The sequence below is a fragment of the Bidens hawaiensis genome, unplaced genomic scaffold, assembly GCF_021521415.1.
Source record: "Bidens hawaiensis isolate Kalapana, Puna unplaced genomic scaffold, B.hawaiensis_p1.1 tig00000864_1, whole genome shotgun sequence".
NCBI classification, from domain to species: domain Eukaryota; kingdom Viridiplantae; phylum Streptophyta; class Magnoliopsida; order Asterales; family Asteraceae; genus Bidens; species Bidens hawaiensis.
This window is the reverse complement of record NW_027491050.1, coordinates 5,245,439-5,317,527: the sequence shown is the minus strand read 5'-3', so window position 1 is coordinate 5,317,527 and position 72,089 is coordinate 5,245,439. Positions and strand designations below refer to the sequence as shown.

Sequence of the window (72,089 nt, the reverse complement as noted above, 5' to 3'; positions counted from 1 at the left end):
ATTGCTAGTGTGATCAGCACTCTTAATAGCTACTTCATAATTTTAGAAATTGATTACATGTTACACTGACCACATACTCCTTGTAGATACGATACCTGACTTACCCTAGCTACTTAGGTTAATTTGGTTATTTTTGCATGACTCGAACGACGGTCATCAAAATGGAACCATTACCGGGGAGTTAGTGCGCTTAGTGTTTTTGTTATTAATTGATTTCTTTGTTTAGTTTAGTTTAATTTAGTTTTTGTTTTTAACTTTAGTTTAGTTTTATTTTCCCATTTTACGCGAGGTGTGTTATTTGTGCAGGTAACAGGTTTATGCACACCCGCCATTCAAGAAGAAATTCTCTGTTGATTTACGAGCCAGAAATCGAATGGTTACCTCGGCAGAACCGAGCTCAGATCAGACAATCAGACATGGAAGGTCAGAACCAGAACCAGAGTCAAAACCAAAACCCACCAACCGAGATCGATGTTTTCTAACCCGAGCCTAACCCACCTAATAACGACCTACCACCACCAATAAACACCAATCCACAACCACAAAATTCAGCCCGACAATCCAGAAACCGAAACCGAAACCTTGACAAACCCGGGCCATCAGCCCCGAACAACACCCCTCATCACCGACAGCTGATTATACGGGATTTCGATCATGTCAGTATTCACACCAAAGACGAAGAAAAGGGAGATGAGGACGAACAAGAACCGAGGAATAATGGTAGTAACGAGGATGAATGGCGAGTTAGAAGGAATGACGGGTTTGAGTAGAGAAACGCAGATGAGGGTATACGGGTTGAGGAGGTTGAGGAACCGGTTAGGGTAAGAGGTAACAGGTGGAGGAACAGAAATCTAGATCGAGGTGGTATAGGAAGATATCGGGAGGAACAAAGACAGCCAATTCAGGTTAACCGGGGAGGTTTTGAGGAACCGAGGGCCAGACGAAGGAATTATGGGCCTCCGGTTCAGGGTGTTAATAGTCGGTTCAGACCGGCTATTTCAGATGGTGCTTCACCAATTGTCCCACAGGTTCACGAGCCGGGACAACCGACATTTAAATCCCGTCTGTCTTACATCAGCATAGTTCCCCATTTTCACGGACTGGGATCTGAAGACCCGTATTCACATTTATCAGGTTTTTCAGCTATTTGCGGGTCTATCGGTGATGGTACATACGATCAGGATGAGGTTCGGTTGCGGTTGTTCCAGTTTTCACTGAAAGATAAAGCAAAACACTGGTTCAACTCGCTACCGATGCATAGTATTGAGAGTTGGGCCGAGATGCAGCAGGTTTTCCTTAACGAGTATTATTCGCAGTCGAAGACAAATGAAGCCCGAATGGAGATTCAACATTTTTCACAGTTACCGGGTGAGTTATTTCATAAGGCATTTATTCTTTATAAGGAAATTATTAGGAAGTGTCCGCATCATCAGATTGAGTTGTGGGAGTTGGTTAAGTGCTTTGTTGACGGGTTGACTTATGAAGACAGAAAGTATTTCAAGTCGTTGTGTAATGGTATATTATTGAACCAACCCGAAGAGGATGATTAGGATTTCCTTAAGTTTATGTGTGAGGACTCCAAGTCAGAAGCAGCTGCTAAACGAAGACAAAAAGTTGGGGTCACCAGATCGGTTAAATCAGCCTCGAGCGAGTCAGACAGAATTGCGGAATTGGAACGAGAACTCGCGGGTTATCAAAAAGAGAAGAAGAAAGTGGTTGGTAAGGTCGGGGTAAAATTCCCGGTTTGTGCAGATTGTGGCGAGTTGGACATAAGACAGAAAATTGCCCCAGGTTTGATGATGATGACGAGTACCCCGACGAGGAGGAAGTCAGTTACTCAAATACATATCACCCGGGCCTAAGGAATCACCCGAATTTCAGATACGGGAACGAGTCGAGTCAATCGAACCCGAACTTTCAGGGGTCCAGTCCGAACCGACAACAGAACAGCTACCTCCAGGGCGGTTATCAGCAGGGTTCGAACAGTCAGAATAATAGCCGGGGTTATAACAGAGATGGTTACCGGGGTAACAGTTCATCGGGTAATCAGAATCAGGACCAGCAGAAGGGTAGTTCTGGAAATTCAGACGAGTCAATACATTCAAAAGTTAGATGCGTTGTTGAAGGTCGTGACTGATAATCAGAAGGAAACGCAGAGACAGTTCGAGTTGAGAGACAAGTCAGCAGAAGCAATGTCAAAGCAGATTGGTCAGCTCGCAGCAGACATGGCAAAGTTGCAGAAAAACGCGGGTCATTACCGAGTGATACCACAGTGAACCCGCAACACTTCAGTTCGAGTTCGAGTTTGAAAAAGCACGTCAATCAGGTAAGTATTTTAAGAAATGGGAAAAAGTATGATAATAAGGTTGGGAAACCACCATCTGAGGTTGATGGGGGTGGTGAAGGATATTGAAGAGACAGTCGTCAGTGATGACGAACCGAAACCGATTTTAACTGAAAATAATAAAAGTGAAATTAAAATAAACGAACCGGTTCCGAAGGATGGTAACAACAATTCTAAGGAAAAGGGGAAGGCTAAAACCGTCCCTTATCCTGATGCCTTGTTGTCGCCATCAAAGGCGAAGATGGCATCTAAAAGGGGCCCACAGCAGGAAGAAATGTGGGAAATGTTTAGACAGGTTAAAATTAACATTCCTCTTTTAGATTCCATAAAATAAGTTCCCGCCTATGCGATGTACTTGAAAGATTTGGGCCCACAGAAACAGAACCGAAAGATCCCTAAACAGATTACAAGATGTGAGTGCAATTCTTTCGGGTGCTCTTCCACATAAGTTACAAGATCCGGGAACGCCCATTATATCCATTCAGGTGGGTGATTTTAAAATGACACGGGCACTCCTAGATCTTGGAGCTAGCATTAGCATCCTCCCGGGAAGTCTTTACGATCAGTATGACTTCGGCCCGCTTCGGGCAACCGCGACCACGGTTGTCCTCGCGGGCCAGACACTGAAACTTCCTCGGGGAATGTTACATGACGTGATCGTCAAGGTGGAATATTTTTACTTTCTAGTTGACTTTTTGGTTCTTGACTACGTTTTGGGTGAAAGAACCAAACAGCCCAAATGCCAAAATCCTCGGTAGGCCATTTTTGGCCACCGCAAATGCCAAAATCCATTGTCGAACCGGTACTGTAGACTTGGTATTTGGTAACCATAATCTTAGACTTAATGTTTTCACACATGTAAATAATGCTCCGGTTGATGATGAATGCTTTATGGCGGACAATATTGACGAGTGCATTCCGTTATACGACTCGGATGTGGACACGGATGGCACAACGGAGACGTGTTTTATGTTTGACAGATTACAGGTGGAAACTGATAAGCAGCTGGAAGAGGAGGAAAAGAAGCTGGAGGTTGCAACTTTACGGTGAGATCGACCCCCATGGTCGGTACAGGTGGAACCGCTTCCCGAGAAGATCGATGTCGGGTTGAAACCATCTTTACATGAAGCACCGAAAGTCAAACTAAAGGAGCTACCAAGGCATCTGAAATACGCGTTGTTAGGTAAGAATGATACATTGCCTGTTATTATAGCTTCTAACTTGTCTTTGGAACAGGAAACTGCTTTGCTGAAGGTGCTGGTTGCGAATAAGGAGGCAATCAGATGGACCATCGCGGATCTGAAATGGATTAGTCCCTGGATTGTTATGCACAAAATTTTGACATATCCAGATGTTAAACCTGCGCATGATGCACAGAGACGGTTGAACCCGAACATGCGGGAAGTTGTGAAGAAGGAGGTGCTGAAGTGGCTCGATGCTGGGATTATTTTCGCTATTTCAGACAGCACATGGGTAAGCCCGACTTAGACCGTCCCAAAGAAGGTGGGAATCCAAGTCTTCAAGGATGACTTAGGTAACGAGGTTGCCACCCGGCCGGTAACCGGGTGGCGTATTTGCATTGATTATCGAAAACTGAACGCGGAAACATCGAAAGATCACTTTCCGCTTCCGTTTATCGATCAGATTGTGGAAAAGCTATTAGGTCAAAAATTCTATTGTTTTTTAGACGGTTATTCGGGTTATAACCAAATAGCTATTCATCCTGAAGATCAGGAAAAGACTACGTTTACATGCCCGTATGGTACTTTCGCATTTAGGCGAATGCCATTCGGACTGTGTAACGCCCCCGCCACCTTTCAAAGGTGCATGATAAGTATTATTTCCGATATGGTAAGGGAGTCTTTGGAAATCTTCATGGATGATTTCTCAATTTTTGGCACATCTTTTGAATCTTGTTTACATCAGCTCGAAAGAGTTTTAGAAAGATGTGTTGAAATAAATTTGGTTCTTAGTTGGGAGAAGAGCCATTTCATGGTCCAAGAAGGGATTATATTGGGCCATGTTGTGTCGAGTCGTGGGATCGAGGTGGACCGAGCTAGGGTTCAAGTTATATCCACTCTACCTCATCCCACGAATGTTAAAGGCATTAGATCATTCCTGGGGCATGCTGGGTTTTATAGGAGGTTTATTAAGGGTTTTAGTGACATCACCAAACCCTTATGTAACCTATTGTTAAAGGATGCCCCATTTTATTTTAATGAGGAATGTGCTAAGGCCTTCGACATTCTGAAACAGAAGTTAGTGGAAGCCCCGATCTTGCAATCACCCGACCGGAAATTGCCTTTTGAAATTATGTGTGACGTGAGTGATTATGCAGTCGGGGCTGTTTTGGGTCAACGGGTTGAGAAGAAACCCGTTGCTATATACGAGCAAGACCCTCTCAAACGCTCAGTTGAATTATACCACAACTGAGAAGGAGTTGCTCGCGGTAGTGTATGCTTTGGACAAATTCCGATCTTACATATGGGGTAGCAAGGTAATTGTTTATTCTGATCATTCTGCAGTTAGGTACCTCATGGACAAGAAAGACGTAAAACCCCGGTTAATCAGATGGGTCTTGTTGTTGCAGGAATTTGATCTGGAAATCCGGGACAAAAAGGGAACAGAAAACGTTGTAGCATATCATTTGTCCCGGATTGTGTTAGAGGATGGAGACTGGGACGGGCCCATTAATGAGTCCTTCCCCAATGAACTGATATTAGCGGTGTCCCAAAACCCTTGGTTTGCTCATATTGTCAATTTTAAGGTTGCAGGTGATTTGCCCGAGCATTGGCCAAGGAGGAAGAAGAAGCATTTGATGTCATAGGCGAAGCATATATTTGGGATGATCCAGATCTGTTCAAGATTGGAGCTGATCAAATGATTAGGTGATGCATACCTGAAGAGGATGTTAGATCAATGTTGGAGCACACGCATTCGTCTGCGTGTGGTGCCCACTTCAGCGGACAGAAAACTGCGAGAAAAGTCTTAACTAGAGGCTTTTATTGGCCAACACTGTTTCGGGATGCTCACGAGTTCACGACACGTTGTTTGAAGTGTCAACAACTCGGGAGTATCTCCAAGAGGGATGAGATGCCCTTGAAACCGATCCTAGTAATTGATATCTCTGATGTGTGGGGGATCGATTTCGTGGGCCCATTCCCGAACTCGTACGGTAATTTATACATCCTAATGGCCGTTGACTATGTTTCTAAATGGGTCGAGGCGATAGCCACTAGGACAAATGATCACTCTGTAGTTTGTAATTTCGTGCAAAGCAATATTTTTTCAAGGTTTGGAATCCCCCGAACTGTTATTAGTGATAGGGGGTCTCATTTTAAAAATTTTAAATTTGGAAAGTTTCTTAAAAGATATGGGGTGGATCATAGAATTGCAACGCCTTCCCATCTACAAACGAGTGGACAAGTTGAGGTTTCAAATCGGCAGATTATACAAATTTTACAGAAAACCGTTCGGACGGACCAAAAGGATTGGTCAACTTTTAACGACAGGTTGAAGCCATACCTTGAATGGAAGATATTCATAACATGGGAAAGGAGTCGGTGAGTTTCAATGTAACCTCACCGGTTTATGAAGACACTTGATGGTCAATTGCACGTGTTTCCAGGTTCGTGTATATTTTGTTGTATTTGGAACTTTGTGGGTGTAGTTCACTATAAACCCTCACGAGACCCCACTCGTCCTCTCGGGCTACCAGGGGGTTTAAAGGGCTTGTTGCATACGCTAAATGCAACCGTGATTCCTACAAAAGTGAGTTAGGTCTTTTAACATTTTAACTCGTTTAACAAAATTTATTATGAAACTACATAATTCTGCTCGGTAATTAGCTTTTGTAAAAAAAATCTCGTTTTTTTTAAACTCTCAAAAGACCTATGTCTTACACTTGTGAGAAGCTTGCTTCTACACGTCTCAAGATTTTGCAGATTTGGTTAGTCAGTTTTGGTATTTGGCGGAGACGAGTGCGCACGAGTGTTGTTGAGAGTTTACGGGCCACGTTAGCATTGCATTATCATTCATATCAGGTGCTTTCGGTTTCATAATTTATTTTGTTATTGTTAGCTTAAATATTAGAACTGTAATTGTATAAGTTTAGTTTTAGACCCATCACATTAGTGCCCCAAGTTTTAAATTGTTAAGCAATCAATTTCTACCCCGTCCCTCAAATGTTCGTTAATTGTTTTAAAAATTTTAACATTGAGGACAATGTCACCCTCAAGTGTGGGGATGGGGGGGAAATTAAAATTTTTTAGCCCGATAGTACCTCGAAGAGTATTCAGAAACCTAAGTTATTAACTGTTGATTATTGCTATTAATGCCAAGTTAGAGGTTTTTGGTTATGGTTGGTTTTTCAGCTTCTTGATAGTTTTCCCGAAAAATGTTTTTAAAACGAGAAGTTGAAAATGGAATCGTTTAGGCGGGGATAACGAGTCAAGGGGGCGGGTAGACATGTTTCATATCGACAGCCTTTATTTCCAGACATATTGTGAGATTAGCCCCTATACTTAATACACATATTATATAGTAAATATAAAACATGTCTTGTCATTTATTGAGGGAAACCGGTATATTTTACAGAATTAGAACTTGCTTTTCGAGATCTTAATACCACCACCTGTATGGAGATTAGGACTTTAGAAAACCCGTTCCGTACATATTTCCCTACTAAATAAATTCCTTACCCGACATTATCCCTTAGGAGCCCGTTTGGACCTTATCCTTTTCGTTTGCTAAACTGAACATTACACACCATTTAACCCGTGTGATGAAATGAAAGAGCCGGTATGGATCTAGATCTTATGATGACATCGAGTTATTCGATGTTTATGTATACGATTAATCTTGAATACTTTAATTGTGTGTAGTGTGTGTATTGAGAGTGAATTCGGGCAGAGTAACGAGGCTTAGAGAGGAATAATCAGAACTGTTACATTAATGAATAGTTACAGGGGTATATATAGGGGATGAACTCATTCGTTAAGATAAACTTAATGAATGAGTCATTCGTTACATTAAGTGACTAACGAATGAGACAAGTCATTCGTTATACATTACATACCGAATAGCCTTCATTTGTTATGTTCCATTCGTTAATCTTGATTAACGAATGGAGCTTACATTAGAACGAATGTGACGCATTCGTTATGGAGTAACGAATGTGCCTTACAATTACATTAGGTAAATGGGCAGAATAACTAAATTACCAAAATGCCCTTTTACATTAAACCCCCTATAAACTAAGACAATTACATTATCAGACATTAAAGACCGAGGCGTACAAAACATGTATCAACAAACTCCCCCTCGTCTTGAGCTCTTTATCTTCTTCAATGCTGGAACATCTTTGTCTTCCAGTCCACACAACTATGAATCTTGTATGCATAGCAGACACGAACCACTTTCTGAAATTGCATAGCAAGTTTGTAGTCGCTTACGTTAGCGAATCTGATCTGACTAGTAAATAAAGCATCGTTGTCAGACTCAGATAAGTTAACCAGCCACATCGGATCAATCACACGAATAGTCTTCGTGTTTAACCCATAGCCAAATACAATAACCACTTCACTCATTTTATTATCATAATACCAATAGTTGAACGACGTGAACAGACTCTGAGGAAAAATCTTCATCAGAGCCCTCTTCATTGTCTTTGGCGGCTTTGCCTGTAGAATCATTTTCCACCAGCCAGTGCGTGGATCAATCTCATCTATATACTTATGAGTCGACACCTGTGGCTTGAAGAATTTGAAACCATAACGGGTTTCATACAATAAATGAGAATAGAACCACTCAGCCCACTGATCTTTTCCACAATTCACGAACGGTCTGTTGGCTAGTGTTCTAACATCCCACCTTGGCATAGATAATATATCGTGTGGGCGTTTAAAATAATAAATACCATGCTCCCACTTCACGATATATACCTTAAGCTCAGAATCAAACTGCCATGATACCAAATCACCTTTAACATCTTTGACAGGCTTGTACTTCTTCATCTGGTATGCCGATGCTCGAGCCTTGGTCAATTTTACTTCCTCCTTTTCATGATATTGAAAGGCCTCGATCATCTTGTTCATTTTCTTCATGTCATGCTCAAACGTACCCTCCAAAGCACTCTTCTGTTTTCTTTCTCTATCAGACAGGTGACTTGTCTCTGTAGCTTTGTTCCATTTCTCAATCTCTTCTCATTGACAACGTTCTGCTGCATCAAAATGTTCTGTAGTGAAAAATGGAATACTTGAGTCGTTGTGGTTATCAGTGTAAAACTCAGGGTACTCCTCAGTAGTAACATCCTCCACTTCCACTTCATCAAATTCAGGCACATTCCCACGTGGAATGCCTGTATTCATACTTTCCTCAATCTCCACATCCACATCCACACTTTTACCCAATTCTTCAACCTCCTCTTCATTTAGATCCAGAAGCAAGGCTATCTGCTCTTTGGTCAATGAATGATCTACAAACTCGCCTTCTTCGATCTCATCAGCATTCACCATACTATACACGATCCCGTCCATACCCACAAACAAAAGCATATTGGCCGGAATAACATCAATCGGTTTGGCTCTCGTATAATCCTTGTATGGTACAATCTGCAAATTACTACCCTCAGACCCACCACCAGCACTCGTATCAGTCTTATTACCTGCCGACGGTGCAGAACTACTGCCCGGTTGCTGATCTACACCACTTTCACCATCTTTATCATCTTCATCATTCTTTAACTTCTTCAACTCGTCATCTTTACAAGTGAGTTGGAGGATTACCTCATCCTATTTATCCACTCTCTTTCCTTGAGCAGCAACCAGGGCTTTCAATTCCCGGTTCTCCTTCTGTATAAACTGAATATGTCTGAACATATTCCGCTGCTCTACCCACATTTGTTCTTGAAATGAACGATCTAATTGAATCTGGGTTTGTTGCATATGAACTAGATTCAACAGATTAAGCCACTGGGTATTGGGAGACAACTCAGAAAAATGTGGATGAAGCAGTTGCGTCGGACCCTGAGGACGATTGAAAGTCATAAATTGTAACGCCCGTTAATTCCGGTTTCAAGAATTAAAGCTTGTAGAGTATGTATAATTCTCGGGATTTATCCGACGTTTCTCGGAAGCCTTTGCGTCATCGCGGTACGTTAAACCATTTAACTTTCCTTCCACTTTGCCTTCCACTTCAATTTGTAGGGACTTGGATGTAACTATTTTATTTATATCATAAAACATTTAACCTAACCCTAGCCCCCCTTGCAGCAGCGATCGGCCGAGAAACCCCCCCCCCCCCAGCTCGTTTTTCTTCTGCCCAGCCAAGTTTTGGCCGTGAAAACTTCAATTCAAGGTTGGTTTTATGATTCCCCATGTCTTTTACACCTTAATTGATCATATTAACGCGCTTATTGGTCGTTAAGGTTGAGTTTTGATGATAACAGTTTGCTAACAGATTCATATACGTTTATTGTAGGGTCTGTAACGCGATGATAATCCATTGTTTTTGATCTATTCTTGATTCCATAATCTTCTACTTTGAGTCTAGTTTCCAGAAAGGTATAATACGTAATTTTTGGACGAGATTTGAATGGTTTTTATGAATTTATAATATCGAGTGTCAAAGCTGATGCGGGATGACTGATTCTGGTCTATCTTCCCGACGTCATAACCTTTTTTTCGACAGCTCCAAATTGGCTGGTTCCACTTCTGGAAGTTAGTATTTTGAGTTAGGAACCAAACCTAATTGGAATCGTTTAATTTGGTTTGTTAATGAATTTTATAAAAATAAAACCATTTTGTTGCGCACTGAAATAGCTGTGTTGGAGGAATTTTTATAATTTTTGTGTCCAATAGAAAAATATAATAAAAATATTTTTATAAACCTAAGACATTTATCAAAGTCTGGTAAAAATTTAATAATACTTTTCAAAGGTTATCCTATGTAATTAAATGCATCTTCGCATGCTAAAATCTACACGTTTTACTCGTTATTAATCGATAAGTTCGTTTTAGGCTTAACCGGTGGATTTGGTTAGTTGAAAGGTTTTAGGGGCTGAGGTAAAGTTGTTGGGCCTTGGGCCAAGTTTTTGGGCCTTGGGCCAAGTGTTGGGCGTGAACGGCCCATTAGGCAAGAGTGTTCTTACGGTCTAGTTTAGTAACGTGTTGTGTATAATTTACAGGCCCTTGCTTGTGATTGTGCACTTAGGGATTTCTTAGCTCGTTGCAGGTGTTTGATTGATTTCTGGTGAGTTCATGATGCCCTTTTTACTCTTTTTACTTTTGGGCTAGCATGCACACCTAAGTGTTTTCTTACATGATGAAAGGTTTTAAACGAATTTATATAGGCTTGCTAGCAAATGGTAGGCCTTGGGATGTTTTATATATATATATATACATTATTTCTTGGCCTATATCTGGCGATGTTGTAGTCGTTTCGACTAATGATGTTGTGTATGCCTACTTTGTGTTTGCATGCACTGATGTTACGTGTTTGGGTTGTACGTTTGCTCGACCCGGATGTTATACGTGGATGTTATATATATATATATATATATATATATATATATATATATATATATATATATATATATATATATATATATATTGTGATATATATAGAGATTATGATTTGAATATTATGTACCACCCCGGGTAAGGCTAACGTGGTGGCCGACGCGTTGAGCCGGAAGGAGAGACCGAAGCCGATTCGGGTGAAATCCTACCAGCTTATTCTCAAACCCGACATTTTGAAACAATTAGCCAACGTCCAGAATGAAGCGTTGCAGGTGGAATGGATTATGTCAGAACGTGTTTGGGGTCAGAAGAAATTGTTGGAAGACATCGGTGATGGGGTGAAATGTAAGGATGGTCGTTTATGGGTAACGAGGTATGGGGGATTCAGAGATAAAATTTTGGATGAGGCGCACAAGTCGCGCTATTCCATTCATCCGGGCGCGACCAAGATGTACCAAGACTTGAAGAAAAATTATTGGTGGCCTGCGATGAAATTTGGGGTGGCTCAGTATGTGAGTAAGTGTCTGACGTGTCTACAAGTTAAAGCCGAACATCAAAAGTCATTTGGGAAACTTCAGCTATTGGAAATACCTGAGTGGAAATGGGAGCATCTTACTATGGATTTCGTGACTAAACTGCCTCGTACTCCTAGGGGTAATTATGACACCATTTGGGTAATCGTGGATAGATTGACCAAGAGCGTCCATTTCTTGCCGATTCGAGAGACTTTTAATTCTGAGCAGCTGGCCGATGTGTTTATTCGTGAGATCGTCTCTAGGCACGGGGTGCCGGTATCCATTGTTTCGGATAGGGATACGCGTTTCACCTCCAGGTTTTGGAAAAGGTTTCACGAGGAGATGGGCACCAAACTCCTCATCAGTACTGCTTATCATCCGCAGACGGATGGTCAGTCCGAGAGGACCATTCAGACTCTCGAGGATATGTTGCGGGCTTGTGTTATCGACTTTGGTGGTAGTTAGGACCATCACTTACCGTTGGTGGAGTTCTCGTATAATAACAATTATCGCGCCACGATTGGGATGCCACCGTTTGAGATGTTGTATGGTAGGAGGTATAGGATTCCAGTTTGTTGGGGTTCCATTGGTCAGAATCAGTTGGGTAGTTTGGAGGTAGTTGAGGCTACGACCGAGAAGCTCGATAAAATTAAGGCGTTGATGAAGGCCGCGCAGGATCGTCAGAAGTCTTATGCAAATAAAAGGCGAAGGCCTGTTGTGTTTGAGGCTGGGGATCAAGTTATGTTAAAAGTTTCTCCCTGGAAGGGCATTATTCGTTTTCGTAAGACGGGGAAGCTCATTCCGAGGATTATTGGCCCGTTCCGTATTTTGGCCCGAGTTGGTGAGGTAGCATATTTGCTGGAATTGCCCGAGGAGCTTGCGGGGATTCATCCTACTTTTCACGTGTCCCGTCTAAGGAAATGCTTAGCGGATGAAGAGGCTCGTGTGCCTCTCGATGATATTGAACCCGATAGTAATCTGAACTACGTTGAACAACCGATTGCTATTCTTGACCGTCAGGAGAGGCGTTTGAGGAATAAGGTGGTTAGACAAGTGAAGGTGCAGTGGAGGCACCGTAGGGGTTACGAGGCTACTTGGGAGTCCGAAGACGAGATGATGAAAATCTACCCGCAGTTGTTCCTGTCGCATCGGGATTCGGGGACGAATCCCATTGTAAGGGGGTAGACTTGTAACGCCCGTTAATTCCGGTTTCAAGAATTAAAGATTGTAGAGTATGTATAATTCTCGGGATTTATCCGACGTTTCTCGGAAGCCTTTGCATCATCGCGGTACGTTAAACCATTTAACTTTCCTTCCACTTTGCCTTACACTTCAATTTGGAGGGACTTGGATGTAACTATTTTATTTATATCATAAAACATTTAACCTAACCCTAGCCCCCCTTGCAGCAGCGATCGGCCGAGAAACCCCCTCTGCTCGTTTTTCTTCTGCCCAGCCAAGTTTCAGGCGTGAAAACTTCAATTCAAGGTTGGTTTTATGATTCCCCATGTCTTTTACACCTTAATTGATCATATTAACGCGCTTATTGGTTGTTAAGGTTGAGTTTTGATGACAGATTCATATACGTTTATTGTAGGGTCTGTAACGCAATGATAATCCATTGTTTTTGATCTATTCTTGATTCCATAATCTTCTACTTTGAGTCTAGTTTCCAGAAAGGTATAATACGTAATTTTTGGACGAGATTTGAATGGTTTTTATGAATTTATAAAAACGAGGGTCAAATCTGATGCGGGATGACAGATTCTGGTCTGTCTTCCCGACGTCATAACCTTTTTTCGACAGCTCCAAATTGGTTGGTTCCACTTCTAGAAGTTAGTATTTTGAGTTAGGAACGAAACCCAATTGGAATCGTTTAATTTTGTTTGGTAATGAATTTTATAAAAATAAAACCATTTTGTTGCGCACGGAAATAGCTGCACGTACCTTGCTGTGTTGGAGGAATTTTTATAATTTTTGTGTCCAATAGAAAAATATAATAAAAATATTTTTATAAACCTAAGACATTTATCAAAGTCTGGTAAAAATTTAATAATTTATTTCAAAGGTTATCCTATGTAATTAAATGCATTTTCGCATGCTAAAATCTACATGTTTTACTCGTTATTAATCGATAAGTTCGTTTTAGGCTTAACAGGTGGATTTGGTTAGTTGAAAGGTTTTAGGGGCTGAGGTAAAGTTGTTGGGCGTTGGGCCAAGTGTTAGGCCTTGGGCCAAGTGGTTGGGCCTTGGGCCAAGTGTTGGGCGTGAACGGCCCATTAGGCAAGAGTGTTCTTACGGTCTAGTTTAGTAACGTGTTGTGTATAATTTACAGGCCCCTGCTTGTGATTGTGCACTTAGGGATTTCTTAGCTCGTTGTAGGTGTTCGATTGATTTCAGGTGAGTTCATGATGCCCTTTTTACTCTTTTTACTTTTGGGCTAGCATGCACACCTAAGTGTTTTCTTACATGATGAAAGGTTTTAAACGAATTTATATAGGCTTGCTAGCAAATGGTAGGCCTTGGGATGTTATATATATATATATATATATATATATATACATTATTTCTTGGCCTATATCTGGCGATGTTGTAGTCGTTTCGACTACTGATGTTTGTATGCCTACTTTGTGTTTGCATGCACTGATGTTACGTGTTTGGGTTGTACGTTTGCTCGACCCGGATGTTATACGTGGATGTTATATATATATATATATATATATATATATATATATTGTGATATATATAGAGATGTAATTGAAAGGATGTTTACATATACATTTTGTATATGTATGTATGAGGATGTTTAGTTTTCGGTAATGATGATTTGATGGATGCACCCTTTTATTTTTTTAAACTTTTGGTATGACTATCATAACTATTATTTACTTAAAACTTGAACTCACTCAGCTCAAGCTGACTTTGTGTGCATGTTAGTGTGAGTTTCAGGTTAGGAAGATGATGCCTTATCGCTTGGACGTGCACGAAGCTACTTGGACGGTAAAGGGCATACGGGAATTGAAGTTTTACTATTAAACATTTATTTTTGAAAGTTTTTATTTAAAGATAACTATGTTGATTTTGGGCAAAATTCCCGGGTTTTGGGAACTTATTTTATTATTTATGTTTTCCGCTAAATTATTCTCTGAATTGCTTATTTTAATGAAAATAATTGTTTTTAAGTTTAATTATTTTACTAGTGTTTTGAATGAATACCAACTGTGGCGCATGCAAACACAAGGTAGACATACGCAACATTCAGTAGTCGAGACGACTACAACATTCGCCAAATATTGGCCACTCTAAATATATATATACATACACATTCTATAACATTCCAAGGCCTACCAATACTAGCAAGCCTATGTAAAACCATTCAAAACATTTCATCAAGTAAGAAAAACACTTAGGTGTGCATGCTAGCCAAAAACTTAAAAAGAGTTAAACGGGGCATCAAGAACTCACCTGAAATCAATCGAACACCTGCAACGAGCTAGGAAATCCCTAAGTGCACAATCACAAGCAAGGGCCTGTAAAGTATACACAACGTGTTACTAAAATAGACCGTAAGAACACTCTTGCCTAATGGGCCGTTCAAGCCCAACAACTTTGCCCAAGGCACAACACTTGGCCCAAGGCCCAACAACCTTACCTCAGCCCCTAAAACCTTTCAACTAACCAAATCCACCGGTTAAGCCTAAAACGAACTTATCAATTAATAACGAGTAAAACGTGTAGATTTTAGCATGCGAAGATGCATTTAATTACATAGGATAACCTTTGAAATAAATTATAAAATTTTTATTAGACTTTGATAAATGTCTTAGGTTTATAAAACATTTTTATTATATTTTTCTATTGGACACAAAAATTATAAAAATTCCTCCAACACAGCAAGGTACGTGCAGCTATTTCAGTGCGCAACAAAATAGTTTTATTATTATAAAATTCATTACCGAATCAAATTAAACGATTCCAATTGGGTTTGGTTCCTAACTCAAAATACTAACTTCCAGAAGTGGAACCAACCAATTTGGACCTGTCGAAAAAAGGTGATGATGTCGGGAAGACAGACCAAAATCCGTCATCCCGCATCAGCTTTGACACTCGATTTTATAAATTCATAAAAACCATTCAAATCTCGTCCAAAAATTACGTATTATACCTTTCTGGAAGCTAGACTCAAAGTAGAACATCATGGAATCAAGAATCGATCAAAAACAATGGATTATCATCATGTTACAGACCCCACAATAAACGTATACGAATCTGGCAGCAAACTGTTATCATCAAAACTCAACATTAACGACTAATAAGCGCGTTAATATGATCAATTAAGGTGTAGAAGACATGGGGAATCATAAAACCGACCTTGAATTGAAGTTTTCACGGCTGAAACTTGGCTGGGCAGAAGAAAAACGAGCAGGGGGTCTTGAGGTCCGATCGGCTGCTAGAAAGGGTTAGGGGTTAGGGTTTATTTGTTTTATGATATAAATAATATAGTTACATCCAAGTCCCTCTAAATTGAAGTGTAAGGCAAAATAGAAGGAAAATTTAAGTTCTTTAATGTACCGGGATAACGTAAAGGCTTCTGAGAAACGTTGGATAAATCCCGAGAATTATACATACTCTACAAGCTTTAATTCTTGAAACCGGAATTAACGGACGTTACAAATAATCTTCAGATAAACAACCGTACGAGTAGAGATGGTATTGTAATTTCTCAAACGTGTCAAGAAACTAATTATTCCTCCAAAGATCGGAGAATCTTCAAAGTTTGGCTCTAGATAAGCACAGATGTTGTGGCTCTTGTTCCATGATAGTAATACTGGAGCTTGTTTAGGTTCAACTTGAGGCGGTTGATCAAGGTTAGCCTCAGGATTTTGCTCAGGAACAGGATTCTGAACATTTTCTTCGGCCATTTCCGTTTACACAAACAAAAATATTATTATAATATTCAAACAAATTAACGAATGTCTCATTCGTTATAACATCTCATAACGAATAAGACATTCGTTATAACTTAAATATCTTTCGTTCGTTACAGATAATGAATCAAACTCATACATTAAATCATAACGAATCTGATTTTATTATATTAACGAATTACTTCTGATTTGTTAACCTATTCGTTATTAGTAGAACACCTATTTGTTACCTTTAACGAATCATATAGTCATTCGTTAACATATTAACGAATCTGGCTATCATTCGTTAACCTCATAACGAATCAGTTTAAATAAGCACTTTGACTAACAATAGTCAATGTTAGAATTATTTTGACCAAAACACAGTCAAAGAAGACGATTATCATCGATGAAACACTCAATTTCCAATCACATTTCACAATTAGCTTGGTCTATCATGTTCGATAAACTGTTGAAAACATTAACCAATGATCATCTGTGATTAATTCGATCAATATATGAATTTTTAACAAGTTAACTGTTCGGTTAATTCGATTAACCAATTCATTCAATTAACCCCTAATTCACCATTGAAATGTCATGAATATCAGATGATTGAGATCGTCTATACCTGTAGAACACAATGATATCAACGAACTGAGCTAATATGCAGGCTATAATTTCTGATAAAAATTTGCGAGAGTTTGGCTTAGGGTGATGAAGAAATAGGAACATGCGAATGAAAGACCATTCGTCTGTTCTTGGGATTATAAATCTCAATTATTTCACGAATTACTAGGTCATTCATTCAAATTTGAACTAACGAATGGCCTCATTCGTTAAGTTAAGAACCCGATTCGTCATCCTTTTAGATGAATAAGTTGTCCATTCGTTAATTTTTAACAAATCTTACATTAACTTCTCTTATTCGTTAACTTTCTAACAAATATAAGTTATTCGTTAACATCTTAACGAATGATACATTAAATTCATTCCATTTGTTAAACTGTTCACACAAATGTCTTCCATTCGTTAAACAGACAACGGAAGCGAATGTCAATATAACGAATAAGAGACTTATTCGTTATGTTTTAAATAACGAATGGCTTTACATTCGTTAAACTATTTAACGAATCACTAAACTCCTTTAGCGAAGCAACGTATAATTTCCATTCCCCTCCTGTTATGAATTCCAATCTCGTTGTTCATCGTCAGCATTTGTTGCATTAAAGAATTCTGGGATGCTAATGCATATAACGAAGCATTTTGAGAATCCATGAGATAACACTTGAAATTCAGGGACCAAATTTGTCAAATTCTAAAATTTCTGATTACTGTTAAAACGAATGAGTTACGGTTTAAACGAATCAGAACAATAACGAATGTGAAGTATACTGAATAACGTATGGAATGATATTCGTTAACAACTCAAGCGAATGAGAAGTGTAACGAATGTGAATCGTAACGAATGTGAAGTTAAGCGAATGTGACTGGTGATGTATAGGGAATGAGGTATAGCGAATGAGGTTAACGAATGCTGATTGAATAACGAATGTGGTTTGAATGAATGAGGTAGATTGTGTAGCGAATGATTAGTTAAGGAATAACGAATCAATCTTCATCAATTAACGAATAAGAACACATGTCTTCAAACATTCAAACTATCCAGAATTCAGTTCAAACTTGTCCGAAATCCCTATAATCTATATCAATCTTCTCGTAACACAATTCCGAACCAAACTACACTTGTCTGCAATCACAAACCTCTATTGAAACTACCAATTAACCATTTCGTCCAATACTAATCCATAACATTCAATTCACTTCAATCAGAACCCTCTTAAAAACTCAATTCGAACTCAATTCAATCTCAAACCTTCAATTCTCGTTCTAGATTACCTTTATAACACTATCAATTACTTCTATATCAGTTTAAATACTATTATTATGATACTCTGTTTATCCGAAACTTAATCGAGTTCAATTCAGATCAATTCAAACTCAGATTGACTTAATGAACGATGAATCAATACAATTAGACCACGAATAACATCGAAGATCAAATCGATTGGCTCTGATACCACTTGAAAGGTATGGATCTAGATCTTATGATGACATCGAGTTATTCGGTGTTTATGTATACGATTAAGCTTGAATACTTTAACTGTGTGTAGTGTGTGTATTGAGAGTGAATTCGGGCAGAGTAACGAGGCTTAGAGAGGAATAATCAGAACTGTTACATTAATGAATAGTTATAGAGGTATATATAGGGAATGAACTCATTCATTAAGATAAACTTAAAGAATGAGTCATTCGTTACATTAAGTGACTAACGAATGAGACAAGTCATTCGTTATACATTACATACCGAATAGCCTTCATTCGTTAGGTTTCATTCGTTAATCTTGGTTAGCGAATGGAGCTTACATTAGAACGAATGTGACACATTCGTTACGGAGTAACGAATGTGCCTTACACATTAGGCGAATAGGCAGAATAAATAAATTACCAAAATGCCCTTTTACATTAAACCCCCTATAAACTAAGACAATTACATTATCACACAATAAAAACCGAGACGTAGAAAACATGTATCAACATGAAATCTAGTTCGTTATCGAGTCGTATATATATCGAGTTGTACTTAGTCAGACGATTTGTAAAGTTGTAAAGTTCTGAGTTGTAATTATCAGTTATTGATGTTCATAAAAAGTAAAAAAAAAATCCGAAAAATCAGCAAAAAGACAAAAAGAAGTTATCAGTTTAGTATCTCAGTTGTTTTTAGCAGTTGAGTATGTAAATAGCGGTTGATTGTGTAATTAGTTCGTTTGTATTCGTGAGTCTATATATTGGTTTGTTTAACTGGGTTTCATCCACCTAAATCACTAAATAAGCCTAATCCGCACCCAAACCTAAGCCTCAGTAAAACCCTTAGTCCGTGTCTTTATGCAACCGGTGGTTAATGGGTGGAGATAAGACTGACCTGCAAGTATATTAAGTTGTAACTCATATTAGGTATTTGAGAGCAGAGACATATACTGGCACATCTTTTGCTAGTCCAGATATTGAAACGAGTGGAGTGTTTATAGTGTGAGGGGTATGAACATGTATGCCCTAACCGGAAACAAAGTACACTTGTCTGGGCGATTATATAGTTTTATGGTAGCATTAACTTCATTTGTGAGTTGTCAATCTCGAAAGTGTCAGTCTGGAAAACTGGGTATGACCTTAATCCTTGCTAGTATTAATGGTGATAATTGGTTGACCTATGATGGCGGTTAATGTTTACTTTACAGTTTTCTTGAGGGCAAGCAAATGATAAGTGTGGGGATGTGATGCTTGGGTGTAAATCATGTATATATTTGTATTATTTTATAGATTTTATTAAGTTTATTGTGTGGACAATGGTACTTCATGCGTGCTTATGTATTACAGGTTATTGATCGTTAAAGTTTTACAATTAGTGTATTTATAAGCATGCTTTGAAGTCTCATGTTCGGAAGTGATACGCCACGCTTTGAAGTTACAACTGAAAAGAAAGAAAGAAAAAAAGGAAAGAAATCATAGCTTCATTAATTATTCATATTAAAGTTTAATGATTTATGTTTGGTACATGTAAAACCCCTGCCAAATGTGCTCATTGGTCAACACCATAATAAAAGGAATTAAAAGGAAGTTTGACTTGGTGGACATTTAAATGTTAAAAAACTTAGAAGCAATATCATGTGGGCCATGACCCAACTTTAATTAATGAAGTGGTGGGCTGAACTGGTCTACGTGGATTCATATAATCAGTTAGGATATCATAATGAAAGGGAAGAAAACGCACAGAAGTGTGGCACGAAGAAAAAAAAGAGAAAAAGAAAGGCAGCGACCTAGGGCAACGTGAAAGAGTTTGTATACGGCCGTTTGGCTACAGTTTCTTGAATATGCGTCCATACACTTCATCATATTCAAGAATCAGCATGTCAATGAGTGGCTTGTCTCCTCGAGTAATATCCAGGATGTAAAGTATTGTACTTGTTCAGTTTTTCTCATGTTTTAATAACTAAATATTTGTAATTATTGATTGTCGATCTATGAACATTGATGTTTGGTATTATTGTGCACTCAGTCGGTTTAGGTTTATTTCAATCAGAAAGATTAGTTTGCCAGTTACTGTGATACGTGTTCATACAATTCCCCTTAGTTGAGTCACACTGGCAAGGGCCGTTTGATAACCAGTGCCGTGTGTTAGCGATTGTTGATGTCTAAGGTTTAACTAGTTGATTAACCATATTTGATTATTAATAATTAATCTATTAAATTACATGAGATTATTGTTTGTTACATGCTTGAACCCCGGGCGTGATTTGCTTTTGTGAATTGTTTGAACTTTAAAATAATTGCTTGTTTGACATTAAAAAACTAAATCATTGCTCGTGTGATCAGCACTCTTAATAGCTACTTCATAATTTTAGAAATTGATTACATGTTACACTGACCACATACTCCTCGTGGATACGATACCTGACTTACCCTAGCTACTTAGGTTAATTATGTTTTTTTGCATGACTCGAACGACGGTCATCACCTTCCACCACCACGAAATTGTTCAAACAAGAAATATGTTGTTTTACAAAACCGAATTGTCCCATACAGACAGCATTCCTCTGGAACGACCAGAAGCCGAACTAAATGCATAATCAAAATTAACATTTCCCCACATCATCTTAACTTTGTGCAACTCCAATTTAGTCATGCGAGTTTCTTGAAGAGCTAAAAAATTCACTCCGAATTTACAACAAAGCTTTTTAATTCGTTTTCTTTTATCCACATCCCCGCTCCCACAAGTATTTATAGATAAAATATTCATTTGTCAACCATCGTTTCACTCATCCTTGTTAATAATTTTGTCAAATCTTCTTTGCTTCCGTTCAAATCATACCCCATCGCATTCCCAATTTCGATAATTCTTAATAACTCATTAAATATAGATCTGCCATGTTTAGATTTTTTTCCCGTGTTTCTTCTTTCAGACCTTATTTTCTGGTTGGGCTTTTCTCAAATCAAACTCCTCTTTAATAGTCCTCGAAGAAGACGATTTCTCTAATTTTGAATTACTCGGTTTGAAAGGTTCTCGAATGTCCGAACGAGTCTTTGATTCTGTAGAACCACCATTTGTCTTTGATTCTATTAATGGTGTAATTGAGGAAGTTAAAGCTTTGAGTTTTTTGTGGGTAAAAAATAGCGGAAAATGGTAAGGATTAACGTGGGAGAGGTGGAACGTATTTAATTTTAAATCTTTGTAAGGGTGTATCACGGTGGGATCATGGGGTAGTACTTTTGTTCATGACTGTTAGTACTCGTTACTAGCTTCTTGATTGTTGTTCGGTTTTGAATGAATAGTTTGTGTTGGTCGTTCAAAAAAAAAAGAAAAAGAAAGTCGTTAAAGCGTTACAGTACTGTCACATAATTAGTGGGACATGCCACCTTTAACTAGCTTGTTATGATTTACCTAAAAATAAGTTTTCTCCTAAGCATTTTAAAACATACCTCCTCCTTTATCCCTTATCCTCTAATTTATTATTTTTACTTTTTTTTTTCTTTTTTGTTTCTAGTTCTAAAGTTTTGAACCCCCAAAGAAAAAGACTTAACGAATTAACTTATAGTTGTTATGGAGCCACGTGTATCGAGGCAAACAGACCTCAAAAAATAATTTTATCTGCAAAAACAGAAATTCTCCTACCACTTAAAATAAAACATGGTCCCAAAGACCAAAACTACTAAAAACTAATCTATTAAAAACAACACAACACTCAGCTATTGACCCTATTGTGTGTGTTAAAGTGGTTGCAGCTTTATCTCCTGGAAGTTCCGGGAAATAAACAAATAAATAAATAAATGATCAGGCTAAATGTCTTTTGCTCTTTACTTTCATGCCCTGGGCAAAAACTGAAAGATAACCGAAGACCACCGGTTAGTTATAACCATCCGATATGGAACAGGAGTTCATCTCAGAGGATTGTTACAAACATGGCTCTTAAAGATGAGATGGACGGTCGGTTTAGCAACTTACCGGGCCAAAGCTGGGAACCGGGCTTGGAAATTGAGGTCCCCTTTGAGCAACGACCGGTATGTCTTAGAATATCATTTTGAAATGTATATCACTTCTACGCTTCACTTAAAACTTGCATTAGGATATAAAAGTTTGAAGTTTAGATTATTACTAGTCATTGTTTATTAGGTTTGTATAGGACTTCTGGTTTCCTATATATAGAGGGCTCTCCCTTCATTGTTGCCACAAAATATAAAATATAGTTCTTTTACCGGTCCCTTTTACAAAAGTGCAATAAGACATCAAAGGGTAGAAATAGAATGATCATATTAGAAAGTCAAGTTTGAAGGATATGTTTGATATTATACTATACAAGTCAAGTTTTCACGGACACTTATGAGATAGGTTTTAAAGTTTAGGGTAGCAACATTCATATCAATCACAATGTTAGACGTACCTATTTTCAAAATTGTATCCTACGTTTGAAACTTATCAGATAGACGTATTACAAATTGGTAATATAAAGTTTGAAGTATTTTGAACGCTATTTAATGAATTAGGAACAAGTGTTTAGGATTATACATTGCTACATTAATGGATGTTGGCTGGTTTTGAACCAGGTGAATGAGTACTCATCTCTGAAAGAAGGACCATTATACTCATGGGGCGAACTGAAACCGACATCCTTTTTCCTACGACTTGGAGGGCTCTGGTTGGTGACATTCACGGTTCTTGGAATTCCAGTATCAGCTGCCAGTTTTAATCCTGCAAGTGTAAGACATAGTCATTAGTAAACCCGATTATTAAGTAAATAAATATTTAAAATCATACTGGCAAATGCCAATGCTTATACATCGATGCAGGACCCGGTACGCTTTTTACTTGCGGCAGGAACAGGCACACTTTTTCTTGTATCACTAGTTGTCTTGAGGATTTACCTGGTATGTCTAGCTTTTCAATATATATTAAACATTTTCATTCTATAAGCTACTAAGAATTCATACGCAATATGTGTCAAAGGGTGTTCATGGATGGGTTTTGTCTCAAACGGTTTATTCTGTTTTTGGGCTTTGAAAACTGTCCCTTTTCGGTTTTCACAATGTCTTCGTTTCTTGCATTATGTTATAAACTAGTTTTTTTTACCCGGCGCATTGCGCCGGAGTAGTTGTCAAAACCCCAACATTGAAACCCGAGCATTATGATGGTGAACCAACACGAATTCAGTCGGTATCGGTTGCGCTCGTTACGGCTTAGACATCGTTGGTAAAATTTGAGCGTTAAACCAAAAAATTAATGCGTCAAATTAACATATAAAAAGAACAAAAATATTTAAAACAATGTTTATTTGGTTAGCAAACCCGGACGGTGGTAAGATCCAAGCATTATCGGTCTTATGTATTAAGGCGGTAACTCGACACTAATTTGGTCGGTTTCAATTATGTTTCTTACTAAGCAGGAGCTAAAAATGGAAAAATATAAAAAATTGAGGTGGACCAGTGGCCAATTGGGGAGGGGGGGGGGGGGCGGCCGGTAAACTTGTGCGTTGGTAAAACCTTAGCGTTGTCGGTCACATGCATTGAGGTGGCGAGTCTACGTGAATTTGGTCAGTTTCCGTCAGGTTCGTTTTGGTACCAAAAGTAAAAAAAAATTACTTTTAATTTGGTCAGTTTCTATTATGTTCATTATGTTACATGAACTAAATAAAAAAACAAAATTCACGCACTAATATGATGCCACAAAGTGGCCCAATTGCGCCCCAATGGTGGATTCCAGGGGACGTCAGTTGGTAAATTTGCGTGTCGTTAAAACCCGAGCGTTGTCGGTCACGGACATTGAGGCGGTGCGTCTAGGCAAATTCGGTCGGCTTCCGACAGGTTCGTTACAGTGCTGAAAGTAAAAATATGACATTTCCTCGATTTCCATTACGTTAGTTATGGTAACTCGACTAAATAAAATAAACAAAAACAATAACAAAATTAATGGACTAATAAGGTGCCGCCAAGTGCCACTTGTGGGGACACCAATTCGGGTTTCGGCTACATTTGTTACGTATCAGAGCTAAGAAAATGAAAAAATATAAAAAATGAGTGGACCAATGGGGTAACGTCAGTTAGTAAACTCAGGCAATGGTAAAACCGAGCGTTGTCGGTCCCGCGCGTTGAGTGAACCAATGGAGTGGCGTTGGCCGGTAAACTGAGGCATTGGTAAAACCCGAACATTGTTGGTCCGGGGCACTGAGGCGGTGAGTCTATACGAATACGGTCGGTTTCCATCACGGTCGTTATGATATCGAAATTAAAACAAACAAAAAAAAAACATAATTAGCGTTCGGTTGGCTTCCGTTATGTTTTTTACGATACTAAAACAAAAAACAAAAAAAAAACAAAAATCCATGGACAAGTTAGACGCCGCCAAGTGGCCCAATGACGACTTAGCGGCACCAAACTTCTTATTTATATATTTATTTAAAATCATCTTTTTTATTACGGTTCATTTTTTCTTTCCCGTTTTGGGTCATAGCAAAACAACCGAATTGAAAAATCATAAAACCACAACATCTCGTTTATACTGGCTTCAGATATTTCCTGTTCAGTTAAGTCGGTTAGGTTATTTTTGTGTAGTCACTCGGTCGACACGTGACTCTTAGTGTGCACACAAGTTTAACATGCAAGAATAGATCTGATACACAAGTAAAAGTAGATAAGTCGCATATCTCTTAATTGAAAGAATAATTTGTTATTGGCATGGCTGTATAGGTATAGGTATAGGTATAACACACTCAATAAATGACTTTTTCTTGATTTTCTCACGTTATATTTATTTTGTGGTAGGGATGGAGTTATGTGGGCGACCGACTATTATCAGCAGTTATACCCTATGAAGAAAGCGGTTGGTATGATGGACAAATGTGGGTAAAGCCTCCAGAGGTTAGTTAAACAACTTAGTGACTCAAATTTTTTATTATTATTATTTCAATACCTATGAGATTGTGTCTTTTGTTACAGATTCTGGCGCGTGACAGATTATTGGGGTCATACAAGGTACCAACAATTTTAAAATGGATTAGTTGTTATAATCTACGTTAGGAAATTAAATAATTGTCATAAATGCAGGTCAAACCGGTCATTAAACTACTGAAACAAACTCTAGTTGGAACGGGTGCGTTACTTGTTACAGCCGTTTCCTTGATCATTTTCGCTACGCCAGTAGAAAACTTCATCCAGAAAGCATTTGCAAATGAAGAAACCATCGCGGTTACAAAGACAAGTGCCAATATGAGGTACGATAAAACAAATAAAAAATTGCATGAATGGTCTATGTGGTATGTCCAAGCTTCACTTTCGGTCCTCAAGTATGAGAAAGTATATCAGTGGTCCCAAGTTATGCACAAACGTAACATGTTTGGTCCTTGGAGTGGATGGCAGTTCATGTTTTGTTAAGTGAAAAGGGACCCTTGGGTTACGTTTTTGTATAACTTGAGATTGGTGGTGTAACCTTTTATTTTTGAGGACCAAAGGTGAAATTTGGGCATACCACAGAGACCATTCATGTAATTTGTTTTAAAATTTATTAACATCTATCTTTAGATGTACAGTGCACTAAAAAGCATGAATTAAAGACTAAACAATGTGTTTTGTGAAAATTAAATTTACAGCAAAGAAGAGCTCCTAAGTTTACCTTTGGATGTGAAGGCCGACGATGATTTGGCAGCAGCTGCTGCTGAAGCGGCTGATGCAAGACCGGTCTACTGCAGGGACAGGTACTATCGTGCACTAGCAGGCGGACAATATTGCAAGTGGGAGGACCTGCTCAAGTAGTCAACAAAAACTCAAGAGAAAAAAATAACGCAAAGACAGAAACTGAAGAAAATTTAGCAAGCAAATAGAATGATGTGTCATTTGTGTGTGTAATGTGTATAGCTTCGAAATGTAATATAAAGAAGGACCATCTTCCGTTAAAAATTTAAAAGATATTGGCTTGCAAGTTAGTTGGTTACTTATGACAAACTATCATCCTCCAAAATAACCTATAGCATACATTATCTACTTATGGTGCCAGTAATAGCAGCAGCGGCGGCGGCAGGAGGAGGAAGAGGAGAAGGAGGAGGAGAAGAAGAAGAGTGCAAAATGGCTTTAAGAAATTTTCGCATGGTAACTGGTTTGGGTTAAAAAAAACTAGCACTTTTAGTTAGTTCAGATGAAGTGAAGTGGTTCTAAACAGCCCACTAATGAGACAAACAGGCAAAATCAAATTTATCTAGACCTTGGTGAGGTGACAATGTGTTGCGTAAAAAGTCATGGCATGTCAATGAAACAAGCGGATTATTTTGTTTTATCTAGAAGCACAAAGTATAAGGTAAAATCATATTTATTAAAAATATATTTAATTTAATTTTCATTTATTATTTTACAAAAACAATAATCGTGTTGTGTTTAAGATAGAAATTCGTGGTTAAAAATCATCCTTATCATTAGATCAGAATACGAACTAGAAATCATAGCCCCAAAAGCACACCAATACGCGGTGTGATGAGATGGTGCGCTCAGCAGCTGTGACTTTCCGCTCATTGTTACGGTGGATGTGGATGTGCTGCTGCTGTATAATTTCCATTCCCCTCCTGTTGATACATATTTACATACCTACCTACTTTAATTCACACAAATTTACATCTTTGACCGGAAAGGAAAACTGTTGTTGTACAAAGCGGTAAGTTCTTAGATTGGATCAAGCGCTTTGATTATATATTGTCTTTAACTTTGTTCTATATATCTTCAACCCCATATCAGACAATAATGTTTTCAATCATCTAATTGGTTCAAGAAGCAAATGTTAAGGGGGGTTAACCGAGATACTCCACCATCAAATTAAAATAACTGAAGCCCAATGATCCATTCTTAAATAATAAATGGGTTATATGTATGGTGTGCTGCTTATAGTGTATAAATAAATCGGGTGGGGAGTAATACAAGCAGAAAGTCTCTCTTCAATTGGAAATGCATTCAAGGCACCCGCTCCTTACCAGCATTATGAAGGTTTTGAACTAAACATTCGATTGATCAGCCCTCGCAGCAGCGTTGACCTTACTCATGCGGCATTCAATTAATTGCCTAACGGCCCAACCTAAATTAAAATACTGTTTGTTGCTAACGTTTCAGGAGTGTCATTTTATTTCCTTTCCCAGAAAGAATGTTGTTATTCATTTTGTGTTTGTGATCAGAATTTTGAAATCAAACATATTCCCATGCAATTTGTCTTGTTCCATTGTTCATGATCAGTTAACAATGACAGATCGGATGATGATCATTTGTAACAAGACGGGTTGCATGAGATTATGTATGATGATATAAATTCTAATTGCATGCATAAAATGAATAAAAATTACATTCGTGTAATAAAAAAAAGATCATCTTTGTAAAATGTTGGTGTAGGGGTAAGGTACGTCAAACCCCCGTACAACCTTTCATTTATTACGTTATATATTATATTTATTGCATTATTATTGTTTACTAACTAAAGCCCAATGGGTTGAGGGTTTGTGGAGGTAACTAGAGGTGCACAAAAAACCCGAACTCGGAACCAGACCCGAAAAAAATACTCGGAACCAGTTTTTTTATACCCGGGTTTTTAATACCCGAACCTGACCCTACCTGTAGGGTACGGATAGATATGCATTTCAGCACCAAAACCCGTACGCGGAACCGGACCCGATTTATACCCGGTAATACCCGAAAACCGGAACCGATTCCATACCCGGAACCGGGTTTTTCCAAAACCCGAAACCGGGTTTTTCAAATACCCGATCTATACCCGAAAAAACCTGAAAAATACCCAAAAATACCCCTAAAAATTGTAGCCCCCTAAAAAATCCAATCTATACCTGAAAAAAACCCCGAAAAATGCCCAAAAAAACCCAAAAATAGGGTTTTTTCAATACCCGAAAATAGGGTATTCAAATACCCGGTTGTACAATACCCGGTTCGATACCCGTCCTGAACCTGATGCATAGGGTATGGTTTTTAGAGAGAATACCCGGACCCGAACCCGACCGGGTATTGCCAATACCCGATTTTCCAATACTCGATCATAACCGAACCCGATTCCATACCCGAACCCAGGTATTTTAAAAACCCGATTTGTGCACCTCTAGAGGTAACCCCTAACCGGGTCTAGCCCAATATGGTTAGGGTTTCATCATGGTAGCCATGGAGTTCCTATATAAGGGGTAGGTCTTCAACTCTCATTTTGGGGATCCCTTCTTGGACCCTTAGCCTCCAACATATTTTTGTGTCTGTAAAAAAGAGAAAACTCTTAGCAATTATCTTCACTCCCCCATTCTTCCATGGTAGGTCTCGAGCAAACCGAAGAAGAAGACGAAGGTGTGGGTTCGTTCATCTTGAAGACCGAGGAACATCGACATGGATCCGACTCGGATCCATTTCATGTTTCCTCATTGGCGCCATCCGTGGGACCCAGCAACGAACCACGCCTCAATCTTCCCGGTTTCGCACACAGATATGTGTTTCTTGAGTGACGGAGGCCAGATCCGATTCAGATCTCTTCAGATCCGAGTTCATTTGAACAATAATCACGTTCCATATTCCAGCCCGTACCCTAGATCCGTGTTCGTATAGATCTTCTTTCGTCATATCTGAATTGATTTATGTGGTTGAATAGTTGAGGGATCAATAAACTAATTTCATTAAATAATCCAGGAAGTTACGATGGTTGTCAGCTGGAAAAGGATGATGTCAGTCATTTTTTCTTTTCAGACTAGGTCTGACAAAGACCCTATTAATGTTGCAGGTGTTTAAAAAAAAAGTTTAATTCCCAACGTCACCATCAACAACGCAAGTGAAAGCATAAAACCACCCAATGTTTATCTGAAAAGGTGTGCTTGATTGTACTTATTTGTGCCATCGACCATTCTGGAACGAATACAGATTCACAACTCCTTTTTTTTTAATGTTTGGATCTACGAATCTTTTTCAGCTTCACTTGAAAGCATCTTTTAGATTTATGGATCTTTTTGAACTAGATCTGGAAGCATCTTTTAGATCTATGGATCTTTTTGAGCTTTAATAGCACAGATCTTGAAGCATTTTTTTAGATCTATCGATCTTTTGAACTTCTATGGAACAGATCTAAGGCCTGAAAATGAAGAATCGAATATGAGGTTCATTGTCGGGTCCCACAGATGGCGACACTGAAGAAACATGAAGGGATCCGGGTCGGATCCATGTCGATGTTCCCCAGTCTTCGAGATGAACGAACTGACGCCTTAATCTTCTTCTCCGATTGCTCGAGATCTTCCATGGAAATATGAGAGAGTATAGATGACTGCTAAGAGTTTCCTCCTTTTTACAAACACAAAAATATGTTGGAGGTCAATGGTCTAAGAAGGGATCTCCAAATGAGAGTTGAAGACCCCCTATATATGAACTCCATAGCTGCCATCATGAAACCCTAACCATATTGGGCCAGGCCCAGTTAAGGCTTACCTCCCCAAACCCCCATCCCATTGGGCTTTAGTTTGTAAACAATAATAATGCAATAAATATAATATATAACGTAATAAATGAAAGGTCGTATCGGGATTTGACGTACCCTACCCCTACAGTTGATAAAGTCTTTTGAGTTTAGGTTAAAATTAAGGCTAATTAGGTGATTTGGTTATTATTTTATGTTTAATGTGTTGACGTAACGTCTTGAGATAATTAGTGGTTGATCAATCCTTGTCCGATCCTTGGGGTTTCAGTATTGCTCTTTCTTGGTTATGGTGCTGGTCTATGTGGTAGGGGTGTGCATGAAACCAAAAAAATTAATTTAGAATCCAAAGACTAAATAGAAATAACCGAACCTGAACCAAAACTAATGGTTTGGTTTTTGATATTCATAAACCGGGCTTTCAGTTTGGTTTGGATTTTGTATGTGGTGAAAACTGAGCCAAACCGAAGTTGTGGAATTTCATTTTGGCTTTGTATTTTAAAATTTTATAATAGTTTAGTAAATAGTGTGAACCAAATATTTTAACCTAGATGTATAATAATTGCATAACTATTAATTAACAAAAACATTAAGGACCAAAGTGTAGGCCCAAATTCGCTATATCTGACAAGAGAATAACGCCACCTAAATGATCCCAAAGAGCAGGTCTTTTTTTGGATCACTTGTTAATTTTTGTGATTCAATCAAGAAATCATCGAAGTTGGAATAAGAATAAATCTAATTAAATTAGTAGCACTGGAATTTTACAATTGGAATTTTAAACTGCAGAGTATACTAATCCGGTTTCGTCTGAGAATGAGGCGTCGGAGCCGGGTTTGCAGCATAACTACTATATCATACATGCATCTCAATATACACCTCTTTTGAACTTGTGTTGTTTTTTCAGAGGTAAAATGTCTGTAGTCTGTGGACCACATCTGCAGACATCTGTAGCAGAAGAGTTGGACCAAACCTTTGCAGTCTGAAAGAAGAAGACTGTTTGTTTTTTAACACGTCTGCAAACTGTTAAAAAATAAACAGAAATTTAAATAAACTGAATTTTTAAACACAAAAAGGGTCTTCAAACTTAAACTTTATGCAAACCTAATGGAATAAGATCTTCATTAAACCTAAACTTTCTACAAACTTGTTTCAACAAAAAAACTAATGATAATTGGACAATTATGCAAACTAATTAATTGAACAAAAACTAATGATAATTCAACAAATCAATTTCTTCAAAAAAAAAAAAAAACTAATAAACATTCAACAATAATTGAAAAACAACTCTCGAGATCTCGTAAGTCAAAACATGCCAAACTCAAGCTCGTTTACACAAAATAAACCTAAATTGATAAACACGACATCAATAATCAGTTTACAAACATCAATTAAACCTGATTTCAACAAATTCCGATATTATAAACTTTCAATAATATAATCCAATACACAAATTCAAACCGATTACATCACAAATCATACAAATATAGGTAAAGTACACAAATCAACAAAATAATAATACTCGGACCGGAGTTGTGGATGTGTGGTAGTGGGCGACGGAGGCGGCGGACATACGGTAGGCGAAGGGCGGCAGAGGTATGGGGTTGTCGGTGCGGCGCGACAGTGGAGGTCGGCGGTGGTGGAGTTCGCGGTGGTGGAGGTCGCGGTGGCGGAGGTCAAGGAGGAGATGAAGGGAGATGGTACGAGAGGAGATGAAGGGAATGAGAAGGTAGAAAGAAAGGGGGCTAGGGTTTGGAATAAGAAAGAAGATGCAGAAGATATGAAAAGAGGTTGGTCCATGTCTTCTAGGATAAAAGGGCACGAAGACGTTTTTTAATGAAATGTCTTCAAAAAAACAAACAGTCTTCAAGCCTAAAGGTCTGCGCGTGGTCTGCGTGGCACAAACATAAGAGGCCAGGAAGATCTTCTAGCAAAAAACAAACACCACCTAAGACTTCTTCTCAATATAAGTCTTTCAGCCTCCTATCCGGCTAAGACTTTGGATCTGCCGTTTCCGGCCAGCCTCCTCTCCGGCCAGCCTTTCCTCTCTGGCTTCACCGCCACCTACCACCACCACTCCTTAAACCTTTCCTTCTTCTCCGGCCAACCTTTCCTCTCTGAGTTCACCGCCACCCACCACCATCACTCCTCTCCGGCCAACCTTTCCTCTCCGGCTTCACCGCCACCCACCACCACCATTTCTTAACCCTTTCCTTCTTCTCTGGCCAGCCTTTCGTCTCTAGTTTCACCGCCACCCACCACCACCACTCCTTTGACAACGTCTCCATCTCACTCTGCACCTCCGGCCCATCCCTCAAACTCGCCTATAACACCTTCGCCACAGTACCGTTAACCCTCCATACCCCTACCAACCCGTGTACACCACCAACCATCAGTTCCACGACTTTTTTGTTTCCGGCCACCATCTGTTAATACAGTTAATACTGATCTGCTAGCTTCTTTTTCTTGTGTTCACCCTGTTGTTCCTTTCCAAAGACTTTAAACAGGAGAAGCCACAAATGACTACTTGTACAAAATTCCCAAATATTTAAACATGTAGATGTTACATTATGCTATTTGAGCAGATCTAATTTTCACGAATCAGATCTGTTCTTTAACTATGTGACTCTTTTGGTTGTTCTTCCTCAATTTGGTTCTTTGACTTCCTTGGTCATAGAACCGAAGTTGGTTTTTTGGGTTTTGTTGACCTTCTTGGTCATCTAATCGTAGTTTGATTTATGGGTTTTTGAGGCTCGATTGCGGTTAGTGGCTTTCGGGGTGTTTGATTGGGAGGTGGTGATATGACAGGGGCTGTTAATGATGGTGTTTGGCCATGTCCATTTAGAGGTTTCCACTATTGCCCGGATGGATCACTGGTTCCAAGGGGGTTCAATTGGTCGCGCATATTAAGCGGCTCAATTTGTCATCGGATAACAAGAAAGCGACCTTGCAGGAGGCGATGTCCATAGATTTGGGTTTGTTTGTTTCGGTTGGTGAGGCTTTAAAATTCTCGCGCCAATGGTGCGTGGGGTGTGTATGGAGTTACATGCTCTCCGTCGGGGGTGCCATCATGATGGCGAGACAGTCTGGTTCAAGTGGGTTTGCGGGAGATGTGGAAGAGTTTATAGTGGGGATTGCTAAGCCACATGTCAGGAGGGAAGTTGTTGCGGTGGGAAGGGTGGGGGTGCATGTTGCCCTCCTTGACCGTGTATTCGTTCTTCCTATCACGACTGTTAAAAGCATTCCTCATAGCTATCGTATGGCTTTTTCCCAGGTCTTAGGGGCTACTTTGGGCAAGGTGGCGACTATGCTAGAGTCTGTTGAGGCGTGGGTGAAACTTTTGTTGCTACCATGTTGCACATTACGAGTTTTCAGACCTTCTAGCCGTCAGGAAGGCAGGTTTGGCAATAGGAAGTCTCTGCAATGCCGTAGTATTTAGCGGGCGTTGGTAGCCTGGGGCGACAATGACTGTTTCATTGACCTTATTTATCGCTTTTTGACCAACCCGCAGAAGTTGTATCGGGGGTTGATACGTTTGTCCCTGAGTCTGGGAACTCCGGGGTGGGCACCAATGTTTACGGAAAGTGGCAGACGGGCATTTCACTGCTGTTGTTAAAGTTTAATGCTCCTCAGGGATTGCACATTTCGGTAAGGATACTTTGGATGCGTTGGTGTCTAAGAATCCCATCCTACCCCCTCCGAGTATGCCTGTTTCCTTGCTTTCTGAGCCTCCACTTGTTGTGGACGTTGAAAGCATGCTTGGTTGCATTAAATATTTCCCTAAAGGGACTTCATGTGGGCGGGACGGATTGAGAGCCCAACACATTTTAGATATGTTGTGTGGATAGGGGTCTCCAATTGCAGATAGTTTGCTCAAGGCCATTCCTGTGGTTGTTAATTTATTTTTGGGGGTAGGTGCCCTAAGGTGTTGGCAGAGTTTGTTGTGTCTGCCCCCCTTACACCATTGCTTAAACCAGACAATGGGATTAGACCTATTGCTGTAGGGGCCATTTGGAGGAGATTGGTCTCTAAGGTGGCTATGAGGGGTGTTGGGAAAGAGATTGCTAAATACCTCTATGACTTTCAATTTGGGGTGGGAGTCCCTAGTGGGGCAGAAGCCATGCTTCATAGCGCGAACAGGTTTTTAAATCAGTTTCACTCGGATGGGTCATTGGCTATGCTTACTATTGATTTCTCTAATGCTTTAAACTTGGTCGATAGGACGGCCCTTCTACATGAGGTACGAAGTCGATGTCCTTTTATTTCCCTATGGGTAGATTTTTTATTTGGGCAATCGGCTAGGCTATATGTGGGTGATGCTTACATTAGGTCCACTACTGGGGTTCAACAGGGGGACCCTCTTGGGCCTCTTCCTTTTGCCTTAGTTTTGCATCCATTTGCTCACCGAATCAGAGATTGTTGCAAGCTTCTTTTCCATGCTTGGTACTTGGATGATGGTACGATTATCGGGGACACTAGAGAGGTGGCTAAAGCATTTGACATTATCGGCCAAGGGCCCTCGTTTGGGTCTTGAATTAAACATTAAGAAAACAGAATTATTTTGGCCTACGTATAATGGGGAAAAGGTGCAGGATGGGTTGTTCCCTTATGGGATTGGAAGGCCTGTGCTTGGTATGAAACTCCTTTGTGGTGCTGTAAGTCGATATGCGGGGTTTACAGCAGCTTGGCTATGAAAAGGGCATCTAGTGCTGTAGAATTGATGAGTTGTCTCCCAAGGCTTCGGGACCCTCAATGCGAGCTTCTTTTGCTTCGCTCATGTATGGGGGTCGCAAAGCTATTGTTCGGCCTAAGAACATGCCAACCTATGTATGTGGGGGAAGCTGTTTTCTATTTTTGATAATGGCTTTTGAGGGGCAATTGAGGACATCGTGGTTTGTAGGGGTCCGTTCTTCGGGGATCTTCAATGGAGGCTGGCATCACTTCCGACCCGTTTTGGGGGGTTGGGTTTATGCTCGACCGAGGATGTATCTACATACGCTTTTGTGGCTTCGAGAGCACAATCGTGGAGTTTCCAGGACCATATTCTTCAGGGATGTGGTATTGATGGGTTGGACTCTGATTATGGGTGTGCGATGGATCGTTTACGCGCTTCACTTCCCGAATTTGATCTTGGCGGGTTCTCTAATAAGGACACCCCCCTAAAGCCCAACATGCTTTGGCGAGTGCCTTATTTAGTGGAATTGTCCAGAGTTTAGAAGCGAAGTTTGATCTATCTCCTCGACAAAAAGCGGTATTTGAATGCCTTCGGGCTCCTCGGGCTCACCATTTTCTATCGGCCATCCCCACTGAAGGATTGGGCCAACACATGTCGGGGGTGGAGTACCGGGCTATCCTTAAGTCGACTAATGATCCCTATGTTTCCGACTAATTAACCTTGCCCAGTTTGCCGCAAGGTCTGTTTGGATTTCTTTGGAGACCATGCGGTGCACTGCAAAGAATTACATGGTTTTAAATACAGACATGATTTGGTTAGGGATGTTTTTTGCGATGTTCTTAAATGGGCAGGGATTTATGCTAAAAAGGAGGCCCCTGCTAACTTTCTTACATATCCGCTTGAAGAGAGGTCCACGTTAAGGCCAGCTGACATTCTTGTGTTTGGGTGGGCAGGAGGGAAACACGTTTGTGTGGATCTTACAGGAGTGTCTCCTCTTGTCGGGCTCAGGGACCGTGGATTTGCTGTGGGTCAGGCAGCGTTGAAGGCCGAATCGGGCAAAGTTGACAAACACGAAAAAGCCTATTTAGAAAATCAACATGTGTTTCTCCCTTTTGCTTTTGATACATTTGGGTTTCTGGCCCCAGCAGTTGTGAATTTTCTGAGCAGGGTGAAACGTGTCATACATGGTACTGTTTCGGCTCCTACGCACCAAAGCTTCGTTTTTAGTAGGATTGGGTTTGCTATTCAAAAGGGGGTTGCAGCGCAGCTTGTTGCCCGCTTGCTTGCCACTTTATTGTAATCATTTTTGAGTTTAATGATATAGTTTAACATTCTACTTCAAAAAAAAAATATATTTTATAATAATTATTGTAATAATTATTATTACAAAATGTAATTATATGAATGGGAAATCAATAAGTTGCAAGAGTTATTGAATTATTAGAGTCTCATAAGTATTGCATTCAAATTCAACTTAACTCTTAGAGTTAATGGTGTATTAACTCAAGGCTTTTGGTTGGGACATGGATCATGTATATATACTACCATAGGCCTTGGGTCATTGTTTTTTGTAGAGAGAAAACAAAAATTGTTCATGCAATCTCACACATAACCAAAAGTATTTTCCGACTTTTCGATCTTACGAGCTCTTGTTTCAGGTATAGTTCAGGTGCTAGGTTAATCCTGACAGTACAATCTGCTTAGGCTGTTGTACCCTGGGAAACAGACGGGTTCACCTGGGTGGCCCAAAAATTTGTTTTAAGGAAAACGTGTTTTACAGGTGCCTCAGTCACCTTGTTGCTCGTATTGCTATTTCTTTTTAGTCTTTTTGTAATCTAGTTTCTGTATTATATTTTTCTTTCGTGTACTTGTATTGTAAAATGGATTATTGTTAATAAAATTTCCTCTTTTAGTTTTTTTTTTACGAACGGTTTCCTACAGTTTCAACTATTGGTGATTCGTTTTCTTCATCTCTGCATATGTGTATTCAAGTTAGTTATTTGATACTTTGCAACAAACCAATTATGCGTTTTAAATTTGATTCTTGTAAAAAAATAAATAAATAACACCCTAATTCTTGTAATATATGCATAATCATGGCCATGCTCAACTGTTGTTCTGATTTGTTTGCTAATATGGTATATGATAATTTTGGTTATCAATTGTCCGAATATGTTTCCTTCTCTTTGTCTTCTTTGTTTTGTTTCTTTATCATAGTTTGTTTTAGATTTCTTCAAGTTCCGATGTTTTCTTAACAAGTGGTTCTGTTTTACAAAATTATATCCATTTAGCAAGTGGTTTAAAGTGTACACTGACACGCAGAGGATTGGGTTCAGGTCCGTTTCAGGTCGAATCATGTGTTATTTTTTGGGTTCCAGGTTTGCACATTTATGTTAAATAGTTTTGGTTATCAATTGTCGGAATATGTTTCCTTCTCTTTGTCTTCTTTGTTTTGTTTCTTTATCATAGTTTGTTTTAGATTTCTTCAAGTTCCGATGTTTTCTTAATAAGTGGTTCTGTTTTACAAAATTATATCCATTTAGCAAGTGGTTTAAAGTGTACACTAACACGCAGTGGATTGGGTTCAGGTCCGTTTCAGGTCGAATCATGTGTTACTTTTTGGGTTCCAGGTTTGCACATTTATGTTAAATAGTTTTGGTTCCGACCGGTTCCGGTCTAGGCTCGGGTCAATTCATACCTGTTACCCATAATAAGAGTTTGATGCCTGGTTGTAAAACCATGTCCTATGCCACACCAAATATTCATCGGTTATTTATAACTCGTTAGGTATCGGCTATACTCGTTAGTTTTGTTAAAGAAACATTAAAATATGTATAAAATTTACATACATGTTAAATATTGGTAAATGAACATGAGAAAAATGTCTTTCCACGTGACATGGCATGTGCAATAATGAAAATGAGGCGTGTTATTAATTTTAAGTGCGGGGTTCATTTTTAGTTATGGGATTTGGTCATTTGGGTTTTGTTTGTCAAAAATGGTTATTTTAGAATGGAATTACAATTGTTAAATATGTTTCAAGAAATTATCAAAAGTGGATAGGAAGATGCACAATTACGATATGAGATTTAACAATTTACTTTTACAGATATTATTTAATTGAAAAAGGAGTCAATGGTGTTTCAAAAAATTATCAAAAATGGATATGAAGATGTACAAGTACGATATAAGATTTGGAATACCCGGACAGAAACAGGTATAAAAACTAGTTACTCTTAATATTTATATTTATAGTTTAATATATTTTTCCAAACTATTTACATCCAAGTAAATTGAAATGATTGTTTCCCTACGTTTTCCAGAGCAATTTAACAACACAAACCTATAACCAACTAATTACAAAAAATTTTCTCCAAAACTACATTTCTATATACATGATCTTAAATCCCTTAAAAGGAAACCAAGACTTATTATGCAGGCATCAACATCGGATACGGTAATTTTTTTCTTTAAATTTCAAAGTTTTTATGTATACGTATGACTAATTTTGTTTTTTTGATATCAGAAACAAAATGGAGAAGCAGAGCACGCAGAGAAAATAAATCATGTGCCCCCGGGGCAAAGACGAGAACAAAAGGTGGCAGAGGTTCAACAACCTCAACCACCCGTAACTGCCGCCCCGGCTGCCACCACCAAAGCTGTTTCTACTAGCGGTGCTATTTTGGAAAATGCCGCCGCGTCAGTTTCATCTGCCCTTCAATCCGCAAGGGAGGTGATTTCCAAAAATTAGTCGACTTTTTGCATTTTATTTGTGGCCTTATTGTCTTTTTGCATTTTTCCAAATTCTTTGCATGTATAGTTTTATTTGGAATCGATTTCTTTACTCCTTGACCCAAGTAAAAGACCTTTTGGCCCTTTAATTCTCAAATCAATCACCTACATATTAAACTAAAGTTTAAACATTTGATTGGACAAACCAGGTTATATATTGCTTAATGGTCATGATCACATACCAATTAGGCAATTATTGTTTGAATATTTGTTAGATTAAATCTAATGCGTAGGGATAAACTGGCAAATTATTTGTCTAACGCAGGGCTTGCGATGGCAATGGCAAAAATCACATGAACCAAACTTGAATGTAGGACCACATTCATGAGAACGTAAATCAATCAGTTTGATAAATTATACGCTTCAGCCCATAGTTTACGACTTGAAGGACGAGGTTTAATGATTCAGTTCATATTTTGAAAGCATAAACCGAAACTCCCTGCCTTTATTATTTAGTTTTCTTTTTAACTTTTTAAAATGCCAAAACAACTTTGGAAAAAAGAACAGAAAAGGCCATTTCAAACCGCCTTCGACGGGCTTGGCATGCCGTTTATGTAAACCGTGGTTAGGCCCAAATTTCCAGAAAACCCGTCCGGGATAAACACCTATAAATAAAAAACAAGAATCCAAGAATCTTGCAACCTAGTCTTTAGCTCTAACTTCAAAATCAACAATCAAGATCCTATCATTAAACAACATACATCATTCTAGCAAGAACTAATTATTAATTAGTGATGTGCTTCCACCTCAACATCAACATCCTATTTTGAAAACAAATATTCAAAATTATTACAAACCCACCCTAATTAATGTTGCCAACCATATACGGGTCGGTTCGACCCGTCTCATCATGAGCTCGAATCTTCTTCAACAGCGGTTCAGGTGAAGATGATATCGCCCACGAGTCATTAGAGTTGTCACTGCTGAAATAAGAATCAATTACACCGTTTGGGCTCGCAGGGGCAAAATGGTACTTCCGCTTCGGGCTTATGAAGTTGGTACTTCCATCATTATTAGATACTTCCAAGATAAATTTCACGCAGTCGTTTACTTTTTCCTGTAATCATTCATACAAACTTTAGATTTCGATTATTGGAGCCCGCTTGACCAATTCTTTTAACACTGTTTCACCTGAACCCGTTTTAAACCGTCACCGACCAGGCCCGTTTTCCCAAGCTTACTCCATGCATCAACTATATATATTCGATTATTTAAAGCGGACACAGCCCCGTTTTAACTCTTGACTAGACCCGAACCAGCCAGTTTTGCCAACCTTACTCCATACATCAACTATGTAGATTCAATTATTTAAAGCGGGTTAAACATTTTTTAACCGAGTTTGACCCAAACCCGTTTTAACCCTTGACAGCTTGACGTGACCCGACCCGGCCCGTTTTGCCAAGATTACTCCATACGCTTACTCCATACGTTAAGTATATAGAATAAATATATATTTAAAATTTTCGTTCGACAAATACAATGGTGGTGGTGTAAGAATAAAACATGAAATGCTAAAGAACAAACCTCGCTAATTTCAAGAAAATCGTTGAGCCTGCTAAGATAATCGAAAGCATTGTCGGGATGAACCTCCTTAATCACAAGGGACATTGTAGCAGCTGCAATTATAGATGGAAGATAAACCAGAGACCTTGAATCTGCACACATTTCACAAATATTAGACACTTGATTTGCATTAAAATTGAAGAATCAAGATTTGTTTATTAAACAGTTTTCTAAAGTTCACTTTTTCAAATTTGAATGACTATTATAAAAGTTTTCAAATTTGATTTTCTTTATAATTCTACAAAATTACAATACAAGAATCTTATGTGGTGCTTGGCATTGGATTATCTTATTCTGATTATTTATATCAGATAATCACTTAAAAAACGCACTGCCAAAAAAGTTGAATGATTTTTATTAAGTTTTCAGAGTTTGAGCTTTTCTTTATAACTCTTACAAAATTACAATACAAGAATCTTATGGGGTGATTGGCATGTGATTATATTATTATGATTATCGTATATCACATAATCACTTATAAAGCGCATTGCCAAACGCTATAAAAGTTGAATGATATCATAAAGTGTTCAAATTTTAAGGTTTTTCTTTATAACTCTTACAAAATTACAATACAAGAATCTTATGGGGTATTTGGCATTGGATTATCTTAGACAGATTATCTTATATCACACAATCACTTTCAAAATGCATTGCCAAACACCATAAAAGTTGAATGATTACTATAAAGTTTTCAAATTTTAAGGTTTTTTTTATAATTCTTACAAAATCAGAATACAAGAATCTTATGAGGTGTTTGGCTTTGGATTATGTTATTCTGATTATTTCATATCACTTAATCACATACAAAACACGTTGCCAAACACCCCATTACAACCACTTACCATTGATAACACCGAGAACAGTTCTTTCACACCTCTCAACAATCTTTGAACATTGACCATTGGCAGCAAAACCAAGCCTCCGTACAAAGTAATCTATAAACGAAAGCGGGGTCACTGGATTCATCTTCCATTGCAGATTATTGTCTTCGATTCAAACACAAACTTCGATCCTTCAACCTAAACAACACCACCACAAAAAAACCCTAAATAATAACGAAATACTCACATAGGCATTTTCAAAAGCACCTGGTGCGCATTCATTATCAACTAATATAGTCATTTTCACAAACACCAGAAGTAGGGATGCCAAGGAATTGAGCGTTCGTTGGGAAGTTCGTTCATGTTTGTTGGTTTAATAAATGAAAGAACATGAATAAGAAATTTCGTTCGATTAACTAAATGAACGAACACGAACAAAGGCCACGCTCGTTCAATTGAGTTCATGAACGGTCAATAACGTGTTCATCAACGTCTATTTATGTTCATTAGTGTTTGTATGCTTATGTTTGCTCAATAAAAGTTTTAATATTTTTAATGACTTATGTAATGTATCATATAGACTTGAGCCAAATTATTATATAAACCAAAAATATACATGAGTATTGTGTGGTTAATTTATATGCTAAGTAGCACAGGAACAGGTACGTGATCAGGATATGGGGACGTTACGGGTACGGGAAACGGCAAAAATCAAAAATCCAAGATACGGGTACAGCAATAAAAAAATAAAAATATATTAAAAAAAATCCAAAATAGATATATATTTTTTAAGAATTAAATACGCTACTTTAAAACCTAGGGTTACAAATAAAATATACAAATCTAGAGATACTAGATTGAAAAAAAACACCTTTTATGTTAAATTTTGAAAGTGTTAGGGACTAGATACAAACAAGTGAAATATAAAGGAGTTAAAAGTTTAAAAAACTAAACTTATTTAAACCTAAAACTTTCCAGCCACCTATTTCACAGCCTCCCTTCTTCTTCCAGCTTCTTCTTCTTGGTTTTGGACCCGTCCCCATTAACCGGATTCGTTTAGGAGACGTTTCCGACGCGTTTCGGCGGCATTTCCGTCCCCAAACCGTCCCCGGGACGGGGACTCAACCCTAATCGGCGTTCCGTGCATCAGAGTTTATATGTAAATTAACATATAAATATGATCGTTAAAAAAAACACAGCACAAACTTGGTACTCAGACCGAAACATTGACACTAACATTTCTCAGTTAACCAAATCAAATAAAAACATTTGTGTTTGTGAACCATTCACGAATAAGAAACTTCGCTTAATTAGGCATTCTTGAACGTTCGCTTGTCTTGTCTGATAAAGTATTAACGAACTAACATAAACAAATCTTTGGTGGTTCAATTCGGTTCATTCAACATTAACTAACACAAGCATTTTCACAAACACCTGGTGAGACATACTTGTAAGTCAATAAGAAGAGGCGTTTGGGTTTCCTCAACTTTTGAAGCCAACGACAAGCACGCAACAGCAGCAAGCTGGTTCATCCACCGCTTATCCCTCTGAAAATTACCACTCAACAAGAACCGATCGAAGCAATTAACCGCTAAAACGGTTGTTACTGCAGCAAATTGATAATGTGTGCAAACCCTAGTCACCCAATCGACAGATTCTTTCCTCAAATCCATCAAAAACATGTTTTTGATCAAATCCCCATCTGGGTATTGATTATTATTTTGTTTGGACAAAAGGGTCGAAAGCTCGTGTTCTTCCCATGAAAGATCGAGTTGGAAATGGGTAAAAATGTGATCTTTTTGGTCCAAGATTTGTTCGTCGCAGAGAAGAACATCGTCGAGGGTGAAATTAGGGTTTTGGAGAGAGATAATTTGGGGGTTCATTTTGTTTTGGAGTGATTGATGGTGATTATTTTGAAGAAGAAGAAGACATGAAGATGAAGGTGAGGTTGTGTGACATGTTACCCTAATCTCTGCAAACTAACGAGGAGGAAGATGATGCAGCTTTTTTTTTCCAAATTTAAGTTTTTTTTGTTGCTTTAACTTTTAGCCTCTTTCAAAATCGTCCCGGCACAATGTAACATTACTCGAAAGGAAAAAAAAAAAAAAAAAAAAAAAAAAGAGAGAAAACCAACTAGAATATTTATTGTCCTTTCTTTAAAGATGTGTTTTGGTTTAGAGTTTTGGCATCTGAAATATAATTTTTTATTATGGTTTGTTTTTGGACTTTTAGACCTGAATCAGGCCTGATTATTTACGATAAGGTCAGTTCTCGAGTCCTAAGAATACCATTAAACGGGTCTGAGCCGGGTCTAGCAAGTTTGACCATTTTCTCTTTGTATAAACCGGGTAAGAACTGCAAGAAATGAAATGAATTGAACAGACATGATTATTTACAACAGGGCCAGATCCTGAGTCTTAAGAATACCACTAAATGAGTCCTGCTCGGGTCTTGTAGCTTTGACCTGTTTGCATAACTTTAGGTGTGATGGCTTATGATGTGGGGCCACTTCTTTTTCCAACCAATCATCATATATCTTTTACATTTTTATTAAAAAAAATATATATTAAAAAATAATTGATTTTTGGTTAAACCAGTATGTGTGTTTAAGAAGAAAGTTAGTGAGAGCCTTCACGCCTATGTAAAGGTAACATGGTGGGTGTTTTTCAAATTTTAGTTAAACCACTACACGTAGTCTTAATGTTGTCTACAAACCAAGTGAGAGTCTTAGTTTTGTTGCATCTTATAATTTCTACATAGACTATTGGTGTGGTCTCTGTTTCTACGTCCCCTTTTCTATGTGGCAATCGAAAGCACTAACAGACATCAACCACACCCCCCTCTACCCTCCTTATAAGTCAGCGCCGTGGGTGGGTGTTCCACCCGCATATTTTGTTGATACACGACTTGGGCGTCTCAGTCTTATTATATTATTATTATATTGTTTGATAATGTAAGGGGTATTTTGGTAATAACCACATTCCCTCTATTGTAAGGCCATTCGTTACCCCGTAACGAATGAGCCACATTCGTTAATAATGTAAGCCATATTCGTTAATCTTGTTTAACGAATGTAACAAACGAATGAAGGGCTATTCGTTAGGCATATGTAATATGAATGAGTATATTCATTCGTTATAGTTAATGTAACGAATGACACATTCATTAAGTCTTAAGTTAACGAATGTGTCATCCCCTATATATATGCTTAACATATTCATTAATGAAATAGAAGTTTCTATTAATCTGTTTGTGCCTCGTTATTCTGCCGAAATTCTCTCTGATTACATAGACAAACACACACTAATCGCATAGACTTTGAATTAATCGTATCACAATGATGAACATCACGTTGTAATCAACGATCTAGATCCACACAAGGTTCCTCAAGTGGTATCAGAGCTTGAGGATCGGATCTACGTGATTGTTCATTGTAACTGTATTTGTTATTGATCAATTTCAGTCATGAATTGATATGTTCATCAATTAATTAAGATCGATGAAACAGAGGATAATCAGTTAAGAGTAATTGAGGTTGAATAATTGTAATTGGACTTAGTGTTAACGTAATTAAAAGGTTTAATGGAGGATTGAGTTAGGTTTGGTACTGAATTGGTTAAGTTTGAGCTGTGATTTGAGTTTGTATTAATGGCGGTAAACTGAGAAGTTTGAGTGAGGTTTGTTTTGGTTTGATTGTGAGTTTGGATTGGTTTAGCAAGGTTCAGATTTGAATTCCGAGTGTTTTGGTATAGATTTTGGTTAATACGGACAAATCTAGACTTAGGCTTGAATTTCAAAATGGTTTGAAGGTTGATTCGTTAAATGTTTGAAGACTGATTCGTTATTGTTGAAGACTGATTCGTTAACTGTGTAACTGATCATTCGTTAGTTATGGATCATTCGTAAATTTTCATTCGTTAACCTTCATTCGTTAAAACAGTGTTTCGCCATTCGCGCTTTCCTCATTCGTTAACTAAACATTCGCTAGTCACATTCGCTACCTTGTCCCATTCGTTACACAATCACATAAGCTACTCCTCATTCGTTAACCTTACACATTCGTGTATTCCTTTTCGTTTAAACAGTACACATTCGTGAACAGTGATTGTAAGTTTTATTTTTTGACAAGTTTAGCCCCTTGTCTGTTAGACCTTGTCAAATCATGGCTTCTCAAAATCAAGCCTCGTATTATGCTTTAGCCTCGCAGAACGCCTTGATGTAGCAAATGTTATCAATGGACAATGAGATTCGGTCTCATAATAAATTTCCCAAACTGCTAAAATTGTCTGACTTCTCACGTTGGGAGCCAAGGTTTCATGCTCATCTTGGATCCGTACATCCTAAGTAGTGTGAAATATCTGGATGTTGTTTATAAGGCACCACTTGTGGAGAGTGAATCACTTGGTTGGACTGAAAAGGCTCATCACTGTTATGAAGCTCATGAGATCAAGGAAGCTGAGAGTGAAACCAAAGCCTACTCAACTCTCACTATGGCGTTACCTGAGCACATCATTCATCAATACAGCAATATCAAGACTTGTGCTTCTTTATTTGCTTCCTTGAAAACTCGAAGCCTAGGGAACACACTCGAGAGCAAGAAGACTTTAGTGAAATTTCAATTCAGAAATTTTACTCTGTTGAAGAATGAAACTGTGGAAGAAATGATCAATCAGTTTTGTCATTTTGTGGCGGAAATGTCTGCTATTAAATTGGAACCAACTGAGGTGGACAAGATTTATACTTTGAAGAATGCATTACCACCTTCATACTCAACATTCTTACTTGTGCTGAAAGAGAATGGTTATTTTCGTAATGATCAACTTACTCGGTTCAGTTTATTAACAAACTAGAAGAGAGAGAGAGAGAGAGTACGACTTGAAATGCCAAAATTCACTAACGGGTAATCAAAACCCTACTCTTTATGGTGGTTCGTTACCAGCAAGCAATGCTTCAAGTTCTGTCCCAATTACAGCTTTCTTCATACAGAATTCTCAAGAAGAGTCACCTAACAGTAATGCCGGGCCTAATGTATGTTTCATGGCGTTAGGTGCCAACACAGGTTCAGGTTCAAGTTCATCAAGCTCTCAGCCTAATGTAAATCTGAAGGAAGCGGAGCAGCAGTTCGCATTTTAAGTGCGTTTATGACATCTTACGATCAACTTGTTGGAAGTAAGATTGCGACCAGCGAACTCACTGATGAGGATTATGACCAAATCGATCCTGATGATCTAGAGCTCATGGATCTGAAATGGAACATGGCTATGATAGTCCGTAAGGTAAAACGGTTTATGCAACGAACCGAAAAGGACCTACCTACTCTGAATAAGAGGGTTGGGTTCGATAAATTAAAAGTTAAATGCTAAAACTGTGGTGACTTTGGACATTTTACCAAAGAGTGTGATAAGCCAAAGAAAGAATACACGGGTGCTCGTAATGCTGATAGGGCTTCGGGAAAAAGTTCATCTGGATCTGAAAAGAAGAAACTGTCAGAGGGGGATCAGACTAAAGCGGCTAGCTCACAAGCTCATGTTGCTAATGATGGGTTGGATTGGTCACAACGTTTACTGGCATACCAAGCAAATCTCGCTGTGGTGGAACCAGTAGAGCATTTTGAAGATGCGAGCGGTGATAATTTGACAGATGGAAGTGACAGTTCTGATTCGGAGACTGATTCTGAGAACTCGTCATCTGAGCAAAAAGAATCTTGCGCTTGCATAGCAAAGATTGAAGAGGTTTGTACTAACTCTTCATTTAATGTATCTTTGAATGAATCACATGAGACGGTAACTACCAAAGTTGTTACCGAGTGTAATAGTTGTAGTGAACTCAAAGTTAAACTTAAGTCCGCTTTACAACACAATACTACACTTATGAACGAGCTTTCTATGATTAATGAGTGTTTTAGACAAAAATCCAAACTGGTGGATCAATCTACACTTAAAATCAAAAATTTGTCTGAGAGCAATCATGATCTTAAAGTGGAAATTAACTATAAAATTGTGGTAGTTGAGCAACATTTTCAGGAGATTCTCAAACTCCAAACCAGCATCACTAAACTAAAGAATGAAATTATGGAGTTGAAAAATAAACTTGGAAAATTTAGAGACTCTTCATTTCTCTTAAATGAAATTATTGAAGTAAATAATGTTCATAAGAAAAATGGTAAAGCTGGGTTGGGTTATGTTGAGATTCCTCCTCCATTCAAAGGAGACTACACGAGCATTCTTGTTGTAGAGCAATCTACAAACTCAGAAATACCCGTTGTTGATCCACTCAAAACTGAAAATATTGAGACAACAAAACCAAAATTCAAGAACCATTTCATATAAAAAGCAATTCAGTCTTTACTGAAAATGAACAAGATGGTTCTATTGAGGAATTACATGAACTGGAAGTGATTGTCAAAAACGATAACATACCTTCTGACAATCATATTCTATGTGAATCTGAGGAATTCGAACAAGCTGGGTATGGTTTGAAAACCTCGGGGGATTCCTTGAAAAAGCCAAAAGTATCGCTTAAGGTAAAGAAATCAGTTAAGCCTACTGTGTCTGATGAGGACTTGATGAAATTCATTAATCCTCAACTAGAATCAACCAAAGGAAAGGTTTTTAAATTAAAAGGCTTATCAAAAGTATTTTCGGATAAAGAAGTTCCATTGAATCTTCTTAAGCCGGAAATGATTGAAAGTGTGTTTAATGATGAAACTTCAAAGGTTGCCGAACTTGAACAAAAAATTCGTAAGTCTAAATCAACAAATGTTCAAGTGAAACCAGTTGCAAATGTTTTTCAACCTATAAAATTTGTAAAATCATCGGGATTGGAAAGTTCTTCGAATACTACCAATCTAGAATTTTATAAACATAAAAATGGATTAACTAATGAGGTTACACAGTCGGTAACTTTTGAGAAACCAAAAATTGATGTTCATCAACCTATGCATGAAAACAAGACGACTGTTCCACCACAGAAAAGTTTAGACACACATTTGTGTTTTAAGTGTGGTGAAACTGGTCATGTGGCTAAGAAATGTAAAACTAAGGTTGGAAACATCAAATCATCAACTAAACAAACCTGTCCAGTGGTTGAAATGAAAAGTCAAAAAACACAAGTTGATGAGTCATTTATAATGTATTCAAATGTCAATCCGAGGAAAGTGGTTCGGGTTGATGTTCCTAATGTATTGAACAAATTTGTTGACTTTGCTCAACCTATTTGTAAAAACACGGACTCGGGAGTAATTCATGACGGTTATCTAAAGAAGAAAAACAAGAAATGTAACATCCTCTTTTCTGAGAATTATAAATAACAGAAAGTTCTATAATTAACTATGTGTCGTTAACTTAATTTGGTGTGTTAATGTTTGGATAATAAATGGAATTAGAAGTGTGAGTGGGTTGTGGGGCCCATAGTCCCATATATAAACCCAACCCCTCATTCCTTTCACCACTTTCTTCCCTTCCACCACACACACACACTCAAGAACACACACATTTTCTCTCAAGACCCGAATCCGAATCTGGGCTAAAGCAAAGAAGATCTTGGTGTTTGAGTATCTCAAACATCAAGAAAACGTCCAGGTCTTTGGGGTTGTCCAGATCTGAACCAAACCCGGAGCAAAAAGGTAAGCTTCGGCCAAAGGGTTAAGTTTTATGGTTAGAATCGACATGCAAACCGATGTAATGATAGATCGGGTTGTGAAATGTAAGAAAAACATGAACTTGGTGAGTTTTAGCCTCACGGGTGTATTATAGAACAAAAAAGGTGACGTCTGGATTATGAGAAACACGGGTATACAAAGTTGGTACAACCCAAAACCCATAAAAAGAGTAGAATCGGGTCCTAAGGAGGAAACAAGGAGAAAAATGGCTTTAAAATGGTAAAAATGATGAAAGGCAGGAATTTCGCATCGCACAGCCATGCGAAGCGAAATCAATATTTTCGCATCGCACAGTCATGCGAAGCGAAAAAAGTCATACGAAGTGAAATTCCATGCGAAGCGAAAAAGTCATGCGAAGCGAAATTCCATGCGAAGCGAAATTCTTCCATGCGAAATTTCATGAAATTCATTTTCTAATGCATTTTTGTTAAAGGACTGTTTGTGAATAATCTTCTTAGCATATCAAAAATCTGTGATAAGAGCCAGGGGCTCTGCCCCTTGGACCCTGCTAGGGGTTGCCGCCCCTAGACCCCGCTACCAGGGGCGCTGCCCCTGGACCCCCGTTAGTTGAGGGTTTCACTAACTTAGATGTAGGAAGTAGTAGTAATGGATAATTGACACGCGTAATGTGTTGTACAGTTAGTCGTGCACAACTAAGGAAAGGGCATTACCGTTAACGGCGAGAGAAACCGACTCCAGGTTAGTTTCTAGCCCCATTTCTGTGTTATGCTTTCGAGGCTGTGTGCATACTCCTATGTGATAGTTAAAATACTTATCCAAAGTGATAGGTATAAGATACGTGTATGATTGTGCATTGAATGTTATTATTATATGACGGTTATATGAATGAATATGTATGTATATATTATATATATAAGACAGGTAAAGTATGCTCGTATGATAGGGAACACAGGAAGTAAATGCATGGTTATTCATGATGTTAGGGACCAGACCCTTCTAATATCTGTGATGATAGGGACCAGACCCTCATAATATCTGTGATGATAGGGACCACACTCTTCTAATATCTGTGATGATAGGGACCAGACCCTCATAATATCTGTGATGTTAGGGACCAGACCCTTCTAATATTTGTGATGATAGGGACCAGACCCTTATAATATCTGTGATGTTAGGGACCAGACCCTTATAATATTTGTGATGTTTAAGATAGAATAGCTTATGGTATACCATAGGGTTTTACGAAAGAAAGTATGTAAGTACGTATGTATGTATATAAAGTATATATGAAAGAAGTAATAGCAAGTGAGGTATGAATATGGATCTTCGGACACGTATGAGTAAGAATATGAATGTAATGTATGTTAATTTATTAACTAGAACTCACTCAGCGTAGCTGACTTTTAGTATGCACGCAGGCAAATAGGCTGAGGCAGCTGGCTTGAAGAGGGACACATGGCATGAGCTAAAGAGACTGGCGTCTATGAAGAAGTGTCATGACTGTTTTATGTTATGTTTATGAAAAGATAATTTGTATGTTAAGACAAGATTCAATGTTTTGTAATGTGATGCTTGAAGTTTTAAATTATTCCACGAAAGTTTTAATTAATTCTGATTTTAGGACTGTGTCTATGAGTAAATCCAACACCAAAGTAGGGTTACCGGGAATGGGGCCTTACAAGAAACCTGTTACATACTCTCAAGTGCTAAACATGAGTATTAAATTTAATTTATCTCCGAAAATCTTAAAAGGAAATCCCAAGACTGAGGCTTGGGCTGTGATATAATGCTAAATATATATAAATCCCTTGTATATTTTATTTAATATTTTATTAGTTTTTGTTCAGTTTTTACTAGAATTTGTATATTACTAACATATTTATATGTTATAGGTGCCGGGACTTGTTCATGGTTGAAAAGGGCGAAAAATGAGCTAAAATAAGCCAAATGGGAGAACCGGAGAATCTTCTACAAATTTTAAGTTTATGGGCTCAGATTTCCACAATCTTCTATAAATATTAAGTCTATGGGCCTAGATTTCCAGAATCTTCTACAAGTTTAAGTTTATGGGCCTTAAAAGTCTATATAAACACCCCTAAACCTAACCCTAATCATATACTGAAAGCCACATCCGATTTTGGGGAGTTCCAAAGCATAGGAGTGTATCTTTTGGCGAGTTTGGAGTTGAAGCATCATTCGGTGGTGCGTGTATTAGTTGAAGACGAAGAACACGGGTTTTATCTTTTGTTTCTTTCGTTTTCGTTTATTTACTGTCATGAATTCTTCTTTGTTTGTTTCGTTTAAACTTAAGATGTTAGGCTAAATTGCATGAACTACTTAGGCTTATGATGAACCTACTTTGATGTTTTGATTTGACTAGGGATTATATATCGTTATGGTTTTTATGGTTTAGTAAAAGATTTATTTATATTGAATTGATGCGTATGGATGCTTAGGATTGTTTGATGAGTTCTATTCCATTGTTTCCTTGATTACTGTTAGTCGTTATGATAGGTTGCTATTAGGTCAATTACTTTGTGTTCTTAATTATTTTATGATTTATTTCATGATAAGATCATAGGAATAATATTGTCAACAAACCTAACTGTGCTGCTAACCTAAAATCTGTAAAGTGCTAGGTTATTGATAAGTCTTTATTATTTAATCTTGCTAGATTTAGTTCTTTGTAAGGAGTCCGTCTAGGGTTGATTATTTATTATTGTTTATCAAATCAATTAAATATAGTAAATTGCCTTTGATTTCCGCGCTGTAAGGTAGGATTTCGTATAAAGGAACTAAATCATAATTAATTAGGTGACCGTAAGGGAACTTGATATTTAATACTGGTGTGCATTAAAACTTGTTAGAAATCCATAGGTGTCTCTTGAGAAGGGTCAGGGTTCTTGTTCGGGTTTTCTTTTAAGTGTCGATTTTACGATCCCAGTCCATAACTAAATATTTTCCCAGGTTAATTCATTACTGAAATTTAGGGGATTCTAGCCTAGGTAGTTTTGTTATCATCATCTTATTTTGAATAACAAACTTTTTCTTTCGTTAAATTTACTTGTTTTCTTATTTAGTTTTTAATATTAATCTTAATTAGTATTTTATTTAAAAACCCCCAAACAAATATAATTTAATAAGTCGTGTGTGTATTCAAGTCTAATTAGCTAATAAACGTAATTTAAAGAGTCTCATGGGTTCGATATCCGGACTTACTTAGCTTTACTAGAGTCGATCGGTTCACTTGCCGGTTAGTAGTTTAGTCAAGTTTTAGAGAGTCTTGAGTATTACTTAGTGTTTATTTTTAGTTAATTTAATTATAATTATTAAACTACTTTTAGCACATCAAGTTTTTGGCGCCGTTGCCGGGGACTCTTGGCAATTGCGTTATTAGCTTTGATTAGACTTGCTTGCTATATACGTGCTATTTGCTTTATTTATTGATTTGAGTCGCATGAGTCTAATTTTAAGTGTTAGTTATTTTATTCTATTTTCAGTTTTTTTTATTTTTTATTTTTGAGTCTTTTATTAGAGTCTACCAATTTTGTTTTGTGTGTTTTTCAGGTACATGCCACATCTTCGTTCGCACGGACCACCATTGGATTGCTTTGGACCTACTCCGTTGAAGTCCGGGGCAAGTTCGTCATCGTCAGAAAAGCAACCGATTACCGTTGATATCTCACCAAAGTCATCACCCGCAAGTTCACCACCACCGAGTCCCAGAAACATCCTAATGGCCGAAAATAACCACACCGTGTACCAACAAGCTTTTGAAGGGTTCTATGGAGATCACTCACCCATTATCGTTCCCGATATTGATAACCCTAACTCATGGAAAATCCCATCCTACGTCATGGCCCACATCACCCAACAACACCAATTCCATGCCCGTGAAGATGAAGACGCATCGACACACATCAACTGTCTTACTCGTGTGTTCAAAACATTCAATTTGCAAGGTGCTAATGAGGATGCGATCTTCCTTCACCTGTTCCCGTTTTCACTTTCGGGTCGGGCCGCCACTTGGCTCGATTCGCAACCTGCTGGAGCATTCACTACTTGGGAGGCGCTTCGTAATGCATTTATCAAAAGTACTTTCCACCTGATAAGGCTTCTTGCCTTCGTGATCAGATCCACTCCTTTCGCATGGAGCCATATGAGCCATATTACCAAGCTTGGGAGCGCTTTCAGAATATGTTTTTCCATTGTTCACAACTATGGGCTCACACCTTGGGCCCTTCTTAAGAAGTTTTACAATGGGCGGACCCCAATTCGAGTTACCTTGCCCATTGTAGAACTGGAACAACTACAAGAGTCAGAACCAGAATCAAGGGCAAGGTAACTCGAATTGGCGTCCGCCTGGTGGGCCACCTGGTTTTCAAGCTCATTATAACCAAAATCAAGGTTAGTATAACTATGAAGGTTCAAATAGCCAAAGTTCGAATAATGGGCACGATCTGGGAAAGAAGTTGGATGAGATGATGCAGCAAATCGTTACTAGAGATCAGGTTACTTAAAAGACTCTTGCCGATCATGATCTACTTTTTAAAAATCAACAATCAGCTCTACTCGACATGCAAAGGTCCATTGGCGATATTGTTTGACGATTGGATGAGAGACCCCTGAGACAGTTTTCAGGTTCTACTCAGTAAAATCCGGCCGCTCAAATAAAGACGATTACTACTCGTAGCGGCAGGATTTTGGGTCCCGAGGTAAAAAAGGATGAGGTTGAAGTTGAAGATGAGGAGGTGATGGATGAAGAGATCGAGATGGAAGTACCGGGCAAAGTGCAGAACACCGCACTAGTTGCACCGCCAGTGGAGAAGTCGGTTGAAATTCGGCCATCACCTGTGATTGATCACTCTCGTGTCCCATATCCCGCTCGCTTAAAACATTAGAAATGCACACGAGAGTATGGGCACTTTCTTGACACGTTCTAACAGTTGAAGATTAATTTCCCGTTCAGTGAAGCCCTCCGACACATGCCGAAATACGCAAAGTTTTGAAAGACCTGTTGAAAAGGAAGGATAGGTTGGGGGAGGTGTCATCGATTCCCCTTATGGGAGATTGTTCGGCGGTGGTGTTGAACTGCGTCTGTTTGGTAGTGATGCGATGAGCCATGCATTGGCAGATTTGGGGGCGAGTATAAATTTGATTCCGTATTCTTTATACGAGAAGTTGGAGTTAGGCGAGCTTACACCGACTCGCATGTCCTTATCGTTGGCTGATCGTCCGGTTAAATATCCACGAGGTATTATTGAGACTTTGCTAGTGAAATTAGATAAGTTTGTATTCCCGGTTGATTTTGTGGTGCTTGACACGGAGGCCGACGAGAATGTCCCCATCATTCTTGGTCGTCTATTTTTACGAACCGCAAAAGCGCTTATCGATGTGTGTGATGGGAAGATCACCCTTCGGGTTGGTGATGAGAATGTTACTTATGATGTCGCAAGATCAATGAGGCATCCAGGTGATCATGATGATTTCAGTGGTCCATGCCACTCGGTTTATTTTATTAACTCGTTTATTGCAGGTATGGATAGATGCTTTGATTATATTTGTGATACAAATCTCGTGGGAAGTAATGGTTTAGTCGATTGTGATGATTTGGGTGAGGATGAGTCTTGTTAGAACGATGAGGTTTGTGATGAGTTGAATGAGATTTCGGGGCTGCCCGAAATAATAGAAGTGAATGGGATCAGTTGTGAAAGTGAGGCGGGTTCTGTGGAGAAACCCGCACCGTTGGAGTTGAAAGTTCTCCCGTCACACTTGGAGTATGTGTATCTTGACGAGGGCTCGAATTTGCCCGTTATTGTATCATCCAAAAATTAACAGAAGAAGAGAAGACGAAGTTGATAGATTTTTTGAAGCTACACAAGGGGGCAATTGCATGGAGACTTTCCGATATTCACGGTATTAGCCCCGCTTATTGCACGGACCGGATTCTAATGGAAGATGAGTAAAAACCGGTGGTGCAACCACAAAGAAATCTCAATCCGAATATGCAAGAAGTTCTGAAGAAGGAGGTATTGAAGTTGATGGGTGAACCCGATTTCCGACTCTCCATGGGTGAGCCTGATCTAAGTTGTGCTGAAGAAAGGAGGTATGACCATAGTGATGAATGAGAAGAATGAGCTTATCCCTTCACGTACGGTTATCGGTCAGCGTGTGTGTATTGATCATCGGCGATTGAACGATGCCACCCGGAAGGACCACTTCCCATTTCTGTTTATTGATAAGATGTTGGAGCGTTTGGCAGGTTAGTAGTTTTATTGTTTTCTTGATGGTTTTTCGGGATATTTTCAAATCCCGATTGCACCGGAAGACCAAGAGAAGACGACTTTTACATATCCGTATGGCACGTTTGCGTACCGTCGCATGCCGTTTGGACTATGTAATGCTCCAGCCACCTTTTAGCGCTGTATGGTGGCCATCTTTCAAGATATGATAGAGACGTCCATGGAGGTGTTTATGGACGATTTTTTGGTTTATGATAATTCTTTCGATCGTTGTTTGGCTAATCTTGAGAAGATGTTGAAGAGGTGTATTGAAACGAAGTTGATGCTAAATTGGGAAAAATGCCATTTTATGGTGACGGAAGGGATCGTGTTGGGTGAAATGACCTAGAATCTTGATGTAGATTGCAATTAGGATCTCTTGATGTTACAACCTATAACTCAATGTGCGGAATCCATTGAGAATGAACACAATCAAGTAAACATTAAGCTCATATTCGTTGATAACTTGAAAGATAACAAGATATGACACTTTGGCTACTTTCTCTCTCTACTCTCTCTCTCTAACTCTGATCCAAAATCTACATACATACGCATAAGTCTCTTATTTATAGGAAACAACATGAGACACACCAAGCCCGTATAAGATACACGGTGCATAAGTTATGTGCTGCATAACTTATGCGGTGCTTGGGGGCTTATGCGTTGACTGACTATTACAAATCATACATTTGACATATTAATCCCTATACAATCAAATCTAGTATATCTAAGACCCTAAAAATAGACATTATGCTCTAACCAACTCCCCCTTGGATGTTGCTAGGTCTTCGATCTTCTCGTTTCAGTCTTTCATCCCAAAAACCTTGTCTCTATACTCCCTCCCCATATCCTCTCATGAACATCTAGTTGAGGGCTTCTAATTTGTGAGAATCGATACTCCAACACCTTTGTACTGGAATCTTTTCAATGCAGCAATCCTTATCTTCTCTTTTATCTCATCCTCTCTCGCTTTCTCCTTTAGTGCTTCCTCTTCACCAAGCTCAAACCACTTGCTATTCCAAACCTCTCCAGAGTGAATCTTATATTAATGACAAATCTTGATCAACTTCTGATATTGCATAGCAGATGCATGATGTTTATGACGTGAAACTTGAATCTTGCACTTGTGCAGCGTCTCTATGTCCTTCTCTGAACAACTCACCAACCACATAGGATCCATCACATCTATGACGTCCCATACTCCGTCTCGGTCTAATACAATTTGAGCTTCCCCCCGGTTCTCATCATAGTACCACCAACGAAAATATATATGAAAGTCTTGCTCCATCGAGTACATTGGAATCACCTTAAGAGTTTTAGGCTATTTATATCTCCAAGTCTTTACGAAATCATCTGTTTCTGGATCTTTCTTCACTTTAGACACATGGAGATATGGAGTTTGAGGAGTCCAGCTTCGGAATTTGCATTTAGCTTGACGTTTAATAAAATCCCAAATCTCCTTCACCGGTCCACGTTTAGGACAATTCAATAACTCCTTTTCAAGTATGTCCACCACGTCCATCCACGGTAAAGACTTCAATTCACATAAGCTTTCAGAATATTGCACGCCATATGTTCTTCTCACAGCAATCTTTTTGATTTTTGGCAAGTATGCAATACTTACAACCTTTCCAAGTTTAGCTTCTTTTCCCTTCTTGTAATAATTGACAGGATTCAAGTATATACATTTAGGTTCATTCCTTTTCCATTCAAACCAGTCCTCCTGTTCTTTACTATTTACCTCAGCTTCTTCAGTAGATTTACCTTTATCAGAAGGTACAGGATTTCCTTGATCATCAAATTGTTGACTAACCATCTCAATTTCCTCATTGAATTCTTTATCTAACTCAGGAAATACCTTATCAACAGCATTCACATATGACACGTGCTCCTTTTCTAGTTCCTCTTCTTCGATATGTTCATTCACCAGAATATTTTCATCAACTGAACCTAAATCTTTTTCAAAATCAAACACAAACTCTTCTTCAGTAACGTTTAACATTCTAACCAGATCAGCACGTGTTACTTCGATCTCACCTTCTTCTAATTGTTCTCTAGTAGATGTAAATCTCACCGGAGGCTTGAAAGCTATTGGATCAACATCAAGAATTTCAAGCTCATCAACGTTTCCACTAGCATGAGTAGTTTCTTGAGCAGGTTCACTTTCAATTACTGGTTCTCTAACATTTTCAGCACTTGCACTTGCTCCAGAACCAATTAACACACCCAAACCACCACCAGAATTTGAATCATCTTGATCATCATCATTAGGATCATCATATGATGGAGAATCTCCATAATCCAACTGTTCTTCATCTTTTTTATCCTCTTCATCCTCTAGCTCATTTGGTTTAACAGCTTCTGTTGCACTTGGTTTAATAACAATCTATTCTTTCTCTTGTTCAACCACCACCTGTTCCAGTACTGGTTCATGTGTAAATGCAGAAGATGATCCACCAACTTCAGGTATATCAATGTGTACTGTTGGCTCATTAACTTTTTCTTTGCCCTTGGCCTCAACTCTATCTTGATCATATTGCATTTTGAATTCAATTTCATCCATCAATGCTTCACCACTATGCACCTTTGTAAACACTGTGTCATCCGACTTCTCAACCTCTCCTTTTAAATCAATACCTAATTTTGCTTCTAATACAACAAAATATTGCATATGAAGATTCAACAGATCAGCTTGTTGTTTCCTCCTCAATTCAACATCATCTATCCTTTTCCTCTGTTCAACATTCTCTTTCCTAAGTCTTTCATTTTCTATCACCAAATTGTTAATTTTAATACCTTGATCAATCACAATAGCCTTTAATGAATCATGTTCTCTAAATGTGGGAAAATCTCCTGATGTGTTATAAAAAACACGTATTTTCCGCACCTTTTATCTACGTATTATATTATATTTTATGTGTTTTTACTTCTTTTATTTAGGTTTTACATAGTTTTGATTATCTTGTAGGCAAAGGGTTGAATGGAAGAAAAACCGAGCTTCTTAAGCATTTTACGGGTTTTTACGCATACAATTTCGAGAAACAACTCAAGGCCCGGCCCGGTTACATATTGGAAAAGCCCAAGATACATTATATTATATTATATAAAAAAGAAAAAAAAAACCCTAAAGCCTAGCAGATTCTGCGATCGGAACAGTGGGCAGGAAGGAACAATGGAAAAACGTTTTGTGGCGGCTAGGGTTGGTGTCTTGGCGGCTAGGGAATGAAGAAGAAGGCAAGGAAAAGTCTCGGGATCATTCACCATCGATTTTTACAGCAAGGAGCAGCCCGGAATACTTCATATCCTTACATCTTTTTCATTGTTCATCAAACGTTATTGTCTTGATCAATTGTTGAATTGTTTTGCAATTGTGTTAGAGATTGAGTTGTTTATGATTGCTAATGATTGTTAAGATGTTTGAGATGAGTTTAATGATGATTTTATTAAGTGTTCATCGCTGTCCAAAAAGTATGTTAGGCTAATCTTGTCGGTTCTACCTAGGAATGATGATAATTGTTTATGTTTGATGAATTTTATGGATTGTTTGATTGATAGACTTTAATTGTTATTGTAAAGTTTGATTTAGACATGAAATAGGTTGTGTTTAAGGGCTGGAAATTTTGGTGATTCATTGCATAAACCCCTTGTATTGGTTAATTAGTTTTGTATTGATTGATCGATGCATTGTTTGATTCTAGACTTTGTGTTTAGGGTTTATTTGCGGTAGGAACAACCGTAGGGTTTTGTTGCATGATTTATTGGATTAAGTACAGTGGTTAGGCACCTTCTTAGAGACCGAGAGGTGATAAGAAGTTATGGTCGTCTCATTACCTTTGCATGCTAGAATAAGGATTACGCGAGAGCGAGTTCGTTTCTTGTTAGGTTTAGGTGTTTTGAGCGACTAGTTGATCTATTTTGGTTTAAGTTGAATTGTTCCTCTATCCTTGGTTGTGTAGTATTCATTGCCATTAGGGTCGAGTGTTGGTGAGACCGAGAGGTGAGTCAACATTAGAACACGTTAACAATTGTTTCCCGATTTGGTCGTTTCAGTCGATTTTGAGTAGTTTAGGCTTGTTGAGTGAGACCGAGAGGTGATCCAGTGAGCCCGAGGGATCCTTAGTCGTGTCATCTTTAGGAACCGGTGTCTAGATATCATTCAATCCATTAGCTTGTTAGGCCTACAGTTTGATTCAGACCTAGGTAGACGTTTTTCTCCATCCAGAGTCAACACAGTTAGTTTGTCATTAAGTTTTCTATTTTTGGTAAGTTTTGTCAGTCAGTTAGGTTAGTTCAGTTAAGTAATTAAAAATCAAAAATCAATTAAATATTATTCTTAGGTAGGTCTTGTCTAGGGTTAGTGATCGTTAGCGTCTTACGTGTCCACGTGTTCGATAGCCGGACTTCCTAGTTCTATACTACTTGCGATCGGTACACTTGCCGGTTGTGTGTGGTTTTAGGATTTTCGTTTTAATATTAAAGCTTAGTTGTGAGGGTTACCCGACGCATATCAAGTTTTTGGCGCCGTTGCCGACGACACGGTTTTAGGCCTTTTGAGAGCGACTCGAGTTAGGACTTACCTTGTGTGCTACTTGTAATTATTTTTGTTTTGTTTTGCTTATTTGTTAGAATAGTTTAGTTAAATTTATTTCTATATATAGTTTTATGCAACAGACTCGATCTCAAGGACCATCCGATACGGAAGCATTTCCCGAGCCAGAGAGAGAGATTCGTGAGAGACGTCGCGCCGTTTCACCATCTTCCACTTCTTCATCTGTTGACTCCGACGATAGGGATAGGATCATGGACGACAATCAACCACTGAGGAGGAAAGTTGCAGACCAGGCCCGACCGGCCAATGCTGGCGCGAGATCCAACATCGCACCCCCCGCCATTGGAGTTAACGCGAACTGGCAGATTCCTTCGAATATTCTGAACACCATTTCTCATTCTGCTCAGTTCCACGGGTTACTTCACGAAAACCCACATCATCATCTCACTCGTATCGTGCGTATCTGCGACACTTTCCGTCTTGCCGGCGTATCCGAAGACGCCGTGAAACTCCGCGTTTTTCCATTGTCGCTCATCGATAAAGCGAGTTTGTGGCTTGAGTCCCTCCCATAGGGCTCCATAGCTACTTGGGCTGCCATGCAGACCCTATTTCTTGAGAAATACGATCCTTCGGCTAAGGCCGCTCGTTTGCGTGACCAGATACATTCTTTTCAGATGGAGGACACCGAGAGTTTCTACGAGGCATGGGAGCGTTTTAAGAATCTGTTAGCATTGTGGCCAAACCACGGCTTTCAAGATTGGGTGGTTGTCGAGAAGTTCTACAATGGAGTGACGTACGTGACATAAAACATACTTGACCTGGCGGAGGGAGAAAATTTGCTGACGACGAAGAACCCGGATGAGTGCATCGCTTTGTTTAACGGGTTAGCTATGAGTGGATACCAGCGACCACCCGCCAAGGGGGGTACGACCGTCGACTCCATATCACGTGGCATGCATTCGGTGGACACGACCACCGCACTCATGGCACAGGTAGAGGCGTTAGGGCAGATTGTGAAGGACTTGCAGACGAAGAGCAGGTTATGTGAGATATGCAGAGGAGGGCATGATACCGTTCAGTGCCCAGTCAGTTCGCAGGAGGAGGCCGTAGACATTATAGGAAATCCAAACCGAATTCAAAATTCTTTCAACCCTTATAACTCGGCATGGAGAGGCAATCAGAATTCGAACTGGAGGAGCGGGAATCAGTTTGGTTTTCAGCAGCGTCAGAGTTTGTTTCAGGATGCCGGTGAAGGAGCGAGCAGTGGGGAGAATAAGCCTACTTTAGAGGAGATGATGGCGCAACAGACGCAGATGTTGTCACAGCTTATGACACGAGAGGATTCCCGACATAAGGAGACCCAGGAGAAGTTTCGGGAGCACGAACAGTTCATGAGGAATCAAGGAGCATCGATTTAGAGTCTCGAGCGGCAGACGTGAGAGATAGCGAGTTGATTGAACTAGAGGCCGCATGGTACGCTACCGAGAAACACGGATCAAAACCCGAAGGGATTCGCGAAAGCTGTGACGACGAGGAGCGGTGCGGGGGCACGAGATGAGCCCGTGATTCAGGAGTGGTCGAGAGTGAGAGTAGTCGAGGAGCCTACAGTATTTGTAGAGGAGCAGGTGGATGAGGAGATTTAGATGGAATCTCCACCGGCCCAGGTGCATCAAAGGAGCAGCCCAGGGAGTTCAGCACAGGCCGAGAGACAGCAGCTACCGAGCGAGCCACCGAGAGTCTATAAATCAAGAGTGCCATACCCCGGGAGACTCCGTAGAGATAGAGATGAGGAGCAGAATTCTAAATTTCTTGATCTTTTGAAGCAGCTTCACCTTAATATTCCATTTCTTGAGGCACTGACTCAGATGCCTAAACACGGGAAGTTCCTCAAGGATATTCTTTCGAATAAGGAGAAGCTTGCTGAGGTCGCTTCCATCCCATTGAGTGCTAGCTGTTCTGCTGTCCTACAGAGAAAGTTACCAGAGAAGATGGCCGATCCAGGGAGTTTCACGATTCCCTGCATCTTGAGTGATGATACGGTTATTCATGCGCTGGCTGATCTTGGTGCCAGCATTAATCTCATGCCGTATTCAGTGTATCGCAAGCTGGGCTTAGGCGAACCGAGGCCTACCAGGATGAGTATCCAGCTTGCTGATCGTTCTGTTAAATACCCTAGAGGGGTGGTCGAGAACATGCTTGTTCGTGTCGACAAGTTCATCTTCCTGGTGGACTTTGTCATTCTGGACATGAACGACGATGATAGTGTACCGCTTATTCTTGGTCGACCATTCCTTGCCACTGCACATGCATTGATTGACGTCTGCGAGGGTAAGTTGATTTTGAGAGTTGGGGCTGAGAACGTCACCTTTGACGTTCGACAGTCATTTAAACACCCCAAGTCTGCTGATGACTCCTTGTACTTTATCGATACCATCATGGAGCATGTTGGGGAGTCTTTCAACGAGATCTGTGGAGGATCTGCCTCCGACACTCAGATTCTCGATAAGGACATTCCGGAGATTGAGATGGTTGCCATGACCGATCAGTCAACGGAGGATGACACCGAGTTACATACCCCTGAGTCTGAAGTGTCTACTAGGATCGTACGAGACGATCCGATGGACCGACCTTCCGTCGATAGCCCCCCTCCCTCCTTAGAGCTTAAGGATTTGCCTGCCCATCTGGAGTACGCTTTTTTGAACTAGGAGAGAGAGAGAGAGATTGTTGAAGGTGTTTCGAGAGCGTAAGAGGGCTATAGCATGGAAGATTATCGACATCAAGGGTATCAACCCTTCGTTTTGCATGCATAAAATCCTCTTGGAGGATAATTTCAGGACTGTCATTCAGCCGCAGCGGCGGCTTAATCCGAAGATGCAGGAGGTCGTAAAGAAGGAGATTATCAAACTCCTTGATGCGGGGACCATTTTCCTCATTTCTGATAGTTCGTGGGTTAGTCCAGTCCAAGTGGTTCCTAAAAAGGGTGGCATGATTGTCATCACCAATGAGAGGAACGAGCTCATTCCCACTAGGACTGTGACCGGTTGGAGAGTCTGCATTGATTACCGCAGACTGAATGATGCCACGAGGAGACCACTTTCCTTTACCTTTCATTGATCAGATAAGCGGCGGCTTAATCCGAAGATGCAGGAGGTCGTGAAGAAGGAGATTATCAAACTCCTTGAGGCGGGGACCATTTTCCCCATTTCTGATAGTTCGTGGGTTAGTCCAGTCCAAGTGGTTCCTAAAAAGGGTGGCATGACTGTCGTCACCAATGAGAGGAACGAGCTCATTCCCACTAGGACTGTGACCGTTTGGAGAGTCTGCATTGATTACCGCAGACTGAATGATGCCACGAGGAGACCACTTTCCTTTACCTTTCATTGATCAGATGCTAGAGCGTTTGGCAGGTCAGCAGTACTACTGCTTCTTAGATGTTTCTCCGGGTACTTTCAGATTCCGATTGCTCCCAATGACCAGGAGAAAACCACGTTTACCTGCCCGTATGGCATGTTTGCCTATAGACGTATGCCATTCAGACTGTGTAACGCTCTAGCCACATTTCAGAGGCGCATGGTGGCTATATTTCATGACATGATCGAGGACTCCATGGAGGTGTTCATGGACGATTTTTCTGTGTTTGGGAGCTCTTTTGATCATTGTCTCTCCAACCTTGAGAGGATGTTGGCCCGATGCGTTGACACCAACCTAGTTCTTAACTGGGAGAAGTGTCACTTCATGGTACGCGAGGACATCGTTTTGGGGCATCGTATTTCGAGTGCGGGGATAGAGGTCGACCGAGCGAAGGTCGAGACCATTTCTAATTTTCCCCCACCCACTTCTGTGAGATCCATTCGGAGTTTTCTGGGTCACGCTGGGTTCTATCGCCGGTTCATTAAAGATTTCTCTAAGATTGCGAGACCCATGACCAAACTTCTGGAAAAGGATGCCCCATTTGTGTTTTCTGAGCAATGTATAGAGGCGCTTGATCTTTTAAAACACAAACTCGTTAACGCCCCGATCATGATTGCTCCCGACTAGTCGCTTCCCTTTGAGTTGATGTGTGATGCGAGCGACTTCGCAGTCAGAGCGGTTCTTGGACAGCGGAAGGATAAACACTTCCATCCGATTTACTATGCTAGCCGGACCTTGAATGGTGCACAAGAGAGTTACACCACCACCGAGAAAGGGCTTTTGGCTGTGGTGTTTGCATTCGATAAATTCAGGTCCTATCTTGTTCTGTCCAAGACGATTGTGTACACGGATCATTCTGCCATTTGTTATCTCTTTAGCAAACAGGATGCTAAGCCACGCCTTATCCGATGGATCCTGTTGCTTTAAGAGTTTGACATTGAAATCCGTGATAAAAAGGGGGCCGAGAATGTGGCGGTCGATCATCTTTCGCGTCTTGAGGGAGCTGAGTTAGGAGAGCCGGGGGGTCAGGATTAATGACCACTTTCCAACAGAGAGTCTCATGTTTGTTTCAGCTCAGGATGAGGGTTTTCCATGGTTCGCCGACTTCGCGAACTATCTTACGGACGGGTACTACCCAAAGATGTCTTACCAGCAAAAGAAGAAATTCTTTGCTGATATTAAGTTTTACCTGTGGGACGACCCGTATCTCTTTCGTATAGGTGCTGACCAGTTGATCAGGAGGTGCGTTGACGTTAAGGAGGGATGACAGATTCTGAGCCATTACCATGTTGGACCGACAGGAGGTCACCACGGTGTGAGTTTGAAAGTGAAGAAGGTATTTGATTGCGGTTTTTATTGGCCTTCTATTTTTAAGGATGCACATGCGTTTGTGAGGAGTTGTGATCGTTGCCAGCGTGTCGGCAACATCTCGTCGTGAAATGAAATGCCCCAGAATGCTATTCAGGTTTGTGAGGTTTTCGATGTGTGGGGCATTGATTTCATGGGACCGTTTCCATCTTCGCGTGGAAACAAGTACATACTCGTGGCGTTTGATTATGTCTCAAAGTGGGTTGAGGCCAATGCCTTACCCACTAATGATGCCCGAGTTGTACTCCGTTTCCTCAAGAGCCTTTTTGCTCGTTTTGGTGTCCCGAAGGCATTGATCAGTGATAGAGGTACTCACTTCTGCAATGCGCAGATGGAGAAGGCATTGCGACGCTATAGGGTCACCCATCGGCTTGCAACCGCCTACCACCCACATACTAGTGGGCAGGTAGAAGTGAGTAACCAGGGGATCAAACGTATTCTTGAGAAAACGGTTGGTTTGAATCGTCGGGATTGGTCCGACAAGTTGGATGATGCGTTGTGGGCCTTCCGTACAGCCTACAAAACTCCGACCGGTTCCACACCGTTTCGGATGATTTATGGAAGGCCTGCCACCTGCCTGTTGAGTTAGAGCACCGTGCGTCGTGGGCCCTACAGAGGGTCAATCTTGATATGTCCGCTGCGAAGGCCACTCGGTTCCACTAGTTGCACGAGTTAGAGGAGCTAAGAGATCACGCCTACACCCAGTCGTTCAGGTATAAGGAGCGGACGAAGGAACTGCATGATAGAAAGTTGAAGGGTAACAAGCAGTTCACGTGTGGGGATTTGGTCTTATTGTATAATTCCCGGGAAAGTTGAGATCTCGATGGTCGGGACCGTTCACGGTCACTGAGGTTTTCCCGTATGGCATGATTGAGATAGAAGATAAAAGCGGGAAATTTAAGGTGAACGGTCATCGACTGAAGCACTACATTGGCGAGCCGGTGACTGATCAGACGGTCAAGGTATTCTACCTTGACTCGCTCTCCAAGACGTAGCCGTGATGGATGCACCACTTGGGAGACTGCCCGAGTTGTAGAGTTTGTATTTTTGTTATATGTTTGTGCTATCTGTTTTATTTGTTTTGTCTATTTCAGGATGTTCCAAGATGAAACCACTCGTACTCAATCTTCATTCGAGTCGGTCGATTTAAGGGGTGGTCTATTATAAAAAAAAATAAAATAAAATAAAAAAATAAAAAATAAAAAAAATAAATAAATACAAAATTAAAAAAATTATAAAAACCAAAAACACAAAAATATGTTTATTTCTTTATGTTTTTGTTTTCCGTGTTGTACGCCGCTACATGCGAGCGAGTTTGAGTTTTGCAGGTTATATTATGCGCATGGTAGCTACGATGGTGTCTTGGAACAGGTTTTCCCGAGGTTGCGGCCGCGAATGAAATGCTATACGGTCGTTTGGGTACTACACAGCTGTTGATGATTCTGCACACAAACCAGGGGAGTAACCCGTTCTTTGTTTTAGTCTTGTATATTATCTTTTTAAGTTTTGTTTTATTTTTATTTTTATTCTATTTCTTTTCTTTGTTCTCATCGAGGACGATTTCGTTCTAAGTGTGGGGATGGGGTTTATTTTACTTAGTTGTAAAAAAAATTTGGAAAAAAAAAATTGAAATTTGAAAAAATAGTCCCTTGAATCTCTACGTTAAACAGGAAATGATATTATTACCGAGTAGTGGTTATTTTTATAACTTCTTGGTGTTTTCAAAAAATATATATAATAAATAAGAACAGTGCCCATTAGACCCGCACGTAATGTATGGCAACCGAACGGTTTAGACTCAGTAATTGATGTGTCGGTAGGCTCAGCCTTCGAGAATGAAAGGGCGGTTTGGTTGTTAACCTAATTGAACCTTTTAAATGGCCTGACTTTAGTGGGAAACATCTTAGGGGTTTTGTTTGTTTAACTAAACTCGTGACAGGACTAGAATGAAAAGTCGAGTCACACTCAAGCCTCGAGTCACATGATTGTCTGTATATATTAGTTGTTTTATCTTTTGTATGTGTTTCTATTCATGCAAAGCCATGTACTATGAGTATTCAAAAAAAAAAAAGAATGCATTTGTAATTGCGTGCACTTGAAAGAGAGCTAGAGTTTATAGTTTGTATATGAGTTAAAATGTTTTAATCATGTGGCAATAGGTTTAAGTTAAGTTGGGGTGATTCGGCCCGGTAAAACCATAATGGAATTGGTGAAGCGGCAGCAGGGCCTTTAGGTGTGGGTTCCACTTAGTCATACAAATTAATAGAATCGTCACGCCCTATTTGCCTCGGTAAGTATTAGGGGTATGGGTTTAAGTGGACAGCAATACCGGCAATCGACCTGATCTAGCTTATTAGGTGAAAGTTGGAAGAAATATTTGGGTAACAGGTCACTTGTTCTAATACTTTAAAAAGAAAAAAAAATAATAATAATAAATTAATAAAACCAAGAGTTGTCGGTTGAACTCGGATATGATCCTGTGTAGTATTCTTTTTCAGGGACGAAAAAGTCTTAAGTGTGGGAAAATATCCTGATGTGTTGTAAAACACACGTATTTTCCGCACCTTTTATCTATGTATTATATTATATTTTATGTGTTTTTACTTCTTTTATTTAGGTATTACATAGTTTTGATTATCTTGTAGGCAAAGGGTTGAATGGAAGAAAAACCGAGCTTCTTGAGCAGTTTACGGGTTTTTACGCATACAATTTCAAGAAACAATTCAAGGCCCGGCCCGGTTACATATTGGAAAAGCCCAAGATACATTATATTATAATATATAAAAAAGAAAAAAAAACCTAAAGCCTAGCAGCTTCTGCGATCGGAACAGTGGGTAGGAAGGAACAAAGGAAAAAAGTTTTGTGGCGGCTAGGGTTGGTGTCTTGGCGGCTAGGGAAGGAAGAAGAAGGCAAGGACAAGTCTCGGGATCATTAACCATCGATTTTTACAGCAAGGAGCAGCCCGGAATACTTCATATCCTTACATCTTTTTCATTGTTCATCAAACTTTATTTTCTTGATCAATTGTTGAATTGTTTTGCAATTGTGTTAGAGATTGACTTGTTTATGATTGCTATTGATTGTTGGATGATTTTTAAGATGTTTGAGATGAGTTTAATGATGATTTTATTAAGTGTTCATGGCTGTCCAAAAAGTATGTTAGGCTAATATTGTCGGTTCTACCTAGGAATGACGATAATTGTTCATGTTTGATGAGTTTTATGGATTGTTTGATTGATAGACTTTAATTGTTATTGTAAAGTTTGATTTAGATATGAAATAGGTTGTGTTTAAGGGCTTGAAATTTTGGTGATTCATTGCATAAACCCCTTGTGCTGGTAAATTAGTTTTGTATTGATTGATTGATGCATTGTTTGATTCTAGACTTTGTGTTTAGGGTTTGTTTGCGGTAGGGACTAGGGTTTTGTTGCATGATTTATTGGATTAAGTACAACGGGTGGTAGGCACCTTCTTAGAGACCGAGAGGTGATAAGAAGTAAGGGTCGTCTCATTACCTTTGCATGCTAGAATAAGGATTGCGCGAGAGCGAGTTCGTTTCTTGTCAGGTTTAGGTGTTTTGAGCGACTAGTTGATCTATTTTGGTTTACGTTGAATTGTTCCTCTATCCTTGGTTGTGTAGTATTCATTTCCATTAGGGTCGAGTGTTGGTGAGACGGAGAGGTGAGTCAACATTAGAACATGTTAACAATTTTTTCCCGGTTTGGTCGTTTTAGTCGATTTTGAGTTGTTTAGGCTTGTTGAGTGAGACCGAGAGGTGATCCAGTGAGCCCGAGCGATCCTTAGTCGTGTCATCTTTAGGAACCGGTGTCTAGATATCATTCAATCCATTAGCTTGTTAGGCCTACAGTTTGATTCAGACCTAGGTAGACGTTTTTCTCCATCCAGAGTTAACACAGTTAGTTTGTCGTTAAGTTTTCTATTTTTGGTAAGTTTTGTCAGTCAGTTAGGTTAGTTCAGTTAAGTAATTAAAAATCAAAAATCAATTAAATATTATTCTTAGGTAGGTCTTGTCTAGGGTTAGTGATCGTTAGCGTCTTACGTGTCCACGTGTTCGATAGCCGGACTTCCTAGTTCTATACTACTTGCGATCGGTACACTTGCCGGTTGTTTGTGGTTTTAGGATTTTCGTTTTAATATTAAAGCTTAGTTGTGAGGGTTACCCGACGCACATCATCTCCAAAACAACTAGCATCCAGAGATGGTAAACTAAAGTCAGGAACTTTTTCAGCTGGTTTTGGTGAAACATGTGGAATTTTTGCTTGAGGAGATGGTTCCACCACCGGTGTATTTAATACATTGTCATCTCTGCCCAAGTCAACAACTTATTCCTCCACAAGAAACCCTTTATTTATAGGAGTTACTATAACCTCCTGTTCTTCAAAATCCGGTTCATCTATTAGTTTCAACTTTGGAGAAGCAGCCCGTTTAGATTTCTTCTTAATCCGAACTAACTTTGGCTTCACAGGCTTTTCAACAACAACTTTTGGAACATAAGTCTCATATTTTTCATTGGCAGACTTACGTTTCTTCGAACTCTCAGCACGTTTCTCAAACTTAGCACTTGGATTGGCTAACCTCATCCTCCGACCTTCTGAATCAGATTCAGTTTCCTCCGGGTCTTTTCTAGATGTAGCTGAGTAAACTTCATCCTCTGTCACTGGTGTTACAACTTCTTTCTTCACAGTCTTTCGCCTTTTCTTCTTAGAAGTACCAGACTCTTCTTCAGTATCAGACTCAATCTTAATAAAGCGCTTGCCTACTGGTTTAAACTCCAAGATTAGTCTTTCTTCCTTAGCTCTGTCAGAATCACTTCCATCATTCATCCATTTGTTATCAGACGGTGCAACATAATCTGGATTCTTAAGATGCCCAAATAATCCTCTGAACTTTGGGATATCAGTTTCTTTCACAAACTTATATGAAGCAAACTTGGCCAGATTATTCCCAGTAACATGATCTAGAAAGATCTTAGGCCCTTCCTTCTTTACCTTAGGAAATACGTCCTCCACAAACATTTGCACAAACCTCGGATACTGCAACCATTTTTCGTCACGAAAGTTCATCTTCATGTTGTCTAGAATCATTCGAGAAAAGTTATACTTAAGATTTAAGCACAAAGCAGCCATCGTGCTCATTTGGTAGTCAAGAATTTCTTCGTAACGTCCTTTTCTATGTCCAAGACAATCAATCACAACATGCACAAGATACTTGAATGGTTTTGACAGTGCAGTCTTCCTCAATGCAATCTTGTTCAATGAATCCCTATAACCCATTCTTAGCAGATGTAAGGCCCCGTTCCCGGTAACCCCACTTTGGCGTTGGATTTACTCATAAACACAGTCCTAAAATCAGAGTTAATTAAAACTTTCGCGGAATAATTAAAACTTCATGCATTTCATTACAAAACATCAAATCATGTCTTAACATACAAGTTTTCTTTTAATAAACATTAACATAAATGACACGTGAATCTTCCGTCTTCGATGCCAGTCTTCATCCATTTGCCACGTGTCCCACCTCAAGCAACCCGCCTCATTCTACTTACCTGCGTGCATACTAAAAGTCAGCTACGCTGAGTGAGTTCCAGTTAATCAATTAACATATATTACATTCATATCCTTACTCATACGTGTCCGAAGATACGTATTCATACGTTACTTGTTATTACCTCTTTCATACATACTTTATATACATGCATATGTACTTACATACTTTCTTTCATAAACCCTATGGTATACCATACACTATTTTATCCTATATATCACAGATATTATAAGGGTTTGGTCCCTAACATTTCAGATATTGTAAGGGTCTGGTCCCTAACATCTCAGATAATCATAAAACTTTCTGTTATTTACTATTTAACAAATGTTGGATGTTACAGGTCTACCCTTCTTAAAAGAGGTTTCGTCCCCGAAACCTATCTATTACTTAAAAAAATCATGTTAAAACTTGCGCATCTCTTCTTTGACTTCGCAAGTAGCATCCGATCCTTTACGATGCTTCCATATCACCTTCACTAGGGGAATAACCTTGCGTCGAAGCTGCTTTTCCTTGCGGTCGACTATCTCAACAGGCTGTTCTACATAATTCAGCTGCTTGTCTACCTCAATGTCTAGAAGAGGCACGTGATATGTATCATCCGCTAGACATTTCCTCAGATGGGAGACATGAAAGGTAGAGTGGATTCCTTCCAGTTCTTCAGGTAGATCAAGCTTGTAAGCCATGATGTGTTGTAAAACACACGTATTTTCCGCACCTTTTATCTACGTATTATATTATATTTTATGTGTTTTTACTTGATTTATATAGGTTTTACATAGTTTTAATAATCATGTAGGTTTTGGGTGAAAGAAAGGAAGAAACCGGGACTTTTCCAGGAGCTTACGTGCCTTTTACGCATACAAGTTCAAGACAAAGCTCAAAGCCCGACCCATATGCATCATGGAGGCCCAAGTCTTACATTATACTTATAATATATAAAAAAAAAACCTAACAGCCCGTAAGCTAGCTGCCGATCGGACTCAGCTGCCAAGGAGGGAAAGGAATAAAGTTTTTCGTGCTTAGGGTTGGATCGTGTGGCGGCTAAGGAAGGAAGAAGAAGCAAGAACAAAGTCTCGTGATCATTCACCATCGAATTTTACAGCCAAGAGCAGCCCCGGAACTACCCATATCCTTTCATCTATTTCATTGTTCATACATTTTGATTTTCTTGTTCAATTGTTAATTTTTTTTGCAATTGATTGAAAGATTGAATTGTTTATGATTAGAATTGATTATTGGACAATTTTTAAGATGATTGGTATGAGTTTTATGATGCTTTTAATGATTGTTCATGGCTGTCCAAAAAGTATGCTAGGCTAATCTTGTTAGTTTTACCTAGGAATGATGTTAATTGTTAGGGTTTGATGAGTTTTATGGATTGTTTGATTGATAGACTTGATTTATTATTGTAAAGTTTGATTTAGACATGAAAAAGGTTGCGTTTAAGGGCTGGAAATTTTGGTCATTCCTTGCTTAAATCCCGTGTGTCGGTTAATTAGTTTTGCGTTGATTGATCGGTGCATTGTTTGATTATAGACTTTGTGTTTAGGGTTTGTTTGCGGTAGGTACCACCGTAGGGTTTTGTTGCATGAATTTGAGGTTAAAGTACAGCGGTTAGACACCTTCTTTGAGACCGAGAGGTGATAAGAAGTTAGGGTCGTCTCATTACCTTGGCATGCTAGAATAACGATTGCGCGAGAGCGAGTTCGTTTCTTGTCAGGTTTATGTGTTTTGAGCGACTAGTTGATCTATTTTGGTTTAAGTTGAATTGATCCTCTATCCTTGGTTGTGTAGTATTCATTGCCATTAGGGTCGAGTGTTGGTGAGACCGAGAGGTGAGTCAACATTAGAACACGTTAACGATTGTTTCCCGGTTTGGTCGTTTTATCCGATTTTGAGTAGTTAGGGTTTTATTGAGTGAGACCGAGTGGTGATCCAGTGAGCCCGAGCGATCCTTAGCGTGTCATCTTTAGGGACCGGTGTCTTGAAGTCATTCAATCCATTAGCTTGTTAGGCCTACAATTTGATTCAGACCTAGGTAGACGTTTTTCTCCATCCAAAGTTAACACAGTTAGTTCCCCGTTAAGTTTTCTATTTTAGGCAACTTTTGTCAGTCAGTCTAGTTAGTTCAGTTAAGTCAAAAGAATTCAAAAAATCAATTAAATATTATTCTTAGGTAGGTCTTGTCTAGGGTTAGTGATCGTTAGCGTTCTTACGTGTCCACGTGTTCGATACTCGGACTTCCTAGGTCTATACTACTTGCGATCGGTACACTTGCCGGTTGTGTGTGGTTTTAGGATTTTCATTTTATATTTAAAGCTTAGTTGTGAGGGTCATTGTGATAGGGTTATCCGATGCACATCAAGTTTTTGGCGCCGTTGCCGGGGACACGGTTTTAGGCGTTTTGAGAGCGACTCGAGTTAGGACTTACCTTGTGTACTACTTGAGAGCCACTCGAGTTCAGGTAGATCAAGCTTGTAAGCCATGATGTGTTGTAAAACACACGTATTTTCCGCACCTTTTATCTACGTATTGTATTATATTTTATGTGTTTTTACTTGATTTATATAGGTTTTACATAGTTTTAATAATCATGTAGGTTTTGGGTGAAAGAAAGGAAGAAACCGAGACTTTTC

The 72,089-nt window shown here is 39.2% G+C and overlaps 1 protein-coding gene and 1 pseudogene across 2 annotated transcripts; one reads left to right on the top strand and one right to left on the bottom strand.

Annotated features, from left to right (window-relative positions):
• Nucleotides 1–22,157: 22,157 nt before the first annotated feature.
• On the top strand, nt 22,158–26,151 carry LOC143543184 (protein CONSERVED IN THE GREEN LINEAGE AND DIATOMS 27, chloroplastic-like). Its single transcript, XM_077035557.1, has 7 exons — nt 22,158–22,399; nt 22,943–23,095; nt 23,186–23,263; nt 25,154–25,249; nt 25,328–25,363; nt 25,436–25,602; nt 25,978–26,151. Exons 1-7 carry the CDS (start codon nt 22,169–22,171, stop codon nt 26,138–26,140), a joined length of 924 nt encoding a protein of 307 aa, XP_076891672.1. The 5' UTR covers nt 22,158–22,168; the 3' UTR covers nt 26,141–26,151.
• Nucleotides 26,152–39,053: 12,902 nt separating this feature from the next.
• LOC143543508 (cyclin-D3-3-like) lies at nt 39,054–42,541 on the bottom strand (annotated as a pseudogene). Its single transcript, XR_013137084.1, has 4 exons — nt 42,107–42,541; nt 40,680–40,856; nt 39,799–39,929; nt 39,054–39,331 (listed from the first exon to the last, which is right to left on the bottom strand). The product of XR_013137084.1 is annotated as a cyclin-D3-3-like (transcript).
• Nucleotides 42,542–72,089: the final 29,548 nt, after the last annotated feature.

Coding starts and splice junctions, on each gene's coding strand:
- LOC143543184 (XM_077035557.1), top strand. CDS start 22,169: ATGATCAGGCTAAATGTCTTTTGCTCTTTACTTTCATGCCCTGGGCAA. Junction 25,250..25,327: donor TGTGGGTAAAGCCTCCAGAG/GTTAGTTAAACA, acceptor CTTTTGTTACAG/ATTCTGGCGCGTGACAGATT. Junction 25,364..25,435: donor GATTATTGGGGTCATACAAG/GTACCAACAATT, acceptor TCATAAATGCAG/GTCAAACCGGTCATTAAACT.